The 71,507-nt window shown below is 44.9% G+C and overlaps 4 protein-coding genes across 5 annotated transcripts; 2 read left to right on the forward strand and 2 right to left on the reverse strand.

Annotated features, from left to right (window-relative positions):
• The first annotated feature begins 23,685 nt into the window (after nt 1–23,685).
• LOC136489044 (uncharacterized) lies at nt 23,686–27,927 on the forward strand. The gene is made up of 9 exons (XM_066485787.1): nt 23,686–23,939; nt 25,054–25,118; nt 25,738–25,834; nt 25,911–26,039; nt 26,285–26,393; nt 26,474–26,618; nt 26,856–26,898; nt 27,340–27,513; nt 27,597–27,927. Exons 1-9 carry the CDS (start codon nt 23,772–23,774, stop codon nt 27,675–27,677), a joined length of 1,011 nt encoding a protein of 336 aa, XP_066341884.1. The 5' UTR covers nt 23,686–23,771; the 3' UTR covers nt 27,678–27,927.
• Nucleotides 27,928–30,127: 2,200 nt separating this feature from the next.
• Nucleotides 30,128–31,361, reverse strand: LOC136489054 (probable glutathione S-transferase BZ2). Of its 2 annotated transcripts, XM_066485794.1 has the most exons (3): nt 31,317–31,361; nt 30,778–31,218; nt 30,128–30,655 (listed from the first exon to the last, which is right to left on the reverse strand). In XM_066485794.1, exons 2-3 carry the CDS (start codon nt 31,105–31,107, stop codon nt 30,278–30,280), a joined length of 708 nt encoding a protein of 235 aa, XP_066341891.1. In that variant the 5' UTR covers nt 31,108–31,218; nt 31,317–31,361; the 3' UTR covers nt 30,128–30,277. The 2 variants fall into 2 exon arrangements, with proteins under 2 accessions (XP_066341891.1, XP_066341897.1); XM_066485800.1 differs by lacking the exon at nt 31,317–31,361 and having other exon boundaries at nt 30,778–31,242.
• A 1,396-nt stretch (nt 31,362–32,757) lies between these two features.
• LOC136537135 (uncharacterized) lies at nt 32,758–37,653 on the forward strand. The gene is made up of 9 exons (XM_066529205.1): nt 32,758–32,883; nt 33,041–33,460; nt 34,771–34,865; nt 35,100–35,147; nt 35,229–35,275; nt 36,188–36,254; nt 36,333–36,376; nt 37,001–37,058; nt 37,348–37,653. Exons 3-9 carry the CDS (start codon nt 34,788–34,790, stop codon nt 37,396–37,398), a joined length of 393 nt encoding a protein of 130 aa, XP_066385302.1. The 5' UTR covers nt 32,758–32,883; nt 33,041–33,460; nt 34,771–34,787; the 3' UTR covers nt 37,399–37,653.
• Nucleotides 37,654–37,753: 100 nt separating this feature from the next.
• On the reverse strand, nt 37,754–39,983 carry LOC136537145 (uncharacterized). The gene is made up of 3 exons (XM_066529209.1): nt 39,588–39,983; nt 39,113–39,486; nt 37,754–39,011 (listed from the first exon to the last, which is right to left on the reverse strand). The coding sequence occupies exons 1-3, from the start codon at nt 39,778–39,780 to the stop codon at nt 38,082–38,084; spliced, it is 1,497 nt and encodes a 498-aa protein (XP_066385306.1). The 5' UTR covers nt 39,781–39,983; the 3' UTR covers nt 37,754–38,081.
• Between the last annotated feature and the right edge of the window lie 31,524 nt (nt 39,984–71,507).

A 71,507-nucleotide genomic window follows, 5' to 3' on the forward strand; every position in this document is an offset into this window, starting at 1 on the left:
AATTAAGATTAAATAGGAAGACCATATTACAAGTATGTCTACTGTTGGTTTAGTATTTTTTTCTAGCTAGAGCATGTCAACACAAGACTAGCAAAATTGTAATCATAATTTTATCACTTTCCTAGCTCAAGTTGTGCATTTTAAATGATATAAACTACTTTAAAAGCACTTATCTTGCTCAATTTAATTCTCCTAGAAAAATACCCTAAGGAGTAGATTTCATATTTTTATCAAATAGTATTCAAATCTTTGAAAGTTAGTAGATATAATTTTTGCAAGTTAGTATTCAAATCTGTGAAAATTAAACACATACAACTAAACCCTAAATGCTAGGTGCACCCTGGTCTATACACCCCGCTCTGACTGACAGTGTGGGTCCCGCAGTCAACCCGGCCCCACATGACAGCAAAACAGAACAAGGTAGGTGCTTTGACCAGCGAGAACTCGCCGAACGATGAGGTCTCTGATGGCGCGGTCAGCACTGACATGTTCCCCATCTCATTCCGCATCCATGCGAAATAGATGGTCGAACCTCTAACAATGGTTGTCTACGGCGACGGCACTAATGGAGGACAGCAGTGCTATGTTGCGGTGGGCTCATCGTCTTCCGGCGACTGGCACACCTAGGTGAGCACTGCTATGGCTTCAAGGCTACCTAGTGAAGATGTAGGGTTAGGTTTGGCCGCATGCATGGCATGGTGGCAGTGAGAGCACAGCGGTGAGCAGTCGTGTTCCGACGCTGATATGCCGGCATTGGCTCAATGGCCAGCGGGGTGAGTTAGATGTGACCCTAGGCTAACCCTATCGAGAGAAGTGAGCGAGCGAGATGGCATGGTAGAGCAAGACCACGGTGAATGCAAGCTCGGCAGTGCTTCGGCGATGGTCGTGGCGATGGCGACATGACCTGAGGCTATACCTGAGCTCGAAAGGTGGCAATGGTGAGTCAGCAAGGTGGAGCAAGGTACGGTGGAGCTATGGGTGTGAGGAATCGAGCAATGGCATGGCGGTGGCGGCGCTCGAGCATGGCGGAGGTCGGCGGCGATGGAGCAACGCTCAGCTTCGCTCGAGCGCGGCGAGCAACAACGAGGCGAGGTAGAGAGAGTGAGCGCGATGCAGCGCCCTTTTCTGCCCACTTCTACATGACCGGTGGTTCCATTGCCGGCGGATGGCCTCCATGCGGCAGATGTGGCCTAGCACCGATCGGCCTCGACGGCGCGCGGCGCTCCGTTCAAATTCAGCCATCAGGCCGACTAACAGTGTGACTTCATGCACCTGTAACTCCTAATCCGTGGCGAATCAGTGCAAACATCAGTTAATCGAATTTGTAGAGCTATGTGAGTACTACAAGATTGATTAAAAGAGTTTTGTCTAATTCATAATGGTTTTCAAACTAAAAAGCTCTAAAGTGAGCTACTTTGAAACTGAATCAGCATTCTACACTTAGAAAAAATTAAAGTCACAAAACAGCATTTTGTTGGAACTTGTGAGCTCTATTTGACCATGTTAGACACTGAATTAGCTCATGACCCTTTAAATAAAGTTTGTTACCCATGATGTGAACTACAACTTTTATTTAGGACACATAGCCATGCAAACACTCTAAGCTACTGTTCAACTTTAGTCAAACTAGCATCAAGAAAATAGCATTACAAAGTAAACCAACACTTAGAAGCAAAATTGGCTTAAGTCATGAATATAAACATTGTTCCAAATATCATTGTAGATGTGTCTAAGGTATTTTGGTGACCTCACAACCATATCATGCATTGGTCACATATGATCACAAGCATAATTAAGTATATGATCAACATCACATGTGATAAAGAGAAGGTAAATGAAACTGAAACTTCATATGCTCATGCTCATGAATGCTTGGATGATGCTTGTGCTTAAGAAATGCAAATGATAAATGCAATGCTTAACACTAGGGGTGTTATAGCCCCTCCCCCTTATAGAAATATTGTCCCAAGATTTGCAAGACCTACCATTCTTCATAAAATGCGAGATAAACCTTACGTAAATAATCCTCCCATTCTCATATGGCATCTTGTTCACTGTGGTTATTCCACACCACCTTGTAGAACTTAATGACCTTGCTCTGGAGTTACTCTTTCCATTTCTTCTAGCACTCAGTATTGGTTTCTCTTCATAAGTCAAATCCGATTGGAGCTTAATGTTGGTGGGTGCAATAGCTTCATCAGGTATGCGAAGGAATCTTTTTAACTGAGAAACATGGAAGACATTAAATATAGTACTCATCTTTGGAGGAAGTTGTAACTTGTAGGCGACATTTCCCTTCCATTCAATAATCTAGTACTGGCCTACATATCTAGGCGCAAGCTTCCTTTTTACTCCAAATCTCTGCACTCCCATCATGGGCGAAACTTTGAAGTACACATAGTCTCCCATTCAAAGGTTAGTGGTCTTCTTCTTTATCAGCAAAACTCTTTTGTCTTGACTGAGCTGCTTTCATGTGCTATTGGATAACACGTACTTGTTCTTCAGCTTCTGTGATAAAATCTATGACATAGTATCTTCTTTCTCTAGGCTCAATCCAATTCAGGGGAGTTCTACATTTCTAACCGTACAAGGCTTCTAAAGGAGCCATATTGATGCTCTCTTGATAACTGTTGTTATAGGAGAACTCAGGCCAAAGGTAGCCATTTCTCCCATGAACCCTTGGAGGATATAACACAAGCTCTCAGCATGTCTTCTAAGATTTGATTCACTCGCTTAGTCTATCTGGAGGTCTGAGGGTGATAAGCTAAGCTTCGCACAAGGTTGGTCCCTAACTGCTTAGTGCAAGTGCTCCTAAAATCAAGCAGTGAATTGAGAGCCTCTATCTGATACAATGGTTCTTAGCACCCCATGCAAGCATACTATCTGAGCTATGTAGATTTCTGCATACTAATGCGAATTGATAGTTGGTTCTCATAGGAATCAAGTGCGCACACTTGGTCAGGTAGTCTACAAGTACCCATATTGAGTCGAAACCCTTCTGAGTAGTTAGGAGTCCAACAATAAAATCCATGCTGATTTCCTCCCACTTCCATCCTGGAATAGATAAAGGTTGTAGTAATCCAGCAGGATTTCAAATGAACGACCTTGACTCTACTACAATTATCACACCTAGCGACATAGGCGGCGAATCTCTTTCTTCATCTTGGTCCACCAAAAATGGGTCTTCAAGTCTTAGTACATCTTGCTACTACCCGGATGGATAGACAACTTGGATGAATGCGCCTCATCTAGAATTTGATTTCTAAGTTCTAGGCCTTTTGGTACCACTAGTAGGTCCTCAAACTATAGCACACCTCTTTCATCCAACCTAAAATGTTTGGTTTCCTATTCTTTCAGCTTTCTCTTAATGTGAAATACACCTACATCTGTCTTCTATAGCTCGATGATTTTGCTTTCAAGTGAACAACTGACAGTGATATTGTGTAGCACAACAAGATGTACCAAATTAAATCCATCTTCCAACAAGGCTTCTAAGGTGTTACAATGAGATTTCCAACTAAGTGCATCTACTACAACATTGGCTTTTCCTGGATGGTAGTGCACTTCCAAATTATAGTCCTTGATTAGCTCTAACCATCAATGTTGTCTCATGTTCAGCACAGGTTGAGTGAAGATGTATTTGAGACTTTTGTAGTCAGTGTATATGTGACATATGTTTCCCAACAAATAATGTCTCCATATCTTCAATGTGTGAACAACTATTGCGAGCTCTAAATCATGGGTGGGATAGTTGACTTCATGCTTTCTCAATTGCCAAGAAGCATAGGCAATAACCGGCCTTCTTGCATGAGCACACACCCCAAACCTGTACCCAATGCATCACAGAACACATCGAAAGGCTTCTCAATGTCGCGTTGTGCTAAAACAGGAGCTATAGTTAATAAGGTCTGTAAGGTGTGAAAAGCAGCTTCACACTCTAGAGTCTAATTGAACTTTTCATCCTTTTGGAGTAGTCTGGTAATGGGCTTAGCTATCTTAGAGAAATCCATAATGAAACTACGATAGTAGCCTACTAGCCCTAGAAAACTATGAACTTCATGAACCGAAGTCGGAGCCTTCCAATCCATGACCTCTTATACTTTAGATGGGTCTATAGAAATTCCATCTTCAGATATGATGTGACCCAAGAAAGGTACTTTCTTCAACAAGAATTCATATTTGCTAAATTTGGCATATAATTTATGCTCCCTCAATCTAGATAAAACAACTTTCAGATGCTCTACATGATCTGCCTCATTCTCCGAGTAAATCAAGATATCATCGATAAACACAACCATGAACTTGTCGAGCTCGAGCATGAATACCGAATTTATCAAGTACATGAAGTAGGCAGGAGCATTTGTCAGTCCAAAATACATGACCAAATACTCGTACAAGCCGTACCTTGTGGAGAAAGTTGTTTTAGGTACATCTTCTGGCCTGATCTTAATCTAATGATAACCGGACCTCAAGTCAATCTTAGAGAATACCTTTGCTTTTGCTAGTTGATCGAACAAAATATCAATACGAGGCAAATGATACTTGTTCTTAATGGTTATAGCATTAAGCGGCCTGTAGTCCACAAACATCCACAAGGATTTGTCCTTCTTCTTTACAAACAAGGCTGGACATCCCCATGGAGATGAACTAGGGTTGAATAAGACCTTTGTCCAATAGTTCCTGTAGCAGAATTTTAAGTTTGGCTAACTCATTTGGTGGCATCCTATAGGGTCTTCTCAAGATATGTGTTGTACCTAACACTAACGTCGATCCTAAATTCCACATCCCTATTAGGCAGGTAAACTTGGCAACTCATCTAGAAATACATCAGGAAATTCACAGACTATTGGAATATTGCATAGGGTACTAGCTTGAATAGCACAAGACAAGTTTTGAAGATCAAAACTCTAGAGAAGTGGTACTAGAAAAGCATTGCTCCCCTTTAGTTCTCTCAATATAAGTGTTCTAGTGGTAGTGTCAATGAGAACTCCATGACCCCTCATCCAATTCATGCCAAAAATCACATCTATTACTAGTCCTAGCAATATTATAAGATCCATAGTGTACTCCCTCTCTTGTATAGAGATGAGCACATCTCTCACTAATTGATTTGTAGAAATAGTGGCCCCTAGCTGAACTTATACTATAACCACCCTTGTCTACCTCAATTTTCTTCTGATGATGCTTAGGTGCAAATGTTTAGCTCATAAATGAATAAGAAGCTCTAGAACCAAATAAAACAATGGTGGGATGTTTGTTAACTAAGAAACATACCAGCGGTCACAACTTCTCCCTGTAGGGATTTCTTCATGGCTATATAATGCACGTATCCAGGACGTGCTTTTGGATAGGCATGTTTCTGATTACTCTAGTTTTGATTGCCATTCTTCTTAGGATGGGGCACTCCTTGGCCCATGACCCAACTGATTGTTGTTGAAGCATGGTTGGTTGTTCCTTGGTCCTGCTGAGCTTCCCTATCCTACATTGCCCTTAGGTACGATAATGGTGAATGCCCTATGGAATGTCTTCTCAGGGTGATTGGCTTGAGTTTGTTGCTGAGGAGGCATATACTTAGGCACTGGTGGATGGAACTATGGCCTAGCTGCCACTAGAGCTCTAGACTAAGATGACCCTATGGCACCTGCCTTAGCTCCTCTTTTGTAGCCCTTTGCTGCTGAGTGTAGGTTGTTCTGATTCTCCTAGGTTAAGGCATCACTAACAAACTCATTATAGGTGGAACACCTTGAGTTGGCCATGGTCTTCATTAGTTTGGTGCCAAGACTTCTCTTGAAGCTCTCTATTTTCTTTTCCTCTCCATTGACAAACTCTAGGGACATATCTAGGACAGATTGTTGAAGGCATGCATATACTTAGTAAGGGTTTTGGTCCCTTGAGTAAGTCTCATGAACTCGGTGGCTTTCATGTGCATCAGCCCCAAGGAATGTGATGTCCCATAAAGACTAACTTCAACTGTTCCCATGTGACCTATGCATTTGTAGGTAGAGAAGATAGGAAATAGTTCCACCATATCCCTACCAGTCCCTATAGTTGACAGGATGCATATTCAGGCCTTTAGATGCTCAGTAACCCTTAACAGACTGGAACTTCTACTCTATCGTGTTAAGCCACTCATCCGCCTAGAGCGGTTCTTTGGCCTCTTTGAAGATAGGGGCTTAGTGTCTTGGAAGTCTTTGAATGAGCTATACTAATTTGGCTCAGGCCCTTAATGTTGTTGGTGGGCCTAAGCAGTGTTCTATGCAAATGAGGCATAGTGTCTCTTCCATAGTTCTCTGATTTCCCTAGAAATTGCACTGAAGAACTCATTCGTAGAAGGTGACGGTGGTTGTGGTAAATCACCATCATTGCCACCCTGGCTAGGTGCCTAGCCCTAGCATAGGTGTGAGTCATCTGCAAAATTGCAACCATAAGTGATTATTGGTTGATGTCAGAAGATTGCAGATGAATTGTGTAATCATGCCAAACTGAAATTACTAGAGAGAATCTTAAATCCATACAATAAAACAGAGGCATAATAATTCATTCTCGCAACATAACATCGCCAATTAGATCACTTATTGTACTTGCAACAGTGTTAACATGCATGTCCTATTTCACCAGTAAAACAAAACTAGAATTTTATCAAAGTTCAATCTGTAATGACACAACATGCAAAGTGCCAATATTACACCAAAGTTAAGTCACTAATACTAAAATTCAAACTACAAGTCCATTACATAGATAGTAGGGATACAACTAGCGCATTGACTAGTCCCTAGACTGCTCTACTCTTTAGCGTGCTCGCTGTCGAGGTCAGAGATAGCATCAACCTCATCCGATGGAACCACTTCTTCTTCTTCCCAATCAGTCATCTTCAACAAACATTTCTGGATCTTCTTCCTCATCTAGGATAGGGTGCAGTTGGTTGTTCCAATAATGCACCTCATTGCTAAAGATCAACCACCATGTTCTGGGTATGTAGAAGCTGCTAGTGCAAGTCCCTTTCGACTCGGTCCTGCTGCGCGGCTAAGGCTTCGGCATTATTTCGTGCAGCTTCTGCCATGGCGGCACTAGTTGTTTGCTTGGATCCAGTTGGTGTGTAGTTGTGAGTGCCTTGGTGTGAGCGGCCTCTAGCTACTTCCAGTAGTCCTGCTAGCACTGCCTGATCATCAGCTCTAGCTGCTTGGGTGGTAGCTCTCTTCTAATCGACCTGTTCCATCTGAGTGTGGAGTTCTCCCAATACTACATAAGCTTGGTCGGTGTCCCATCAAGCCTCACTTGTTGCCTTTTTGTGCTTGTGAACATGCTTCCTCAGCTTACTGTTGTGCAGCTTTGACCCTCATGAGCCTATCCATGCAAGTGGTATAGGACTCCTACTAGAAGTCTTGGGTATCCTAACTGAGTATAGAACATCGTCATCACAGGCAAACATTGCACTCATAGCGAGACTAGAACTATCTACCCGCTCATCTCAGTCTCAGATCAATGCATTATGATTGCGTTGTGCCCATACTACTGTAGATGGATCCACTCAAGGAAAAGTACTAGTGGCACTGTCGGTAAGCTCATCCTCGTACTGCTGACATATCTGACTCAGCACCTCAAAATCCACTACTTGGGCACCTTCCCAAGGAGTTTTTTCTTCAGATTCTACCTTCCACTCCTACCATAGGGATGCTTGGGTACAAGCTGGTATGGTTAGTTGCACCTCATACCATGGCTATCCATCTAGGTATACCTCATTCCAGGAATAGAGAGGTGGTTCAGTATATCCCTGCATAATGCAGGACCCTCCAAAGTATGGTAGGGGTACCAAACATTTCTAGGAAAGTCTCACTCCCAGCTGATGCTGCCATCTATTCCAACAAAATGGTGCAACTCTCAGTGAGAGCAATGTTATAATAGAAAAGAGTTACTTAACCTGAATAAGAGACTTATAAGGGGAGGAACAATGCAAGTGTGTAATGAATGATTGATCATGATGTATATACGTTTCATACGTCCTCACAAACTTAGGAAAATTAAACTTCTAACCATACACGGTGGCATACATGTGTTCTCTCATATATAACATAGCTAGTCGAGCTACACATTTCACAGTTAGTGTACTTGCACAAGAATTTCATTTCAGCCCAACCCACAAGTATATATGCAGAAATAAAAATTTGGGCTCTAGGTTGCAAGCTAAATACTTCCATATATATACCCATATATATACTTCCATATCAAAGCTACTCAAAAGTAAATATGTTGCATCAAAGCCAACCCACAATTAAATACCTCTGTATATATATGAGAAATATATATACTTTAGTATCAAAGCTAACTCTCCACATTAGATCACACGCTCACATCTTGCGGTCAAGCCACTCATCATCTTACCTTAAGCGTAGAGGCAATTGATATATACATTACCACTCAAGTTAATAGCATCCATACAATAGCACACCATATAGATGATGAAAATAAAACCCCCCAAGTTAGTACTTAATTAGCCACCTGAAATCCTTAACTAGGCATAAAGGAAGTGATCACTGGCACACTTTAGATTCAAACTTTAGGTTTAAACACCTATATATATATATATATATATCAGTTGCCAACACTAGTTTTGGAAAAACAAAAAACTTTGTTTTAAATACACATGTGGCAATTAATGTTGAATCTTGCTCTGATGCCTAGCTGTAGCAGAACCTGTCCAATTTATAAGAGCACAAGTACAATAGTAGACTGCAAGCAGGTCGCACTGTCATACTTGAGCCCATATAAACCCGGTAGTCCATCTAGGACAATGAAGGGTCTTGATTCAACCAGCATACAACCAAGATCGTACATGATTCAACATACATGTCGCACATTACATAAAGTTCACTAAATACAGTTCCATACATCAGAGTACGATTAAAAGTTATTACAAACCAAGTTAGGTAAAATAGTAGCAAAGCAATTAAAGTTTGAAACCAACATCTCCATCGTTGTTCAAATACTATGCCAGCTCATGATCACAATCCCACAAAAGCATAAGAGAGGGATTAACAAGAGATGCCTTGCCCTAGGGCCCTACTCCTCGTCCACGGTGGGACAGAAGCAGTTCTTACAGTAGCCATGATATATCGTATTATCTGCAACAATGGAAAATAAACTCTAAGTGCAAGAAGGTATTCAGCTAGACTTACCCTGTCATAAACCAAAAATCAAGTGACTTCCAAGGATCATGCAAGGCTTTATAAGTGGAGCTAGCTTTGACAACATTTTGCATAAAAAGCCACTAATTCAACTATACCTTTTATAATTCAGGTCATCAAGTTAATTATAGCTATTCATCTCTAGATTAGCGACTAACATATGCCAAACATATAGTATATTGTTAATGACAGCACAAGTAATAACCATAGCCATTTAATATTTCATTCTTAGAACCATTCCACTTGTCATTAACACTATGATAGAATGAAGCTTAGTCAAGTTTCCCACTATCCAGGAGAGACGACTGATTTCAATCGATTTCAACCAGCTGGGAATTTATTCCTAACACAAACCTAGGTAGACCAGATCAATGATCACCTTAGGTCACCTTTGGTATAACTCAGGTCCACATTTCATGGGTTCTAATCAGCACCACACAATCAGGGATGACCTAGTTGCCAGGATGTTTAGGCCCTGGCCTACCCTTAGGGATCATGTCTGGCTCCCTGCACATCCTTGCTACCATCTAGACTATGCACTCTTATAGAACAGGGCTTGGCTTGAGTTTAGCTACTCAGCTTCGTGGTCAGAATGAGTTATCTAGCCAGCTAAGTGAGAGGCATGTGTTCAAAATGACCGAGGACCAACAATGGTACTATCCTTAATCGGCGTAGATGGAATCATATGAGTCAACCTACAACATAGACTCCATATGGCCTTGATTTACAACATCCATGGTTCTTTTACACGATAGCAAATATATCCAACCGTGGTTTAGTGCCCACCTATATCTCATAGGTGACAGGAAATCACCCAACTTCTACCGGTCTCAGCATATATTTGATTCCTAGACCTACACAGGGTTAAAGGTATATATCTAGACAAGGTAGTTCTATGCATCAAGTGTTTCTAACCAACTCTTATAACCTAATGCATCAAACATAAAAAGACTCGAGTGATATTTTGTAAAACATGGGAAACTTAGAATGCTCTGGGGCTTGCCTTCGATAAAGGAAGTTGGCTTGTGATTCGGGCACTCGGGTAGGTCCTCAAGAGCTTGCTCCTTGCCTTTTGGAGCTATGGGCTGAGGTGCCTCCTGTTGTTCCTTTGGCTCTTCATTGAATTCCAATAGAGTTATCCCCTCAGGACAATGCTATATGCATGAGCAGGAAATAATATATCATGGATGCATATATAATGACATGTATAATATGATATGATGTGATAAATGCATCCTCATAAGTGTTCTCAGGAGCATTGCATTAAGGTGATAACAAGTTACATTTTCTTTTACTGAGTAGGTGCATATCTCTTCTCTAGTGACTTAAATAAACACTTATGTAAATCATTTTCTAGACTACAAGACAGTGCCACTAGATTTGACCATAACTGGAGTTATACATATCAAAATAATATGGTTGTGGACATTCTGGAAATCTTATGAAATTGCCTACAACTTTATTTTAATCATCTTAATGTGATTCAGCAGTTATCTAGGTCAAACAATTCAGTATTTTAGATCTTTCTAGAGAGCAAGCATTTCAGATAGTAGACTTATGACCACCATAATTCTCAAACCATAAGGCCTATGACTATGAAAAATTAACACAAGGTAGATAAGTAAGGTATATACAACTTTGTTATTAACCATCTTTATAGAAAAGATCATTATCATCATGAAATCATCACCACAATAGAAACTACACATGCAGTCATCTAGTTGAATTATAAAGCAATAATTTAACTAGTTGCCTATAAACAAATACTTCTAAGCCTCACTAATAGTATCAACAAATTATATGCATCACACACATCACAGAAAACATCATGGTTAAGCCTAACTAATTTATTTATATTCATTTATTAATTTCTTTAGATAATAAGGTGATTTACAGAGTAAATATTTGTATTGCTCAATAAATTCTATGAAAATTACAGTAGGCCTACAAATGACCCTAATAGTCTACTGTACAAATTTCATGTCATTTGGATAAGCATATCTACCTCAACAAAAATGACAAGCTACATATGCTTAGTTTAGCAAAAATAGTTTAGCATAGTGAAAAGTTTCAAGCAAAAGATTTAATATTTTCCTTACTTTCCTCCTAGCATGAGGATACTGTGTAAATTTTTGTATGATCATATGTTATATATTTTTACCCCAATTAATTTCACTAGAATCTAGCAATTAATTAAGATTAAATAGAAAGACCATATTACAATTATGTCTACTGTTCGTTTAGTATTTTTCCTAGCTAGAGCATGTCAACACAAGACTAGCAAAATTGGAATAACAATTTTATCACTTTCCTAGCTCAAGTTATGCATTTTACAAGATATAAATTACTTTAAAAGCACTTATCTTGCTCAATTTAATTCTCCTAGAAAAATACCCTAAGCAGAACATTTCATATTTTTATCAAATAGTACTCTTCATGATGAATCCAACAAAATTTGGTTCACCTCATTTGGATACTCGTAGCTCTAGATATAATTTTTGCAACTTAGTATTTAAATCTATGAAAAATAAACAAAAACAACTAAACCATAAATGCTAGGTGCACCCGGTCTATACACCCCGCTGTGACTGACGCGCATGGTCCCATAGTCAACTCAGGCCCCACATGATAGTGAAACATAATAGAGGTGGCGCTTTGAATGGTGAGAACTCGCCGACGGTGAGGTCTCCAAGCGGCAGCGGTCGACACTGACGTGTTCCCCATCTCATTCCGCATTTAGCGAGCTAGATGGTCGAACCTCTAACGACAGTTGTCTATGGTGGAGGCACTAATGGAGTACGGTGGCAGCTACATTGTGGTGGGCTCATCATCTCTGGCGATGGCACGCCTATGCAAGCTCTGCTACAGCTTCAAGGCTACTTAGTGAAAGAAGTAGGGTTAGGTTAGGGCGATGGTGGAGCGATGGTGAGGTTTGGCCATGTGCATGGCATGGTGGCGGTGAGAGCATGGTGGTGAGCAGCCGTGTTCCTAGTGCTGATATGCCAACATTGGCTCAATGGCCAGCGGGGTGAGTTAAACGTGACCCTAGGCTAACCCTAATGAGTGAAGCGAGTGAGCGAGACAGCACGGTGGGGCACGGCCATGGCGAATGCAAGCTCGGCGGTGCTCTGGTGATGGTCGTGGCAATGGCGACATGACCTAAGGCTATACCTAGGCTCAAAAGGTGGCAATGGTGAGTAGGCAAGGTGGAGCAAGGTACGGCGGAGCTATGGGTGTGAGGAATCGAGCAATGGCATGGCGACGGCAGCGTGTGAGCACGGCGGTGGTCGGTGGCGATGGCACGACGCTCGCCTTTGCTCAGGCGCTGGGAGCGAGAGTGAGGCAAGGCAGAGAGAGTGAGCGCGAGAGAGTGAGTGAGCATGATGCGGTGCCCTTTTCTACCCACTCTGGCCTAACCGGTGGGTCCATCGCCGACGGACGCGGCCTGGCGCTGGTCGGCCACGACGACACGCGGTGCTCCATTCAAATTTGGCCATTAGGTCAACTTGCAGCATGACTTCACACACTTGTAACTCCTAATCCGTGGTGAATCAGTGCAAACTTCATTAATCAAATTTGTAGAGCTATGTAAGTACTACAAGATTGATTAAAAGAGTTTTGTCTAATTCGTAATGGTTTTCAAACTACAAAGCTCTAAAGTGAGCTACTTTGAAAGTGAAATCTGCATTCTACACTTAGAAAAATTTTAAGTCACAAAACAACATTTTGTTGTGACTTGTGAGCTCTATTTGACCATGTTAGACACTGAATTAGCTCATGACCCTTAAATAAAGTTTGTTACCCATGATGTGAACTACAACTTTTATTTAGGTAGCCATGAAAACAATCTAAGCTACTATTCAACTTTGGTCAAACTAGCATCATGAAAATAGGCATTACAAAGTAAACCAACACTTAGAAGCAAAATTGGCTTAAGTCATGAATATAAACATTGTTCCAAATATCATTCTAGATGCGTCTAAGGTATTTTGGTGACCTCACAACCATCTCATGCATTGGTCACATATGATCACAAGCATAATTAAGTATATGAGCAACATCACATGTGATAAAGAGAAGGTAAATGAAATGAAACTTATATGCTCATGCTCATGAATGATTGGATGATGCTTGTGCTCATGAAATGCAAATGCCAAATGCAATGCTTAACACTAGGGTGTTACACCGTGGATGTCATGGACCTTGACTGTTGCCTTCCCCGCTCATGTCGTATCATACGCCTGAGTACACATCGTCATTAAGTCCAGTTTTAGATGAGGATGAAATGTGGAAGGCAATCAAATGTGCTAGGGAATCTAAACTGTATTGTGTTCACCACTCCATCACCCATGAATCACATGGGTGGCCTCAGATGTCACGGACCTAGACTATTGCCTTCCCCATGCGCGTCTTGAGATAGGGCTATTTAAGCCAAGGTAAGCTAGTTTGCCATCAGTTGTGCTCATTCCATAGACCTTCTTCCTCCAAGAACCACCTTTAGTTTTAGTGAAAGGAAGCTTTTGAGCCTAGCCATCCATCTTCATCGCCATGGTGCTCGTTCTCAACTTCTCCGGTGGCAGCACCGGCGATGGGATAAGGCCTTGAAGATTAGCTTTCTTCCATGTTTGGGGTGCAACAATGGCTGCTTGTCCTCGGTGCTAGTGGAAGTTTTGCAAAGATATAAGGAGGATCACCGCCTTTAGTATGTCCAGGGGTGATCCTCTCTTTGTTTCCATGGAGAAGTCGGACACATGGGTAGGTCTCCTCATGCTTTCCTCTACAACCCTTGCCTACATGATGGGATGCAAGTGGAAGCTTTGCGAGGTGGGTGTCACTGTCACCTCTCTTCATCAAAGCAGCCTATGACTACAACTCTGTCATTTCAAACTCTGCTCCATGCCCCTTCTTGGGAGATGTTAGTGGAAGTTTTGCGATGTCGCAGTCGAGTATAGGTTGTTTTATGTACTCAAAAGGTCTTTGTTATTGTACACCCAATAGTCTTTGATACACATCTTTGATATTGTACACCTTTCGAATGTAACCTACTGGACTTATGAATAAAGATTTACTTTTTAACAAAATGTTGGCTCATATCATTGTGGTACTCACATTCCTATTTTTATTCTACTACGATGGTAGGCGGCCAAGTGGACGAGACCCTTCAGACGAGCCACATGGTGCAGTCAATTTTCTCCGTCCAACTTCCAACGCCATTTTCGGGAGAAGCGTGCTCCACTAAGATCATGGGAGATGTGGCCTCACCTTAACTCCTTCTCTTGCTCGATGCAATCATAGGGAAATCCAACGGACACCTAGCTCACCTATATATCCTTCGATAAAAGGGTGGTACCAAGTACGATTGCTTTCTAAACTCATTACACTTAATTACCACCCACACACCCCATCTTCCAAATCTCATCCAATGGCAGAGCGACAAAAGCGCCCAAGGGAAGACTCGCCAGAGGAGAGGGTGTTTGGAGCTCCTCCCTTCCATGACAGTTTGAGATGGGAGTATGGGCAATTAAGTATGGATCTTGCACTTTTATCTTACACTAGTGGTCTTGATGCTTCCCCTTTGTATAGTGCTATCTCCATGGTGCATCTGGCACCGTGCCTCCTTGCTGATGGGGAAGGCACTTTGGTGCCACCACAACTGGTGCCCTGATACACCCTCGAGGTAGAGAGCCGGGAGGTGCACCGGCTACAGCTTTGCCTCGACACCGTGCAAACGGTGCTTGTGCAATCATAGGGAAATCCAACGGACGCCTATCTCACCTATATATCCTTCGATAAAAGGGTGGTACCAAGTACGATTGCTTTCTAAACTCATTACACTTAATTACCACCCACACACCCCATCTTCCAAATCTCATCTAATGGCGGAGCGGCAAAAGCGCCCAAGGGAAGACTCGCCAGAGGAGAGGGTGTTCGGAGCTCCTCCCTTCCATGACAGTTTGAGATGGGAGTATGGGCAATTAAGTATGGATCTTGCACTTTTATCTTACACTGGTGGTCTTGATGCTTCCCCTTTATATAGTGCTATCTCCATGGTGCATCTAGCGCCGTGCCTCCTTGCTGATGGGGAAGGCACCTTGGTGCTGCCACAACTAGTGCCCTGATACACCCTCGAGGCAGAGAGCCAGGAGGTGCACCGGCTGCAGCTTTGCCTCGACACCGTGCAAACGGTGCTTGTCGTGTCGGAGCATGAAATGGCCACGACGGAGGCTATGGCCGTCGAGGCCCAGGCGCATATTGGGCATGATCTTGCTCTTTCACTTCGTGCGGTGCGACGTCGTGTGTTTAGTTGTAGGGCTTTGTTGTCACCTTATTCAGCCATCGAGGAATAGAGCTCGCGTCGCCGCCCAGTTGTTAGTGGAAAACAGCCGTCGCTTTGATGCCCTCAACCAGACAGCAGTCGCCGCTATCCACACGGTGGCGCTTTTGGGGGTGACAGTGGAGGAGCGTCTCCACGCCTTGCCGGTGTGGGTCATGGAGGTGACCAACTATGACATTCGCCAAGGTGCAGCAGGGACCTTGACTACCACCCAGCTTTGGCATGGGGGCCTGCATGGGCTAGAGCCGGGGTTCCCGCCACAGTTGTCCTTTCGCGATTGAGGGGACCTCGTCGTCTACTTTTAGCCCGTGGCCATGGTTGTCTCGATCATGATGGATGTACCGGACATCATTCTTAATGCTCCCCATGAGTAGTTGGATTGTGTAATCTACATCTACATCCTATACAAAAATTGTTCATACTACTACTATTTACTATGAGTTTGAACTTTGAACATATCTGTGTTTACTATTGCTTGGAACGTTCCATTTGTGCACCTTTGACACCATATGACACGGCTGTCATCTTCGTAGGACCCATTCACCACCACTGGTAGCCTTCACCATAGACTTCAGACGGTGTGGATGGTAACACTTTTGTGTTAATTTCCAAGCCCGCGTGTGAGTCCCACGTGTATCGTTTCATTTTTTTAACAGTTGCTATTGTCATGCAACTCACATTCCTATTTTTATTCTATGCATTAATTAAGGAAAAGCAACAGGAAATCAGAAGCTGCAGAATACACTATATTTGAGGAAAAATTTTCAAATGCCAGAATATACTATATTTTAGGACAGAGGGAGTAACTCACTCTCACACATAAAGGTGAATTATATTACTAGCTCTTATTAAATTCATTTGACTCCATCAAACATGGATTCTTGGCAAAAAATCTCGTACAATCAGAGCTCATGGTCCCCTCTACACGTAAGCTCGCAGAAAGATTATGCCGCGGCGACAATGAATAACAGCACACACCCGTTGTTCCTTAGCCACCTACTCGTTGGTTTCACACGCCCGCCGCCCGTGACCTTCCTCCCTCACCCTCGAACCCGTCTCATGTACTGCCTCATAGTATCATCATCAGCCGGCAGTGTCATTGTGCCAATAGAGCAATAGGATGACTAGATAGGCCACCAGATTGTGCCCACCATTGGTGATGTGGGCGAGATCATTGAGGCATCGCTGGGGGCTATGGTTTTCCATGAATAAGGTTCGTATCCTGGTGAAGAAGCAAGCCTCTGGGTTGCTAAGTTGGGTCAGGCTAGCAAGGAGGGTTTCGTAGTCGATGGGGTCATCCCACATCATCCTACATCTGAACTGAACCAGTGACAGACACCGACCAGAGGGTGGGGTTGCCGTAGATGCGGCGCATGAACAAGCAGGTCGCCCATAGGCTGTGGAGGTCATCCATGGGCCGCTCCAAGGTCACAGCGAGGTGGCCAGAGATCTCAATGCCCAGGTCGGTAGGGAGTGCCATCAGCAATGTGCGGTGCCAATTTGCCGCCATGATTACTGGTGTCGACATCACGCGATACGGAGCGTGATGAGGCCAACCAAGGGCTCATGCGGTGGCATGATGGAGCTATGGCATGTGGATGGCAGCGAGCCAGAGGGCTAGAGAGGCAGAGTGGAGCGATCAACGTACGTTGATTGAGGAGGAGGGGGAGGTGGCCGAGCAGGGGCTAAATACTCTCTACAAAGTGGCATGGAAACTCGCAACTAGCCATGTGGTGTAGTGAATTTTGTTTGTCCAACTTCCAACGCTGTTCTAGGAGAAGCGTACTCCACTAAGATCATGTGGGAAACGTAGCCTATTTAATGAAAATAAAAGTCCCACTGAGACTGACCTTTAGATAGTTTGAAATGTGCAAGTGAATGTAACCCGCCTTGTTTTCCACTTCCCATCATCTTCACCGCGCCGTCGCTCGTGACCCCTGTGGGTGAACACGCAAGTCACGGATCTTGACGGTTCCTTCCCCGCTCGCATCTTGAGGTGGGGCTATTTAAGCAAAGGTAAGGCAAGCCTCTTAAGCACACTCTGATCCCAACTTTCTTTCTCCCTTACCATCGGACAAATCAGAGAAACCCTTCAGTTGCTCCTAGTCTCCCATTGCCATGGCTACCCTAGACATCCATCAACTTTGGTGCCACTAGGAGAAGGCCTTCAAGATCAACTTCCACCATCACCTAGGCATGGTTATGTCTGCTCATCTTGGGTGTTAGAGGATGTTTCATGAAGGTAGGGAGGAATGCCTCCATGGTATGGTCCCGCTACTGATCGCCATCCATGGTTAGAGCATGCGGAATCGAAACCATGGAGAGCTTTCATTGGAGCAAGGTCCCTAGCGTTAGTGGATCTTCTGGAGCTTTCACTAGAGCAAGGGCCCGAGCATCATCTGGCTCACGAATGCAATCTAGATGTGGGAATAGATATCCTTGTTGCTCTGCTTCTCCTCTTCCTCCCACTGCTCCCAGGGAGAAGTTAGAGGATTTCGTGAGGTTGTTCCCCATCTCCATTCTCCTATTTAGTCAGGTATGGGTTACCCCCATACTTGTAAGGTCTTTGCAAATGGAAGAATGTTGTTGCATCTAGCTCCATCATTGATTGAACATATTAAGGAGATAGATGCAAATGACCCTTATCCAAAGCAAAGCAAGTTATGAGGATCATTGGAATGTTGTATTTCAATTCCTGGACCCATAGATTGTATGTAGGGTATAAGATATTAATGGAAGAATTATTGTTGAATGTTGGACTCAGTTCTAGTTTATTTTGTACTTAGGCTAGTCTCAATGGAGAGTTTCATTATGTTGTTTCCAAGATGACCATGTCATGTAGAATAAAATGAAATATGGATGAAACACCCCTTCTCAAGGGAGAGTTTCATTCTAGAGTTTCATAGATATTTAATTCCATGACTCATAGAGAGTTGGTATTCGTGCCAAGAGAGTTTCATCCCCATGAAACTCACTTCTTCTCTCTCTTCTTAAAAACCTTGCCACATCATCAAAAGCGCTTATGTGGCTAAAGTGACTAAAGTTTAGTAGCTAAACTTAAGCAGGATGAAACCAAATAGGCCCTTAATCTTACATTTTTCTAGTTACTATTGGGTAGAATGAGTGACGGTTTACAATCAGGTAGAACGAGTGATGCTCTTAACCAGGCAGCAGTCGCCATCATCCACGGTGACAGTGGCACAATGGCTCCTGGAACATCTTTGTAGGACCCATTCACCACCGCTAGTAGCCTTCACCGCCGCCTGCATATGGTCTGGATGGTAACACTTTCGTCAATTTCCAAGCCCACACGTTTTTACCAAGTTGTGCATAATTTCCATTCCCGCGTCTAAAAGGGTTGCTTACAAAGCACACTCCCCACCCTGTGTCTTTCTCCTCACCCATAGCTTTTGTTCCTCATCACCGCTCCTTGCTCCCCAGTGCTAAACTATGCGACCGCCCCTACTCAGCGGGGTGCAAGCCGACACTCACCGTCAACAAGCTAGTACCCCACGGCAGTATGCCTCACCGGCAGGGCCTGCACAGATCCATAGGTGACCAGGCTACTACTCATCACTGTCGTGGCCGCCAATCCCACAAGATCCAAAGGTAATGGTAATTCTTTCGCACTTCCCTCCATCTTTCTTAGATTTTTATTCCCCTCTTCACTCATCTAAGTATGAAAGAAGCTTCCATCTGTTTACTAAGGAGCTCACAATCCAATCTCTGCAGGTGCTCCTTCTCTGATTTGGGCGATAGCACAACCACTTCCATTGCTAGCCCTGCTCCACCAGATCCAAGTCAAGAACTAAAGATGGAGGAGAAGGCCCCCAACAAGAGGAACCAAGTGGCTATCCTCATAGACCATGTCTTCATCCTCATCCACCAATGCCTCACCGCCTACACCTTATGCAGCTGCAAGTATGTTTGTTGCTCTTGGAACCGCCTCATCTCCGAGTCCGAGTACCGTAAGGAGCTGCCCTAGATTGTCGCCGGATTCTTCTATCACAACTGGAAAGGCAAACGCAAGTTCACTAGTATCAACGGTGAATACCCATCCTTGACCTTCTTGCCCTTCCCCATTGAGGATGTTATGATCTTAGATTGCTGTCGTGGGCTCATCCTATGCTGGTGCATTGGGTTTCGCTATGTTGCCTGCAATCTGGTGACTAACAAATGGTGGTTATTGCCGGATATTAACCGTTCTTTTGGTTCAGTTTGCTTGGGGTTCGATCCGACAGTCTCCTCGCACTTCCATATGATTGAATATGGGAAGAAGAGAGCCAGTGAGTTCGTAGGTGTGAGCATCTACTCATCTAAGAGTGCAGCATGGATGTTTAAGGAATCTAAATGGATGAGGGTGTTGTACGCACATATTCGACAAGTGTGTTTCTTAATGGTTTTATGCACTGGATGGAGTTGTCCAGATAGTTACTGTTGATATGCAGAGAGAGACATGGAGGAAAATTCATAAGCCACGTGGTGAAGCAATCTCCATCCATGAAGCTCAGGGTCAGTTGTGTGTATGTACTGCTAGTATATTTAGGAAGTATCAGCTTTCATTCTGGGTCCTAGAAGACTATGGTACCGATAACTGGACATTGAAGCATACAGTGACTACGCTAGAGATATTTGGACGGAACAATATTGAATTTGATTACGATGTTTGCGATGCGAACTATAGAGTGATTGCAGTTCACCTGGAATTGAATTTGATTTTCCTTGTTGGCGAGGACAAAAAACTGATCGCATATGACATGAAGCTCAGAAAAGTTCTTGTCCTCACTGTCTAGGTCGTGCGATATCGTAGACCTACCTAGAGGCTACATCCGGAGGGACCTCACTATCTTCCTTATGTTCCCTTGTTCATGGAGTCAGTAGGAGAGCAGTAAAGTTGCATATGTTGTTCTTTCTTTAGGCAGGGAGTTGTTTTGATTCTATATACAGTCCAATTTTGCCTTGGTAACTAAAGCAATTTATATGTTGAATATTATTAATGCTACTGTTTTGTGCAGGTTGTGGAGTCAGAGTGCTTTTGAACGATTTTTCCTACAATGGCTAAGGGCGGAAGAAGAGGGGTTCCATGGTGCACTGGCTACCAAGGTGAAGGAAGCTTTGCCTTGCAAGTAGGACTGCTAATCTAAAGGAGCGGAGCACATCTACCTCGTTTTCGTTATGTAAGTCTGTAGGGAGCAGAACCTTTATTCTCCTATCTATGTACCGCTTGTGTTAATTCTTATACGGCAGGGGTCAATAGTGTATCACCGCCGAATCATACTGTAATGCGACGGTGACCATTACCGATGACCAGACGGTTCATACGCTGAAGTGACGGTGATGTCCACCTCAACACAGACGTGTCGGGCACCAAAGCGACGGTGAACACACACTACACACAGTTAGGTCGTTGTGCAAGCCGACTGTGACCCTAATCATTGGTCAAAACGACGGTGTTAATGTACACCCACACAGGCGGGTCATGGTACAACGCGATGAAAACAACGACCTGATCACGGATGGATCATAAGCCAATATGGTGGTGTTAGTGTACACCAACACAGGTGGGCCATGCTCCAATGTGATGAAAACAACGACCTGATCACGGACGGATCATAAGCCAACACGACGGTGTTAGTGTATACCAACACAGCCGGGTCGTGCTCCAATGCGACGGAAGTAGGGACCTTATCACGGACGAATCATAAAGTCAATACGACGGTGTGAGTGTACACCGCATATGGTCTCAGATAGCGACGGTGATGACTATGACTATCACTACCGAGGCCAAAATTGGACTACGATGGGGGTTACGATGTGGTTGTGAAAGATGCGAGTGTAGTAGTGACTTGAAGCATACGTCTGAAACACCAGAAACACTCGAAACATACGTTTGTAACATGCGTATATTGTCATTGCAACATATGCAACATCCCAGATCTATTTTTGCAATATATAGATGAAACACTTGGAACATCTATATAAAACATCTGAAACACTAAAAACATGATGTGGCCGGCAGCCACGACCTACCTGGTGAGAACTGCAGTAGCCAACAATCTCGGGTCAGGGGGACATCAAGAACAATGACCCAGCATACACCTAAGCACAGGCGCACTGTTGGCGAGCTCCTCCTAGTGGCGTCGGGGTGGTGGTGGCGTGATGAACACCATAGTTGCGACAGACAAGTTGAGATGGGGGTGCGGCGCGGGATTGGGGAGGGCCCGGCGCGGGATTGGGTGCAGCGGAGGATGGACGTGACGGCGAGGCAGAGTGGGTGCAGGCAAATGGCGCGCTGCGACCTTGATGGGAGGATTGCGCGGTGGAGGCGGCCGCTGTGTACGGAAGGCTTGATGGAAGTGGCTGCAGCGAACGAGAGTGGAGAGACGTTCTGTGGAAGTTGAGAAGGCCAGAGGCCAGTTGGCTGGACCAGTATGCAAGCCCAGTAAACCAAGCATCCATCCACCGGACTCCCTGACCCTATCATTATCGTAAATAAAATGACCAGGCCTCTAGCGTTTAGTTCAATCAATATCCGACCTACAGATTTCCATTTTTTAACGAACCGGCTGAAGACGGTGTCCAATTCTATTGATAAAGAAGAGAGGTACAATCCCTAGGGACAAAGCAAAATCAAAGAAATCAAAAGCTAATTACAACATAGCCGAAAGATTAACCATGTTAAAGGAAGAAGATAGAAAAGAAAAAGAGAGGAAAAAAAAAGAAAGGTATTATCGATATTTCATCTTTTTTATCCACCGGGAGATTATTTTACTAAACAGTTCTCTAATCAAAGAAGTCGAAACCATCAGAGTTGCTCTATCATAGAAGTTATAGTTTAAGTATTTTGGCTAGAGGCATAGCTCTACCAAACATATTCTTACTATATATCGAGACATTATATATATATATATATATATATATATATATATATATATATATATATATATATATATATATATATATATATATATATATATGTGTGTGTGTGTGTGTGTGTATAGCAAAAGCTACGTGTAAAAAAACCAAAATATCTTAAAATTTCAAATGAAAGGAGTAACTTTTAAATTTTATAGAAAGGGTAAAATATAGATAGTTATTCCAAAATAAGTATTGCTCTCGCTTCGTAACGAGTCAAACACTTTTAACATTAACCAAATATATATACTAGAAAGTATTAATATTTATATTATATAATTAGTATCATTAGATAAATTGTTAAATATATTTTTATAATAAATTTATTTGGAGATATAAATATTGCTAATTGTTGGGGGGAGGTTCCCCCGGCACCACTCCTCCCTTGGCCCTCGAGCCACAGCCGGCCAAACTAACTTACCCCCGCTGTGAGCACTAACCGTCGCTGCGAGGGTTTCTTGTCCATTGTGTCTTTCCCTTGTGTTCAGGTGGCGCGCTCGGGCGTCAACCAGGTCGGGAGAGCACAGCCAGAAGCTTGCGAGGACGGTGACGATGAGCGAACCCTCGCTGAAGGCGCGTGAAGGTTGCCGCCCACCGCGGGAGGGGACCAGCCCGACAGTGGTGTCGGTCCCAACGGGGCGATGGGCCCGGGAGTTGTTAGCCAAGGGAAGAAGATTACCGCCGTACCCTAGGATTGTGTATAATACTTATCCTCCAAGGTCTAACCCTAATATAATTCCACCTTGCCTTCGAGTATGATCTATAAATACCCGGGGTGCTCATGTAAGAAACATGTTGAATCTTTTCCGGACAAATTAATGGGCATTTAATCCGTATTTTTCCATCACCTCGCATTCTTCTACCCCCGCTCGTCGCTACAAGACAGCTTAGTCTTACACATGTGGGAAGCCCTCGGGCTCTCCTCCCGTGTTCTCAACGAGGGAGAGAGGCTAGGAGTGACCCCACACTAATATTTTTTATAAATCCAGTCAAACATAAGAAATTTTAGGTTTGACCAACATAAATACCATATCAACGTTTATTTTAGAATGGATGGAGTATCAATCATGTTTTTTTTCTATGAACGTTTGATAGTTTCTTCTCTGGTTAAAATGTAGGACATATTAGGCAGTCATATCAAAAGTTACGATAAAAAGTAGTTTATAGCTTGGAAGGGAAGGAGTATATTTTATCAATAGAACTTATATTATAACCAGTAAATGAGAAGACAACTCTTCTCATGATAACCAAAGGGGCCATCTCGACCGCCACGATCGAATCAACGGTGCCTACTGCCCGTGCCTTCCCAGCGCCGCCGCGCCGCCTCCCATCCGAATCCCATGGCGTCGCTGCTCCGCCTCCAGGCCCTCGCTCCAGCCATGACCGTCCCCCGCCGCCATTTCCTCATCTCCCCTTTCTGCCTCGCCTCTGTAGCCACGTCTCCGCTCGCTCGACGCCTCTCCACCGCCGCCTCCAGCAACAGGCCGGAGCCACACGTCTTGGAACCGGTGAACCCTTCTCCCAGCCCCAGCAATGGCTAGTTACTTGTACTGATGTTATGCGGACAGTTCCAGTAGTTGAGTGAGGACTGTTCCTGTAGTGTGGACTTGTGTTTCCATCGAAGTGGCTACGACGTTTTGCTCGTATATCAAACTAAAATTGTTTCTAGCTTCAGTGCGATTGGTTTAGGTTTGACCAAGTCAGAATATAGGACTATCAAGACTCTTCATGTGAGTCTGAACTCTGAAGACGTTATGCGATTATTATGTGAAGTGAAGCATGTTCTCTGACAATTATTATAGATTCAGGGGCAGAGGCAGAGTATTGAGCCACCGGGGTCACACGTCTAGTATAATGTTTTTTTATTGTTTGCTTACAAGAGTGATTTGATAGTTTTATGGCTGATTTGTAGTGGAATTTGGAGAGGTTGTCTGGGTCAGCTGACCCTGACAAATACATGTAGCTGTGCCCAATGGCGGAGGTTGAACTAAAATTGAGAGGGGGGCCAATCTAACTTGAGGCACTAATAGAGGGGCCTAGATTAGCAATTCATCAGCACTTAAGTGGTGGATTTTTTTTTTTCTTTTGAAAATGCAGGAGAGCTGCATTTCATTGTATTAGAGAGATGAAAAAGGGGTGCTATGGCCCACTTTAGTCTACACAAAGCTTTGCCCCTTATTAGATTTTCTTCATAGTGTTTATGGGATTGTTTTCTTCAAGTGATTTCTAATAGAAAAAAACAAATACTGGAAAGGAGTTGCCTTTCTTTTGTTGTTTCTGCACCAAAGCATTTATCCTTGGTTAGAGCTGGAACGTATTAGGATATGTTTCTCTGTTTCTAGCCTTTTGGCTCGATGAGTGTGGTAGATTTATGACAAGAAAAGTTGGGCCTGTATGAGGGCTCTGGCATGCTTCTGTAAATCTATTCTCAGAATTGGATTTACTGGTTTATGAAATATTCAGGATGAAAGGAGAGGACAAGGGCTACCCATTGCCACCTGATTCCTTGCCTTTAATTTCAGGCATTTGCTCACTTCAGGGATAAAAGCATGATTACATCGTTTTTTTTATTGTCCAGCGCTTGTTCCGTGATGCTTTCAGCCATTTCATTTTAATATGCAGGATCTGGACTCAGGTCTGTATCTTGTGGCAACGCCAATTGGGAACCTTGAAGATATCACCTTAAGGTATATTTGCTTCACCTATTAGTCATTTTCTATAACCTCGCACCTCAGTTTATAACCATTTCGCACATGAAAAAGTTTCGAGTACATGTGCTTATGCCTTGAAATCACTTTAGATCATGGAATATTTCCTGGTAATCACTAGTAACCGGTATGTCATGCAGCCAGCCAAGTTATAGGGGCTTTCAGGCGATAAAATCAAAAGCAAACATATCATATACAAAAGAGAAGGTAGAATATTTAAGTTTCTTAGTTTTCATTATACATCCCCAAAAAAGTCTTTATAAAAGCTTGAGAGTCTAACCCTTGTTCATTATAACAAATAAAGGGAGTAACAGAACAATGCTCATTTTAAATCCGTGCTTTAAAATTTTATCTAGTCATTGCAATTAGCTATAGTCTTTCTTTCTAGCCTCTTCTACTTCACAAAGAATTTGATTTTTGTGAAACATATCTTTTATGCTGATATTGTGAATGGATCTCAGTTTACCCCCACTGCAAAATTTACCAGTGGCTCGCATGTTTTAATTGGGAGCTGCATACTATATATTAGAGTCATCATGTTCTTACATCATTTTCTGAAATATATTCCTGCATTAAGCTTGGATGATTCTTCCTTCAGGGCACTGCGTGTCCTTAAATGTGCTAATGTGATACTATCTGAAGACACAAGGCATTCAGGAAAGCTACTTCAACATTATAACATCAAGACACCTCTTGTGAGTCAATTATATAGTTGCACCATGTTGTAGAATATGAGAAATTCAACTTAATACTTAAACTATAAGCTTGCAGCTTAGCTTCCATAAGTTCAATGAGCGTGAGAGAGAGCCCAGTATCTTAAGGAGGCTTCATGAAGGTGAAGCAGTTGCACTGATAAGTGATGCTGGCACACCAGGTATTAGTGACCCTGGCATGGAACTGGTAAGTTGATTAACCTAATTTTAAGTCTGCAAATTTCATCTTACATGTGACTATTTATTAGAAAACATCTCTGGCTGCTATCCTCATATCATGTGAAGAAGCCAGCAGTTCTCATCTCATAGTCGCTTTACCCTGGTACAAAACATTGTAACTAGTGAACAGCACCAACTTCTTGCCTTAAGTCTAATGCTTCTCCTAATTTAAACCTGTGAGACATTAAGCATGTTCTGCTGTTTTTTTCACAGGCTAGACTATGTGCAATTGAGAAAATCCCTGTCATTCCCATTCCTGGGCCTTCTGCTGCAATTGCTGCTCTTTCTGCATCGGGTTTGCCATCAAATGAATTCACATTTGGTAAATAATGCTGATACTGTACTCAGTTTATTTTTCAGTTGTAAGGAACTATTGTGGTCAGTCCTGATTTTCAATTTTAGTTGGGTTTTTACCAAAGCATGCTCGGTCAAGAAGAGATAGGCTTGAGATATCAGCTCGTGAAGCTGCTACACAAATATTCTATGTTCCTCCCCATGGCATTCAACAGTTTCTTGTTGATGCTGCTTCATCTTTTGGTGATTCTAGGTAACAGATACTAAGTCACCTCTGCATGCCATTACATGATTTAGAGACCCTGTTGTATGAAAATCACAGCATATTGCATTTCTGTGCGTTTATGTATAATGTGGTATTTTGTGTTACAATCATTAATTGCTGTATGAATAGATTATTACAAAAAAATATTACAATTCTGGAGTTCGTCTGTCCAAGCCTTCTATCAGACATGTTGATTTGCTTGTTTTTGTTTGTGTTGATATACAGGCATTGCGTTATTGCAAGGGAGATAACAAAAATACATGAAGAGGTAGTCTTCAAGTTTTATATTCTGTAATTGTCTTTCCCTTTTCCATCACAATATTGTCTGTTGATCACACAATCTTCAAAAACGTACTTCAGTTGGTAGTCACAACAGATGCTATATCCCAGTTCACTGTACAAAAGTATGATCGTTTGCAGTGCTGTGGTTTCATGAGATATTCTGAACCTACTGCCAACTCATCAGATGTACTTCGCCTACTTGGCACTGTGATTAAAACTGAAAACAAGACCATGTCCACCTCATTCACATATTTTTGGTGATTGAACTCAATTGTTTGTATTTCATATGAAGTTCTGAATGCTGAGCTGTGAGCTCTTTGCATCTACACCCTTATTGCAAACATAGATCGCATTCATCCCATTCCTTGTAAATTTATGGTTTATATTTGCTTGCTATGTAGTCTTGATCTTACTTTACATTTTGCAGTTTTGGTGGGGAACTTTAGGTGAAGCAAATGAAGCCTTTGCAACTCGACAACCAAAGGGAGAAATAACAGTGCTCATAGAGGGGAAGTCAATTTCAGATGATGAAACTCCATCAGAGGATTTCCTTGAGCATGAACTAAGAGAATTGACAGCAAAGGGATATACTCTTTCTGCGGTACACATGCAACCCAATTCATTGCTACAGTATGTTTCAACTGCTGATATTTTCCTCTAAACTACCGTGCTTTTTAATTATAGGCGGTGAAATTGGTCACTGAAGCCACATCAGCAAAGAAGAAAGATGTTTATGCACTCGCATTGAGGTTGTTTGGAAAATAAGTAAAATGCAACCTTTGATCGCATCTGGTAACTTAACTTATTTCTATGTACGGGCATATGTACCATTTGAATCTGTAGAAACCATGAATCACATTGGGAAGGTGTTATTTCTCTGTGTATTCTCTTTTGCCTCTGGATCATTTACTGTATGTTGTGCATTTTGTGAATTTCATTGTCATCTATAGTCTGGGATTAACTTATTTCCCATTGTTTGATTCTCATGTAAAACGTATGCACAACACACTTTAAGCTATTTTGGTGTTCCCAAACTTGATGTACATTATGCAGTACCATCTTCCCAGTACTAGTTTAGACGTTTAATGGCTGATTCCTTAATTTTTTTCACAATGAAGACAAAGGACAGAGAATGAGATGGATTATTGTTCCTCTTACAAAAGCAGGAAGTGGAGTTTATGCATCGCCATCTTCCATCCCGCTCCCCATAAAAGAACGTCCACGAGCTGTCAAATCGTGTGCAACTGCTACCTACTCGCTGATGGTTCGCTTGCTCGTATACGATCGTGGATTATAAGCTGAAATAATATTTTTCTCTCATATCAAACCAGCCAACAGTAAATAATCTACGATCGTTTACGACGAAACGTATCAGGCTAGCCTGCTTACCATGTTGCATGCAGAGCGCACCAGATTCGCTGCTGAAACGATCTGCCAGGTGCGCAAGGACAAAGATTTCGACTTGTGGTGGTCAGCTAGCGTTAGCTCAGTCCATGTTTAGTTCCGACCCAAAATTCTAAAAAATGCTACAGTGGCTACCACATCAAATGTTTGCGGCCCGTGCATAAAGCATTAAATGTAGACGAAAAAAAAATTAATTGCACAATTTGGTGGGAAATTACGAGACGAACGTTTTGAGCCTAATTAGTCCATGTTTGAACACTAATTGCTAAATAAAAACGAAAGTGCTACAGTAGCTCAAAATTCCAACTTTCCCAAACTAAACACGGCGTCACTTTTCTGAATCTGTTTGAAACATTTTCTTAGTCCGTCTATTTCTTTCTTTTCGTGCAAGGTACGCACAGATTCTAATATTGAAACTTATTAATTTTTGCCCAGCAATTAGCCTAAGAATTTGTAAATTGTACTGTACAAAATTAGTACCATTGTCAGTTCTGTGGTCATAAGCAATGCAATGGAAGAGAGATTAATGATTAAATATGTCAGTTCTGTGGTCATAAGCAATGCAGTGTAAGAGAGATTAATGATTAAATATGTCCTTGAACTACTTACAAAGTTGCATTCATTTGATTGTCATTTGTCTTGTACCGATTGTGGACGTGATACTCTTCTGAACCGTATATGTACGGGTAGTTCTGAAATCTGAATTGTCAGGTCCAGTAGCCTCAGTGCCGGCACAGTTTGTCTTCCCTCAATGGCTGTTAACCTGAAAACCACCGGACTAAAATTTAGTCCGTCATTGGATAATAGGCTAAATATGGACTAATTAAAATTTTCTTTTTTTTTCCTAATGAGTTCTACTCATCAATTAGTCTCTATTAGTTTTTGTTAGACCATAATTAGTTCATATTTAGACCCTCTATTTGGCATCCAAAATATAGACTAAACTACTAAACTTTAGTTTAGTCCATCTAAACATGGTTACATGCCCTACATGACCTGCTCGGCAGGTATTCTGGTCTGAAGCACGCCCTGAATGCCACAGGACATTGGTACTCGGAGCACGTTCCGGCCACCAGATAGGGCCGGAGCAGTTCACAGTGCTTGCATGCTGCAGCTTTAGCGCCTCTTTGGCAGAGCTTCCAAGCATAATCCCCGAGAAGCTCGAAGCCCAGCCTTCCAGCTACGGATGTTTAAGTGTTATGTACGTTGCATTTGTTTCATATAGATATTGTAAAATTAGATCGGAGAATGTTGTACATGTTGTATATTTTGCAATTGTTTCAGAGACATGTTGCAGACATATGTTTTGAGCGTTTCAGATATTTTCAAAGGTATGTTTTATCTGTGTTTTTCGAACGTATGCTGCAAGTATATTTATTTGGGTTGCATATATTTCACGTGTACGTTGCATGTGTGTTTATTTGGATGTTACATATGGTTGCAATGGTTTTAAATGTTGCGTTTTTTTTAAGTGTTTTAGAAGCATGTTTCAAGTGTTTTAACTGTCTATATTTCGATGTTTTAAAAGTAGATCAGATGTTGCATCTCTTCTCCCTATCTTCTGTTGTATCGTCTCTCCCGACGATGGCAGGGCATCCATACGACGCCACGGTCAGATCCTTCCCCTCTGGTCTCTCAAGCGGCGTGGGCCCCATGTGGAGCGTGAAACGGAGTGCAGCGTGCATGTGTCTGATCGGACGTCCCGACGTGGCTCTCGAGCGACGTGGGCCCCATGTGGAGCGTGAAATGGAGTGCAGCGTGCATATGTCTGATCGGACGTCCGGACGTTTCTGTTTACAAGCATCCGAATCAAATTTCAAAATATGCATTGAGCATTCTATTCCTTCATTTATTTATACGCGGTGAAAATATACAAATACGACAAAGTAATCAGATAAGACACGTTACACAAACAAACACAAGTAACGCGTAGCAGAACAGCAGCAGAGGCGCCAAATCATTTAGGACACGTGGACCCCGAACTTTGCCTGGAGGAACCTCGTGAACTGCACCACCTTGTCCGTGTCCGGCAGGATGCGCTTGGCTGCGGGGTGCGCGGCGAAGCGCCGGCTCCACCCGTCCAGGAGCGGCGTCGTGGACGCGTCGATGAGGGAGAGGCCGTGGAGGCGCTCGCAGGCCCTGAGCGCCGGCAGGAAGCAGCCGAGTGCCAGGTCCAGGAGGCCCGGCGCCGCGTCGCGGCCAGAGAAGAAAGCCGCGCCGTTGCTGCGGTCCGTGAACGCCTCTTCCAAGCGGTTTAGCGCGGCGCGGGTGTCTACCACGGCCTGCGCGCGTGCGTCCGCGGTCGGCGCCAGCGAGACGGCGTCCAGCGCCGGCCAAAACTGCAGGAAGCCACGGCAGTTCGTTGCACGTTACTGTGAAAAGACGCTTTGCTGCCTCCGGCGAAAACAAGGCTGACACAAATGCGCTAGCAAAACGTCATGTATATATGTGCTCTGCTCACCTTGTCGTCGATGAAGACGGTCCAGAAGCGGTGCATGGCGCGCTCGTAGGGGTCGTCCGGCAGCAGCAGGCCGCCGCCGCTTCCCCGCGCGACGTCCTCGACGTACTGGACGATGACGGCGGACTCGCATATGGCGCGGCCGTCGGGGAGGAGCAGCACGGGGATCTTGCCGTAGACGGGATTGGCGGCGAGGAGCCTGTCGCTTTTCTTGGGCCCGAGCGGCTCGTCCAGGAGCTCGTACGCCACGCCGCGCAGCTCCAGCGCCAGGCGCGCCCGCGCCGTGAACGGGCTGACCTCCCCGCCCAGCACACGCATGGTCCCGGCCGTCATCGACGACGACGAGATGCAGGGCGGGCGGCTGGTCCCGACGTGACTTTTGTTGGGCTCCTTATCTTCTTGGAATTTGAGAAGCTCGCGTGCTCTGCCTCAGCTTGATGCGGCCTGCAATTTAAACGAGAGCCGGGAGATGGCGAGTGGTGTCATTGACCGGTCGATCGGTGCTCGTGCGGGTTGGTGCGAGCTAACTGATTCTGCTGGACCTTACACTGGAGTGGACGGGCGCGTGAGATGCGGGCTCACCTCGCCCCACAAAAGGAGCGGACAACTTCAACCCCGTGTATATGGCAAGATCCCCGAGCTGCTCCTGGACAGCATACTTTCTATTTAGAGGTATAATAATAGACCGAAACCGGATTAAATGCTGAGACTGAGGAGAAAAAAGAAGAGAGAGAAAAAAACAAGCTGTAAACTTACAGTAGGCTTAGGCACAGAAACCAAAAAAAACTTTATGAGTAAGACAAGTGTACCATATATTAACAGTGAACGGCTAACTACAGGTGGGCTAAAAAAAAGCTACAATAAACTTTACGGCCAACAAATCGGCTCTATTATTCAGTCTGTTCGTTTTGGCTAGATTGACTTACTACTAGCTAATTTGGTGTAAGAAAAAAATATTATCCTGACTGATAAGCCACTGACTGCCGAACAGGCATTGCTCTTGCACATGGCCGTCGGTCGCCACCATCCGCTCAAAGCTCGTTGGCTGGTGGTTGCTAGTCACTGTAGGCCCAAGCGCACAACCGCACAGGTGGGTAGCTGACGCAGCTCACAGTGATGACGAGATGTGGACGCCACTCGCTGCCTCTTCTAGGTCCTCCGAAGTGTATCGCATGAGTGGTGCTTCAAACGGAGAGAGAATTTTAGAGCACCGCTCCTGTCATTGCAGCAGGCGATGCCAATGCCAGTAGAAATGGAAGCGACGCAAGTATAAGGCCCTCCACAATGGAGGGTGATGCCAAAAACCGTTGAAGGTCCACGTGAGAGAAGTTGGCATTGATCATTGTTTTGACACCAGTCGTGGGGCCCACAGAGAAAATAGAAAAATAAAATAAAAAAGCAAAAGCTAGAACTAGTTCCATGCATGTGCTGGTTCAGCATGTGTGTCAATCTCTCTCCTCCCTCTTCTTATTCTATTTAGTTAGCACCGCTACTTATACTTGCGTCGCTCCCATTTCTGTTAGCATTGGCATCGTCTGCTGCAATGGCAGGAGCGATGCCCCAAATTTCTCTCTCCGTTTGAAGCACCACTCAAGCGATACACTGCGGAGGGCCTAAGCAGTGGTGCTAACTAAATAGAATAAGAAGAGGGAGGAGAGAGATTGACACACATGCTGAACCAGCACATACACGGAACCGGTTCTAGCTTTTGCTTTTTTATTTTTTTCTATTTTCTCTATGGGCCCCACGACTGGTGTCAAAATAGTGATCGATGCCAACTTCTCTCACGTGGACCTTCAATAGTTTTGGGCATCACCCTCCGTTGTGGAGGGCCTAAGCCTTTTTATTTGCTGCTCGCTGCTTCCCCTTTTACATGCTTTCTCCTGCTATGTATTAAAAATCCAAACCTTTTCTCCTTTTGCTTCATCTTTGTTTGACTAATCGTGCTTTGCTTTGGCTGATTCACTTGATTGTATGGAAACGATGCTTACGTCGGGGAGGAGCAGCTCGGGGATCTTGCCATATACACGGGGTTGAAGTTGGACGCGCCCGTCCGCTCGTTTTGTGGGGCGAGGTGAGCCCGCATCTCACGCGCCCGTCCACTCCAGTGTAAGGTCCAGCAGAATCAGTTAGCTCGCACCAACCCGCACGAGCACCGATCGACCGGTCAATGACACCACTCGCCATCTCCCGGCTCTCGTTTAAATTTACTGAAGACTGAAGTCAATTTCATTTCCTCTCTCGATTCCATGTGTAAATGTTTCAGGGTGGATCCACGGGGGCTGCCGGCCGAATTCCCATGGAGAAGTCCTCAGCCCAGCCCAAAATCCCCATTCAACCCTAAGCTTCAGCCCCTGCCTTGCCGGACTGCCCGAGCGGCCGCGGCCGCACCGAACTCGCGAGGAGCGTTCGCTCGTCCGCGCAGCGACCGCGCCGGCGCGCCCCGCACCCGAGCTCGCGCCCTCCGCCCTCCTCGTCCGGCGTCCGGCGTCCCGCCTCCGCCCTCCCCCACTGGCATCCGGCGCCTCCGCGGTTCCGCGCCTGCGCCAGGCCGCTAGCGCCAGGGACCCTAGGCCCCTCGCCATCCCCTGCCGACCAGGACTGCTGCCGGGTGCCGGCTGCCAGCTGCCCCCAGCTCCAGCGCCCCGTGCTGCCTACTGCCTACTGCAGCACACCACAGCTCACGGTAAGATCAATGTTTATTTGTTCAGGAAGCTACTACGGGAATAAATTCTTTTAGTACTGCTTAAGAGAATTAGGAGAGGAGGAAACTTTCATCAGATCGGTAGCATGTGTTCAGTAATTTGCTGAAAAAAACGTGGATGCAAATTGACAACAGATCAATTGCTATGCGTCTGCCTTCTACTATGGCTGTGTTTGTTTCCAATTATGGCCTTCTATGTGTATTTAGCCCCCCCCCCCCCCCCCCCCCCCCCCCCCTGCCACTGTTTCAGTCGGTTCTAATGAAAATTCCTCTACGCTTTAAACACATAAGTTGAAATCTCCATGGCCTCGACCAAAATGCTTTAAACACATTGGTTGAAATCTCCATGGTTTATGAGATCTAAATGCTCGAAGATTGGTGAAAACACTAGAATTTGCTGTTCAATTCAGAGTTTAGCCAACTGGTTTGATTAGGCTCTTTTAACTATGCAATTAGTGGCTAATGATATATCTTTTGTCAACAAGCTACATAATATTTGGAAGAGTATACTTCATACTACCAATTTGCATTAGTATTTCATGTGCAATATATATTTGCATGCTATGCAACATGATGTGGCTTGGGTTTTAAGTCTTTGCATACTATGGCTTCACCATGTGCTTAACACATGCAGTGTTACAATCAATATTTGGTTCGGGTTTTAAATTTTGGCGCTTAGCTCGTGGCCCTAGGCTTGGAGATTCACCAGCTCTGCCACCATGAATCAGCAAACTGCCCGTCATTATGTATTCAATTATTTTGCTTTAGCAGTAGGGGTCTGATGTAGTTACAACCATGGTATTGAACAGGATTTTATTTTTAGCAAATTGTGAATTGGATTATACTGAATTGCCTATTGCAGTGTTGATTAGGCATACCCTGCCACCCTGGGTCCACCAATCTTAGCAGCCCTAGTTTGCTCCAGTAGTCAGTTTGCTCCCGCATCAGATGAATCCAAGTCTTTCATCATCCTCTGAGTCCAGTTAGTTGCGTATCTTCTTGCTGCCTGAGAAGTCTACTGAGCCAACTCATCCCTCTCGGGTTGATTATTCTATTCGTGTTCTGCACACATAGTACATCTCGATTGGCACTAGACACCATAGGATCAACCAACCTCAATGTATGGTTGCAGCTTATTTTTCCAATATTTTTTTGCGTTCAGTCAACTACTGCACAAAGTCCTAGCAAAATTTGAGTTTGGAAAGGGCTTCTGGTGCGTACTAAGATGTGATGCTTTGTGGGTCTTGTATTAAGTGTGATAAAGCTAATGCTTTGGAGGTTGTGATGTACAGCTCTGCTGGTTAGATAGATGGAGGTACCAATGAACTCTACGCAATCTGGTGCTCACTTTCCTGTGCAGCATCGGTCCCTCTCGTTAGACATCAAGGTACCTGTCTTGCTGCAGAAAGTTTCGATTTGTGTTGCATTTAGTCAGATTAAGCGAATATGATGAATATAGTGTACAGTAGAATATGATAGTTTTCCTAGACTGAAGACCTAATAATATCTGCTTTGTATGATTATTAGTATCGAGTTGGTATTGGAGAGTATGTTTTGCTTTCTTAGAGTTTTCTGAATATGAAGATAACTTGATTACCTTTTTTGCTTTTGGATTTTCTAGGGAAATAAAACAGATATTGTCATCAGTAAATATGAAGATACCTTTCTGGTAAGTTGAAAGTGTTGGTTTTTATTCAGTTGGTCCCTGATTCTCACTTGCCAAAGATGTTCATGTTTATTAAATTTACAGGTGATTGTGACACAAATCGGTTGCATGGGAACTATACTAGCTTCCAAGTATGCTTATTTGTTTTTATGCAAATTTGTTCTCCTAAACATGTAAAATTCGGTTTTGTTATTTGCATTATTAGTTCTGCATAAGTTGCTTCCACCATGCTATTTGTTTCACAATGTCTTGAAATTGTCATTCTGTTTGATCCTTATGAGAGCGTACTCAGGCTTCCTCCACAAATACTTTAACTGACTGTATCATCTAGTAGAAAGATCTGCATACACTGCAGTCACAAGCATATCAGGTCACAACTGCCAGGTTGTTCACATGTCTAAATCTGTATTAAATGCAAGATCATGCCTTTATTACTACCTCAGCATTCTAGATGATATCAATGAATCTATGATGCACCAACACTCCACTTTGGTGCTGTATCGGTGTCTTTTGTGCTACTGCTTCGATACTTCTGTGAGCTACTTGCTTGCTATATCTTCGCTGTTTGAAAACCTAAACTTTGAATGTTGGAACTTGATTGATATGTTAATAGTTACTCCATCACCATATTGTATTGTTAGTTTGTGACATGTACAAAAAAACATGCTGATCATGCTATTCCTTTTCCCAACTGAATGGGGGAAACTGTGAACAAGCAAGGATTGTTTTTATACAAGTTTTCCTAGTTGGCAAGTTACAATTAAAATAAACCCCTACATGTTATTATTATTGTTGCAATATATATACATGTTATGGCAAACTGCCATGTCTGACATGTGTGTTGGAGTCCGTGCATCATATATCTTACTATTTGTAAGACCTTATTGAATGACATTTCTACAAGAGGTGGAAAGTCAGTCTCTAGAGATTTCTAGCTTAAGCATACTGGTCTTATAATGAATGTAGGCAGTCATTTTTCCTTTTACCTTGAAACTTTGTATACTGTATTTTTTTTTTATTAAAGCTTTAATTCCACTCGATAGGAAAGATGAAAGTGTTTTCTCGGACCCAACCTACAACGTTTCTGTTCTTTTTGGGAAGAGAGATGAGGTAAGCTCATTAAACCATCTGGCATCAAACATATATGAACATGCACAGATTAACGACTACCAAATTTTATGACTGCAGCCACTTCTACTAGCTTGTGCACGTCAACTTATTGAGCACATAAGGTTTGCTTCCTACACCATCTACTTCTGATGTCTGGTCTATCTCCACATCTTCTAACAATATTTTTCATATGTAACTGGGGAAGGGCGGGCCTGGTGCAAGCGGTAGAGTCTTACCGCCTGTGACTGGAAGGTCCCGGGTTCGAGTCGCGGTCTCCTCGCATTGCACAGGCGAGGGTATGGCTTGCCACTGACACCCTTCCCCAGACCCCGCACAGATCGGGAGCTCTCTGCACTGGGTACGCCCTTTTTATGTAACTTTACTTGTAATGGCAAACTGCACACAATTTCTGGCAATATGCTGTGGGCCGGACCGTATCTGTACCCTTATATCAGTAGAAGTAGCAATAACTATTTGAAAATATAGTCAGCAGCAAGAAACTCCTCTTTCGTACTGTTCTTTTGGACATCTAAGCAAATATTCCCTACCAATGGCTCTTTGATTATAATTGTTATAGTCTGCTCAACTAACTTCTGTGCTTCTATTATAACAAAATTTAATTAGTAATATTTCTAACACCACTGTTAACTGTTCCTTTGGCTGACGACAGATACACCATTTTTGTATGTTTGGGTACACAAAAAAATATTATTCTCATACATAGCATTGTCCTTTCATTTTTGTAGTGGCAGTGGCTCAGCCCGGTCATTGGTGATTTCTCTGGGTCTGAAAGATCATTCTCAGGTAAGATTGGAAAATTAACTGTCTGTTTCTAGTAATAGATTTGATGGTCTCGAGCCAATGTTATTTTCTCCGAAAACATGTTCTGATTTCTGAATCAGCAGGATCACAATGCGGATTAAAGTTGGTTTGAGGTTTCAAAACTCCTGGATATTATTTGAAGAAATGTTAACATTGAATAAAATTAATAGAATTAGTACTAGGCACTCTGGATAGTTCCCAGTTGAAATCACTAATGGTGAGTCTGATGGCAAAATGTATGTTTGATGAGTAACAATTTTGAACTTTGCAGGGAACACTGAAGGATATCATTGTAGCTGTGATTGAGAATCGCCTTTGGTGATGATTGAATAGCTGAGTTGGGCATGGGATTGGCATATTCAGCCCATGGATAAAGATACTGTTTAGCATTGCGCAAGAGGAGCCATTGTTTACCATGTACTTCTGGTAGTTTTGTCTGCTTGAACTAACAAAAGGTGGTTTTAGGCTGTTGTCAAAATTTGAGTGTCAACTCTCACGCTAAACAAAAGGCATGGCACATGTACATTGGTATTCGTCAACTCAATGCGAGCAAAAGCATCATGCTTTTCTTTCTTCATATGGCAACCATTTTTATTGTACAACCACAGTTTCAGAAAAGAGGGGGAGGGTGCGCAGCGGGGAGCGGGGTGACTATTTGACAATTCCGACTACAGTTTCCTCAGGTTCGCTGCCTAGCCAGTCCAAAGTTTGGGGAAATTCATAACGATTGAAAGCACAGGTCTGCAGTGTATAACTGTATAACCATGGCCATGATGACATGAGGAAAACTACTCGACCAATTGGGTGCTTAAATAATAATAAGTACCTGTTCTTTTCGTATTACACCGGTTGGAGATTTAGGCTTGGAATAATCCGACAGGAAAATAGTCCAAAACTAATTGTCGTAGACACCACAATCTTGAGTAGACTGTTCCTAATAAAAAGAATCAAGAGTGGACTGAAAGATGCGTCTCTCTACAGCTAGCTAGCTAGTAATATTCCGCCTTAATTGTTGTCTCCCTGCTGCGTCGGCGGCGGTTCGTCGAACGTTTGGCACAGCTCATCCATTGTGAACAGGAATCCGTCGTCAGACATCCACCCCAAGTCGAGATCCCACTCCGGCATCCCAATCCCGTCGTTGCTGTCGGCCGGAATCCTATCCTCGATCGGGGGAGGCATACTCTCCTTCTCCCCTGGCTTAACGCAGTCTGCGAACTGGACGTGCTGCCCTGTCTCCGCCGTGGCGGTGGCGTCTTGCGAAGAGCGCGTGGCCCCGAAGTTACCGCTGGCTTCTTGCCCAGCGCCGCCGTGCGTCGCCGTCATAGGAGCCAGCTCTTGCGCCGACGGGCTCTCGGCAGCTGGCGGCGGCGTGGACACTGGCGCCGAAGGCACCGGTGAGCGCGTGGCCCCGGAGTGACTGGCTTGTTGCCCAGCGCCGCCGTACGTTGCCTTCGCGGGAGCTTGGTGCGACGCTGGGTTCGCGGCTGCTGGCGACACTGGCATCTGCGACGGCGCTGGCGGTCTGGCGAATTGCAATGACTGACAGCCGGGCAACCCAGTGCCGGAAGGTCTCGCGAACGGGAACAACTGAGGACCGGGCATCCCGGTGCCGTACGCCGGCGGCATGGTCATGGTGCGAACCCGCTGGTGGGCGGCGCTGGGCGGCGCGGCACCGAACCCGTACTGATGATGATGGTAGTACTGCGGATGCCCAACGCTGGGTATAGGATGCTGCGGCGGCGGCATCCGTGAGGTCGAGGCACCGGCGGCGAGTGGTTGGTTCCAGCCGGTGAAGATCCCGAGCGACGGCTGGCCTGCTGGACACGGCGCCAAGAAGTGGCCGTTAGCAGCAGCGACGTTCGCCAGCGTCTGGTTGCTCCCGGCCCCGTCGTCGCTTTTGAGTTTGTAGAGGCGGTACAAGGCCAGCTCGTGCGACTGCATGCAGATCATCAAGAGTGACCAGTCAGTCAATCAATGTGTGTTTTGCGGTGTCAGAGAGAGAGAGAGAGAGAGAGAGAGAGAGTGGAAATACTGACACGTCTGGTCTTTGTAGGCTTGAAAAGCAGTCGCTGGTCTACGTAGACGGTGAACTCGTGCATGCCCCACTGGCTCTTGACTTGCTCGCCGTCATGACGATGATCGTAGAACACCATGGTCACCATCTTCCCGGCGACGAAGCCGCCCTTGTCTTTTGGCCAACGCAGCACATGGCCGCCGCCCGAGGGCTTCCACCCGCCGCCTTTGGCCAATCGCACCGGCCGCGGCTCGTTGTCGTCCTCGTCTTGGCCGGCGGCTCCCCGCTGCCTCTTTTTATGAACCGGACCACCGCCGGCGGCTCCGCCCGTCTTCTGGTACTGCCGCCAGCTGAAGAAGTAGATGTAGCGGTGCTCCTTGTCGCGCTCGTACATGTCTGCATGCATGCATGTTCTTGTTGGTTAGAGGTTGCTAGGATCGGAGCGAAATTACTAAAGACGACGGCCGACCGGGAGGGAAGGGTCGATCGCTAATTACCGTGGAGCTCCTCGGGGTGGTGCTCGAGGATGCTGAGCTCGTGGAAGATGCCGGCCACCTTGGGATGGAGCCGCCGGTCCTGGACCCTGTGTGAGAGGATGGTGATGAGCTCCAGGTGCGTGGGCACGAAGCGGAAGCCTTTCGGGAACCCGTGCTTCGTGAAACGCTTGTCTTCCATCGTCGTCGACGACATCCAGGTCGACGAGTCGAGTCGAGTCGCCGGAGAGGAAAGATGGGGTCTGTTGTCGTTAGAGTTGGAACTTGGAAGCTGCCGCGCGAGGCGCCTGTTTATTTATATGTCGTCGTCGTTCCCGCCGCGGCGCCTCGTTTCGACTCCGACTCCTCCTCGGTCTGTTGCGGCACCGAGTTCAATTCGATTGTGATTCTATTTTGTATTAATTTCTTATTAGTGGAAGTGGAGAAGCAAGCCGGACGAACCGAACCGAACTCAAATTTCTGAATTTGGGCCTTTCTCGCACGGTGGTTTGCACCGAGGATCCTATATATATGGCCGCTCATTTTTGTTCAACTAGCGATTAAATATTTATAATTGATTTTACGATAACTATGACATTAATAATATAGGTTAATCTTAGCAAAAATATAGCAATGCACTATTAAGCCCGTCTCAAATTAAAGTGTAACTTCGATAGATTCTTTTTTTCTCTTGTTGTAAAAGATAAAAAAGAATTACTCGTAAGTATATATCATAACTTCAATTTTTTGATAATGCTCTGGGTAGCGTGTCCGGACGCCCCATACCCCTCTAGACGCGCCATCCAACCCTCCACCTCGTCACACCGGTCAACCTCACATTCCAGCACGTCTTGGTTCATTTCCCCCTCCGAGATAGAAACCCACCTACCCATTCGAATCTCCCATTGCCTGTTGGATCCCCTGCGCTTCTCCAACGATGCTGAAAGCCCTAGTTTGGTTGTGGCTAATTCATGAAACCTAAGTACTAACCTATGTCATTAAGTGTGAATGCGAGCTAGGTTGGTACATCCAAGCAATGGAGCTAGATGATGGTGATCAAGGTGTTGGTGATGACCATAAGAGATGATCGAGTGCTCCAACTTGGAAAAGAAGACAGAAAACAAAAACCAAGGAGATCTAAGACAAAGGTATCAAATAGGTTTTTGTTTTGGCACTCAAGACACCATAAAGGGTGAGTGTTTTTAGGATCGATAGCCGTACTATTGAGAGGGGAAAACTTTGGCTAAGCGATTATCAAGTGCCACTAGGTGAAGTGATTTATGCATATGCATTAGTACCTAGTGTGCTAACAAATTAACCCTTGAAAAATGCTTGGAAAAATGCTAACACACGTGCACATGAGTTCTACACTTTGTGGTTAGCAACTTAAAAGCAAGGTTGAAGTGGTTGAAGTGATAGAAAAAGAAAAGGATGTGAAGGTCAGGGACCGGACCCTGGCTTGGCCAGGACCGGGCCCTGATTGGCCGAGTCCGGTCCGGAGTGTGACCCTTGGCCACGGTGTCTGGCTCAGCTCCAGACCGTGCGTTGGGGCAGGACCGGACTCTGTTCCTAGAGTTCGGTTATGCAGCAGTGAGCAGCGCAATAAGGAGCTTGGCTCCGGACCCTGGCGGGCGTTAGAACCGGACCCAGGTGTGCGGGTCCGGTCGCTGGTCGAGCAGAGCAAGGATGCTATGTGGCGACCAGGCGATAACCGAACCCTGGCTGCGAGTCCGGTCATGGGTGAATCGACCTGGTCCGATGGGTCTAGAACGTCTCACTGTAAAAAACGTCGCGACCGGACTCTGGTGACAGGCGGGTCTGGTCACTTGAACTGGAGTGAGTTCAGTTGGTTTGGAGCGCTCGGGGAGCTCTTTGTTGAGCTTCGGACTTTGAGGTCGCGAAGCGATCGGACCCTAGAGTCTGGGTCTGGTCCAGAGGTGTTGAACGCGCCTGGTTAAGTGACCGTTGAAGATCTGTGGCCGAGGTTCAATACTGAGGCCACGTGGCGCGAATCCGAGGACCGGACCTTGCTGGGTGCGTCCGGTCCGGATGGTTGTAGGGTTGAGATGGCGGACTAGAGGGGAGATGAATAGTCCTTCCTAAAACTTAATCGCGTCGGCTAACCGATACAAGTGCAGAATTAAAACTATCGGTCTAGTCAAGACTATACCCCTCTATCTATGTTCTCTAGCACCTTACAAAGATCCTAATTATGCAACTAAGGTGCTGAGCTAACTAGAGGTCACCTAATCAATTCTAGTGACAAAGTCACATAAACCTATGCAACTAGTACTTTGCCAACTGAAGGAGCTCCTACACAATCTAGTAAGCAAAAGCACAAAGCTCCTTGGTCAGCAACTAAGGTTCGAAAATAGAGTTATTGTAGTTGATCAGCAGCTTGTTTGCAAGATTCTAGGTCTTCACAATGGGGTCAAAGGCTGTCAAGGTGACCTGCAAAGTTGATGATTTTGATGCGTATCTCAAGATTTGTGACAATTTCTAGAGGGAGAAAGGGCAAAGATAAAGAAGTGCATTGCGGTATTGAAGGGTGCTAAGGACAAAGTTTCTTTTATGACGACATTTACGTTGCTTACATTAGGGTCTGCACTCACAATAACCAGTCACTTTCTCCCGAAAGTCTTCAACACGACCATCAGATTGCTTCGTGCCTGGCTATTTTGGTCATACATTCATCCTTTTTTTTTGTTTGTGGCATTTTCTACTTTTGGATTGCTCCTGCCATCTTCGCTATTGAGCTTCTGGCCAAACCGTTGTGGGTCTTGTTCCCTCCTATACACGGTGGTGGCCACCCCACAAACGCGGTTGGTGTAGTCTTGTAAGACTACAAGCCCCTCCGGTGTAAAACAATAGTACACGCAGGAACCGAGTGGTAAGAGATATGCAAACCTCACTAAACACTAGGCCTAAACCTAGTGCAAACGTATAAGCAGTGGTCTAACTAGCATAAACACTTCACAAAAGCACATACACTAATCACAAATATTTCACTAAACACTATGCATGTGGAGAGCACTAGCGTGGAGCCAGAACTCCCTTGTCTGTTTCCTAACTCCCACGTACTTCAAATGGCCGGACAAGGGGGTATAAATAGCCTTCCCTTTGGAAAATAGCAGTTGGAAGCTGCAGCAGCATTCTGCATAGGCACTGGACAGGTTCGGTGCCCTTATGCAGCTAGCGGTTGCCGTTAGCCGTTGCCGACCGTTGGAACAGTGCTCGTCACGTGCGTTAGTCCAGTGCACACTGGACTCGTCCGGTTCCTTATGGCTATCCTAACCCAAGCTGCAACCTTCTCTGCTCGAATAGAGTAGTGCGCCTGTCCGGTCTCTGTTGTACACCTTGGTGTCCGGTGCCCCTGGCTGCAGCTGCCCTCTGTGACACATAATTGTATCTATCCGGTGCCTGGTCCGTGGTCGGTCCGGTGCACTGTCCCAAAAAGAGAGTCACCTCGTAAAAAAAAAAAGAGTCACCTAGGGTATCGTGCATGTCAAACTTTCTTAGGCCACGTTTAGTTGGTGCCTGATTCGGCGCCGCCCGAATTGGTGAAGGTACTGTAGGTACAGTACATTTTTGTTTTTATTTGATAATAATTGTCCAAACATTGACTAATTAGACTCAAAACGTTCGTCTCGTAAAGTACAACCAAACTGTGCAATTAGTTTTTGATTTCATCAACATTTAGTACTCCATGCATGTACCGCAAGTTTGATGTGACGAGGAATCTTCTTTTTGCATAGTGCCAAAGTTGGGAAGTTGGTGGAACTAAACAGGCCCTTACTTCCTTCGTCCCATATTAGTTGATGTTTTAGAATGTCTCGCGGAAACCAGCACCGAAGCCAAAAGAGCAAAATGCCCCTTAAAGAGTAGAGATAGAGATGTATTGAGAAAAGAGAAATGGTGCATTGGGAAAGAAGGTCAAGTTTTTTTAGAAAAAAAAATTGAATGATATCAGGTCATCTATTTTAGGACAGATGGAGTAAGATATTTGCAGAAAAGTATTAGCAATATTTGTATCTTCAAATAAGCTTATTATAAAAATATTTCAACTTAATCTAATGATATTTATTATGCACGATAAATATTAATAGTCTCTTGTATGTATTCGACTAAAGTTAAAAATATTTAACTTTTTTGAAAAGTGAGAAAGATATTCTTCATGAAATGGAAGATGTAGCTGAAAGAAAATAATATTTTATTTTTCGTGGGTCTCTTTGTTAGAAATTTTATTTAGCTAAAATGTTGGAGTAATTTGAGCTAAAGAAGTAACTCATATGGATAGTTTTGCACGTATGAAAATAATTATTTGTACACTAAAGATAAAGTAACTCGGATAGTTTGGCATCTATGAAAATATTTATTTACACATTAAATTTGTCTTTAGGCTCGGATAGTTTTGCATCTATTAAAATATTTATTTATACATTAAATTTGTCTTTAGGGAGACCAAGAGCAGCCAGAGTCTGTGATTGGCTCTCATCAGCGCGAGAGGGCCACGTGACCGGACGTCGGAACGTCCGAAGGGATAAGATTCCATGGGAGGTTACCAAACGGCCTAGCAGAAATGCGTCGTACTCACACCGAATCGCTTTAGTCCTTCCCAGTCTGCCTCATCCCACCATGCACGCGTACCCCGTCCTCATCAGTCTCGTCACGCCCCGCGTCTGCCGCTCCTTCCCCCTGACCCCCTCTTCTCTCTCCGCGCGGGCGGAACTCAGGAGCTAGAATAAGGACGAACACACCCCATCTGTAGGACCTCAGGCGCGCCTGCCCCTTCCCCCGACGTCCGGGCCATGCCCCCATGACTCTCTCTAAACATACCTTTGAATCACAAAACACTAACAACATGAAATACTTGAATGCAACATAAGTCTGAATCAGACAAAACTTTTTAAACATACAATTGCAACATGTGTGTGAAACATATGCAACATCCAGATAAAACACTTACAACTTGCAACATGAAAACACTTATAGTTGAAACATACTCTTGCAACATGCACTTTCAACGCAATATCTCCTTGTTGCTCGGCAGAATGGAGGCTCGTCGGTGTGTAGTGTTTACCGGAGGCAGTAGCCTGGCGGCGTTTGTAGGTGGTGGGCCAAGTGCAGTGGCTGCATGTTGTAGAAGGGAGGCATAGGCCGCACGAGCAGCGGGGATTGAGGCCGCGGCCGCGCGACTTGGAGAGGGCAGCAGCGCGCCGCGCCTGGCAGGGACGGTAGCCGAGTAGTGCGCCTCGGAGGGCTAGCAGCCGTTCGCTCGAAGGCGGCAAACGAGCGGATAACACTATGTAAAAATGATTTTTAGCAACGGTTCATTTTTTGTAGGGGCGGCTAGTGATGGAGCCGCCCCTACAGTGGCGTGCTCGGGTGCCCAAACACCAGCCGCCCCTACAAATAGAACAGCAGGGGCGGCTGGTAATATGAGCGCCCCTACAAATGGGGTCTGATTTGTAGGGGCGGCTCAATCACCAGCTGCCCCTGGCGTTGCTATTTATAGGGGCGGCTGGTGATTGAGCCGCCCCTACAAATGCCCCCGTATACATAATTATGATTTGTAGGGGCGACTCAACCACCAGCCACCCCTATAAATGACCCCACGTATACATAGCTCCGATTTGTAGGGGCGGCTCAATCACCAGCCGCCCCTACAAATGACCCACATATAAAACAGCTGCAGCACATTCTTTCTCCTCGGGTCACTCACTCCAACCCGTGAAACAAAGGTGGGGAGGCCTTGGGCACCTCCCAAAAATTACTCTACTAAGGGGGAAGGTTTTGGTCTCAAATCCTTTAGTGGAGAGGTTATAGAAGGTAAGAAAATATTATTTCACACTTTTTTTTGTAGTTTTAATGGTTAATTAGTGAGTAATTAGAGTTTTATTTTTCTCTCTCTTCTATGGTGCTTGAGCTACTTATGAAGCAAATTAGACCCAAATTTTAAATGTACTAGGGTAAATTAGGGATGAGAACAAGATCATACCCATGTTTCTTGATTTTAGTGAACAATTAGTTAGTTTTATGGATGTTTCATGTGCATGTGGATCTAGATCTAGGGTTTGGTTTATTTATTTATTTTTTTTTTGTAAATTTATGTTTGATGAAATTGGACTAGGGTTTGTATAAAAGATATTGGATAAAGTATAATTATTGCAAATTGTTGTCTTTAAAATTGTTTATTGTAATGAATAAATATGTATTTTAATTATTTATGGATAAATAGGCTATTAATTAATTTTCCTCTATCATGGTGTGTTTGTATGCTTCATGTAATTATATTAGATTTATATTCATATATATCTGAAGTATATACAATTATTCTCAAGTAATTATTAATTTGATTCATTTTTATATATATCTGAATAAGTAGTCCTTTAATGTTTGTTTTGTTGTTGTTGTAAAAGATGGAGTACAGGAACTCTTGGATGTATGTTTCGTTAAGGTTCAAGGCAGGGTTCCGTGAAGAGGTGGATAAATTTATTGAAGCCACAAAGAAGCATGCAATGACATTGAAAGAGAATAAGGATACAATTATTTGCCCCTGTAAAGATTGCAAAAATCGTATGGCATAGACAAATGTGACTATCATCAGATCACATTTGATTATGCGAGGATTTGTTGAGGACTACATAGTGTGGATTCATCATGGTGAAATGATTATTGTTAACGACGAGTATGAGGAGGAATACGACGACGAAACCATAGAATCCTTGTCCTAATATTCAGCAGAGCTTGATGCACGAATGGATTTTGAGTTTGGCAATGAACAAGGTGGTGATGCTGGTGGTTGGGATGGTAACGATGAAGGTGGTGCCAATAATGATGGTGGAGCATGTGTCGGGGATGAAGATGATTTAGAGGACATGATTCGAGCCCTTAGACCAGAGATTTTACTAAATAGCCCGAAAGATCTAGAAAATTTAAAAAGGGTGATAAAAGCATCAAAGGAGACTATGTATGGTGTTGAAAAGGGTTTTCCGACACATTGGACATTGCTATGTTTTATGCTTGAGCTGTTCATCCTAAAGGCTAAGTATGGCTGGTCAGACTGTAGTTTCAATGATGTATTGCATCTCCTGTCATGGGTGCTGCCACAACCAAACTCAGTTCCCGCCAACACATACCAAGCGAAGAAGGTCATAAGTCCATTGACAATGGGGGTTGAAAAAAATCCATGTATGCCCCAACCACTATATACTTTTTCGTGGCGAAACATTCAAGTCACTGGATAAATGTCCCTGGTGTGGGGCCAGCTGGTACAAGAACAATGACCGTAACCCTCTACGGGGAAAAAGAGGAATAAGAAGGATACAAAAAAGGTGGTACAAGAATCTCAGCCCCTAGAGGACACTCCATTAGGCAACGATGCAAAGCAAAGAAGAATTCCTACCTTGGTAATATGGTATCTGCCAGTGACTGGTCGCTTGAGACGTATCTTCCTAAACCCTAAAGAAGCCACGCTCATGACATGGCAGGATGATGAGCGCAAGGTGGATGATGATAAGATTGCACACCCGGCTGATTGTAGTCAGTGGCAAAGGTTTGATGAGAAGCACAAAGAATTCAGCGATGACCTAAGAAATGTACGGTTTGGCTTGAGCACCGATGGAATGAATCCCTTCAATGAGAGGATGAGCGACCACAGCACATGGCCAGTGATCTTGACCATGTACAACATTCCAATATGGTTGTGTCAGAAGAAAAAGTACCTTCTCCTCACTATTATTATTTCTGGCCCTAAACAACCTGGCATTGATATAGATATGTTCCTCGAGCCTTTGATGCAAGAAATGGAGAGGCTATGGAGGCATGGGGAACAGATGTCGATGCGTTCTGAAAGGAGGACTTCATATGTAGAGCAATAATATTTGTTACTACCAATGATTATTCCACGCTGTTTGCTTTGTCTGGACAGATCAAAAGGAAGACGGGATGCTTGGTTTGCTTGGATGGTACTACATGGGTGTACCTGGATGCATCCAAGAAGATAGTTTACCTAAGGAACCGATGCATCTTAAAGACAAGTCACAAGTACCAAATCTAAATTGTTCTTTAGATTTTATGACAACGCCCCGGAGATTGAACCCCCTTCGAAGAGATGTCATAACAGAGAACACGTGTACAGAATAGTGAAAAACATACGCGTCGTCTATTAAAAGAAGAATCCAGATAGGACGAACAAAGACAGAAGCACACCTCCTGTTGAAGGCGTACCTTTCAAGAAATAATCGATCTTTTTTCAGTATCTACCTTATTGGCCAGACTTGGAGGTCCCCCATGCCATTGATGCTATGCATGTGTAGAAGAATGTCTTTGAGAGTCTCATTGCTACCTTGATGGACACAGGCAAGTCAAAGGATGGTCTGAAAGCACGGAAAGACATGGTGCAGCTAAACGTGATGCCACAGCTTCACCCGGTACCTAAGGCTAATGGAAAATACACTCTGCCTACGACGTGCTTCAACCTAACACCAGACGAGAAGAGAGCTATATGTACTTTCCTGAGGGGGATCAAAGTCTCGACTAGGTTTCAGCAAATGTGAAGAAGCTAGTATCAATGAAGGACTTGTCAATAACACACTGCAAGGCTCACGATTGCCATGTGATGCTGACTGTGTTTCTACCTATTGCAATCAGGGCTATAAAGCTAGAGTTCTTGAAAATGGCCATCACCTGCATGTGCTACTTCTTTTCGAAGATCTCACAAAAGACGATTGGCAAGAAAGAGTTGAGTGACCTACATGAATTTATGGTGAAGACACAAAACCAACTGGAGATGTGTTTACCTCTTACTTTTTTTATATAATGCCACATCTTATGATTCACATGGTTCATCAAATACAAGCGCTAGGCCCTTGCTACTTGCATAAAATGTGGTCCTATGAGCGGTTCATGTCGGTTCTAAGTCAATACGTGCATAATCGAGCATACCCAGAGGGCTCCATGATAGAGGGTTATAGTACTGAAGAAGTCATCGAGTGCTGTCAAGAGTACCTAAAAGTACAGAAAGGAATTGGTAAATCCGATTCTCGTCACAAGGGTAGGCTGGCTAGGAAGGGCACCAGTGGTAGAAAAGTGTTCATCGATCATGATTATAAAGAGGTGAGTCAGGCACATTATAGTGTCTTGCAGAGTACACAACTGATGTAACCGTACATTGATGAACACTTAGCTATCATTATGGCAGAGAGAAAAGACCGTTCGGATGATTGGGTCATGAAACAACACAAGCAACGACTAACTACATGGTTGAAGGACCAAAACATACCGCCTGGAGAAACCATAGACTCTATTACCATCAGTAGGTTGGCGGAGGGGCCATCGAGACAAGTGACATCTTGGAATACTTATGACATCAATGGGTATACGTACTATACCCACGTAAAGGATAGTAAATATGTGAACCAAAACAGTGGCGTTCGAATAGAGGCTCTCGATGGATTAGGGCGAAAGATCCAATACTTTGGCATCATTGAAGAGATATGGGAACTTGACTATGGAAGGGATATAACGGTGGCCCTGTTTCGATGCCGCTGGATCAAATAACACCAACTGAACGAGATCGGATTCAGAGTCCTGGACATCGAGAATCTAGGCTACCAAGATGACCCTTGGGTGCTCGCTTCACGTGTCGCACAAGTTTTCTATATGTCTGACCCACAAAGTAACCTCCCCCCGAAGAAGAAGACAAAGCACGTGGTTGCCTCCGGGAAACAACACATTATTGGAGCTGATGGCGTGGACGATGTTGAAGCTTACAATAACTACGATGAGATGCCGCTATTCACAGACTTTCCTAAAAAGATCAGTGTTGTGGAAAAGAATCTCCCCAAAGACATAATGCCATGGGAACGAAAAGGTGTGAAAGGGAAAGTCGTTACAGCGGGCTAGCTAGTTGTTGAACGTGGAGTGTTTGTGTAAGTGTGTGTTTGTAAGACTTCATTTATGCATGCGTGTGAAACTATATATTTATGTACGTGTGTAAGACTACATATTTTTGTATGTGTGTGAGACTACATTTTATGCATATGTGTGAGACTACCCTTTGCAACATCCAGATGACTCTATTTGAACATCCACTCTATTACTACAAAATTTCATTTGTCAAAGTTTGAGCACTTCAAATTTTCAAATTTAAAAAAAATGACAAGTTCAAATGAGATTTTCAACCATTAATTAATTTCAGCTGAAAAAGTGATGAATACTAAAGTTGTATAACTCATCAAGATCTATAACTTTTATTTTGATTATTTTTTCATCTGATAAACTGATAGTAAACATTGTTCATAAATCAACATGTTTCTCGTATAGTTCATGAAACTATGAGTCATATGTGAATTTATGAACAATATTTACTAATACTTTATCACATGAAGAAGTGACCAAAATAAAAGTTGTAGATAGTGAGGAGTTCAACAACTTTTATGTTCATAACTTTTATTGTTGAAATCATTTCAGGTTTCAAAATCTTGTTTGAAGTTGTCATTTAGTGAAATTCAAAATTTCAACTATTCAAATTTGGTCAAATAAAAATATGATCAAAATAAAAGTTGTACATATTGATGAGTTCTACAACTTTAGTATTCATGAGTTTTTCATCTGAAATCATTTACTCTTTTAAAATATTGTTTCAAGTTAAAATTGTTTGAATTTCAAAATTTGAATCGTTCAAACAAAGTCACATGACAAGATGACCAAAATAAAAGTTGTACATGTTGATGAGTTATACAACTTTTATGTTTACAACATTTTCATTTTATTTCATATAATATCATAAAATTGTAGTCGAAGTTTTAAAATTCAAATTTTTAATTTTTGTTTTTTTGTTTTCTATATTGTTTTGACTACAATTGTTTATATATATATATATATATTTCTTCATATATAGAATAATTCAAAATATTATATTTGTGCATATACACAATTATTTTTATAGTACTTTTACTTTGGTCATAATTGTTTTATATATACACAATTGTTTTTATAATACAAAATTAATTATTTAAAAAAATAAAAAAATATTTGTAGGGGCGGTTGGATCAGGAACCGCCCCTAGAAAGGCTGGATTAGGAACCGCCCCTATAAATGCATTTGTAGGGGCGGCTGGATCAGGAACCGCCCCTACAAATCTCCCTGACTATAAAAGAAAGGGTGCACCGACGCCGCCTCTTCTCCTCCGACGCCGTGCGCCTGCTGTTGTTGGTCTTCTCCTCCGACGCCGTCAGGGTTTCCACCGACGTCGCCTCCCAGACCCACACCCCCTCCCCGCACACGCGTGCCTGCTCCTCCCCGCACCTGCTCCCCCTCCCGCCTGCTCCTCCCCGCCCTAGGGTTTCCGCGCGCGCCTGCTCCTCCCCGCACCCGCGCACCTCCCTAGGGTTTCCACCGGCGGGCAGCCTTCGCGCACCCGTGCCCCCTCCCCGCACCCAGACCCACGTGCCCTCCCGCCTGCTCCTCTCTGCCCAAGGGTTTCTGCACGCGCCTGCTCCTCCCCGCACCCGCACACCTCCCTAGGGTTTCCACCAGCGGGCGGCCTCCGCGCACCTCGACCGGTCCCTGCACCTGCGCCCCTCCCACCTGCTCCTCCCCACCCTAAGGTTTCCGCATGCGCTTGCTCCTCCCCGCACCTGCGCACCTCCCTAGGGTTTCAACCGGTGAGCGGCCTCCATGCACCTCCACCGGCGGCCGACGACGACTTGGTACTGGTAGTGGTGGTGCTGTGGTGTTGTGCTACTGGTTTTGACCGACGGCGTGCTATTGCTATACGTGCACCTGTGTGGTGCCATACTGCTTTGTTCTAGTGCTGTCAACTGTGGCATGGTTCCTAGGCTCCCTGCTGCGCGGTGTACCTCTGCTTCTCGGGTTGGTGCAATCTACATGCTATGAGTTACCCGTTGCCCCTCTCGGTTTTCAGTTCAGATATTTACATTTGTGCAATCTGCTAGTACTGTGTTACTTGGGTGTGATTGTAATTGTGTGGGCGGATTAAATTGCTTGATGATACAATGCGGTGTAGTGAGACAATGTGACAGTGAAGGGTAGTGTTGATTATTTTCAGCATTGTCTTATTACCTGCCTAGTATTTTTATCTCTACTATTGAATTGATTACTTGCTGATCAGTTAGTCAAACCTATGAGCATATAACCTGTGTTACTTTTAATATTTGTGTACTATTCTAAAACTTCAGTAACCTGGTACTCGATTATATTGCTGTCTTTCTAGGCATTTAATCTTTGATCTAAAAACCCTATAATTTGCTAAGGAGGATTGTCACGTTCGTCTAGGATCTGAGATCACCAACAAGCGTTGGAAGGCTGCCTCATGCAGCAACCTGCTGATTTGAGAGCAAATATAAATAAACAAATATGTTGGTTATCAAATAATATATGGAAATTGGGAGGAAACTTGGTACTTCTACTAGTGAACTTGAGCTGGCACCTGTGTTTCTCTATCAGTGGTCGTGAAGCTTTACTTCTACTAGTGAACAAGATTAACTAGAAGCATGTGATGTTTTACAATTGGCACACGTTGAATGTTTTCAATCCTGAGACTAAATAAACTACTAGATGCAAACGGACTAGGTTTACTTATTGATTGTTCCCACTAAATGTTTTATTGGTTATATACTGCTGGTGTGTAGTGGCTGCTGCTGCTGCTGCTACTACTACTACTACTACCACTACTCCTACTCCTCCTCCTTCTCCTACTCCTCTTACTACTACTCCTCCTCTTACTACTCCTCTTACTACTCCTACTACTCCTCTTACTAATTGCTACTCCTAAGTGGTTGCTGCTCTTACTCTACTACTGCCACTCTACTGCTACACTTACTCTACTCTACTACTTTCTACTTACTACTACTATTTGCTACTCCTAAGTGGCTGCTGCTCTTACTCTACTACTATCACTCCTTCTCTATTTTTTTGCTTATATATTGCTAGTGTGTAGTGGCTGTTGCTACTACTACTACTCCCCCTACCACTACTCCTACTAGTACTCCTCCTACTCCTACTACTACTCCTCTGTTTTTTTGCTTATATACTGCTGGTGTATAGTGGCTGCTGCTGCTGCTACTACTACTCCTACGAGTACTCCTACTACTACTACTCCTCCTGCTACTCCTCTTACTACTACTACTCCTCCTCTTACTACTCCTATTACTCCTCCCTGTACTTGCTACTCCTACTACTGCTCTTCTTTCAGTGATGCTCCTACTACTACTCCTAAGTGGCTGCTACTCTTACTCTACTACTACCACTCTACTGCTACACTTACTCTATTGTACTACTTTCTACTTACTACTACTACTTGCTACTCCTAAGTGGCTACTGCTCTTACTCTACTACTACCACTCCTCTGTTTTTTTGCTTATATACTGCAGGTGTGTTGTGGCTGTTGCTACTACTACTACTACTACTTAACTACTACTACTACTACTACTACTCCTACCACTACTCCTACTAGTACTCCTACTCCTCCTACTACTTCTCTGTTTTTTTGCTTATATACTGCTGGTGTGTAGTGGCTGCTGCTGCTGCTGCTACTACTACTACTACTACTCCTACTCCTACCACTACTCCTACTCCTACTCCTTCTCCTCCAACTCCTCTTACTACTCCTATTACTCCTCTTACTACTCCTATTACTCCTCCTCCCTGTACTTGCTACTCCTACTACTGCTCTTCTTTCAGTGATGCTCCTACTACTACTCCTAAGTGGCTGCTGCTCTTACTCTACTACTACCACTCTACTGCTACACTTACTCTACTCTACTACTTTCTACTTACTACTACTACTTGCTACTCCTAAGTGGATGCTGCTCTTACCTACTACTACCACTCCTCTGTTTTTTGCTTATATATTGCTGGTGTGTAGTGGCTGTTGCTACTACTACTACTACTACTACTCCTACCACTACTCCTAGTACTCCTCCTGCTCCTACTACTACTCCTTTGTTTTTTTTCTTATATACTACTGGTGTGTAGTGGCCGCGGCTGCTACTACTACTCCTCCTCCTCCTACCACTCCTCTTGCTACTCCTCCTCCTACTACTACTCCTCCTCTTACTACTCCTATTACTCCTCCTCCCTGTACTTGCTACTCCTACCGCTGCTCTTCTTTCAGTGATGCTCCTACTACTACTCCTAAGTGGTTGCTGCTCTTACTCTACTACTACCACTCTACTGCTACACTTACTCTACTCTACTACTTTCTACTTACTACAACTACTTGCTACTCCTAAGTGGCTGCTGCTCTTACTCTACTACTACTACCACTCCTTCTCTATTTTTTTGCTTATATATTGCTGGTGTGTAGTGGCTGTTGCTACTACTACTATTACTTAACTACTACTACTACTACTACTACTACTACTACTACTACTACTACTACTACTACTACTACTACTACTACTACTACTACTACTACTACTACTCCTACCACTACTACTAGTACTCCTCCTGCTCCTACTACTACTCCTTCTCTGTTTTTTTGCTTATATACTGCTGGTGTGTAGTGGCTGCTGCTGCTACTACTACTACTACTACTACTACTACTACTCCTCCTCTTACTACTCCTACTACTCCTCTTACTACTCCTATTACTCCTCCTCCCTGTACTTGCTACTCCTACTACTGCTCTTCTTTCAGTGATGCTCCTACTACTACTCCTAAGTGGCTGCTGCTCTTACTCTACTACTACCACTCTACTGCTATACTTACTCTACTCAACTACTTTCTACTTACTACTCCTAAGTGGCTACTTCTAGCTACTAACTGTTGGCTGTTGTTGCTTTTTTTTGCCAAATCTCCCAGGACTTGTTGTCCTGTCTTTTGCCATCAGTTGCTGCAGTATGTTTACTAAGCAGCTGTTGGTTTTTTTGCCAAATCTCCCCTCTCCTCTCCTCTCCTTTGTTTTGCCGATGATGAAATTATCCAAGTCCATACATTATATAGAATATGAGCTGATGATCAAGAACTTGTGAGGAACTTGGCATCATTAGCAGCCGCCCCTACATTACCTTCTCCTCTCTTCTCTGTTATGATGCCTTGATACTCCAAGTTCAAGATCAGATGATGATTGGCATGTTTCTGAGGCCTCTACCACTGCTACTACTCTTTTTTATATATTGTTGTTTATAGGACTACTTTGGTTTATAGCCCTTTTTGATTTCTTATACCTTCTCGCATACCTAAAGCACACTTTCTTGCATCTATTAGAACAAAGCGTGAAATAATGTCGTGGACACCAGACAGTGCAGCCCGATGCCCCGAGCATGATGAGCACCCAACCAATGAGGAGCAAGCACTAGAGGACCAGCTAACTTAGGAGCAGTTCGATAACGAGTTAGAAAAGGATCTAGAAGTGATGCTTACTTAGGAGCAGTGTGACGAGGAGGAAGGGGGGACCAGAAGGAAGAACAGGAGAGGCTGCTGAAGGCGAAGAAGAAGAGGATGATGATGACGATAACTCGGAAGAGGGATATGAAAGTCCCGAGGATCCTTTCCCACATGAAGCCAGAAGGAGGCCAACGGAGGAAGATTTGGACAAGGATTTTGACCCGAACGAGGAGATAGGGAAAAAGCCTTAGCTTGTAAATTTTGCTAAAGCTTTGGCTGTGTTACCTCTGCTAACACTTTGACATGTCGTATATACAGGTCCCTCCTGAAACTCGGAAAAGACGACGTCGACGTCTGCGACATCTCGCTGGACAAGATGTAGTAGAGGAAAGGAGAGCAGAGGCAACAGCCACAGAGACAGATCACGATGCCTCTGCTCCACAACCTCAAGACACAACCACGACTACCAAGCCTAAGAGGAAACGAGGGGATAGAAAAGGAAATCTATATCTAGATAAGGCATGCTATGTGATAACGGAGGTTGGTCCAGCAGGGGAGATTCTTGAGCCGAAGGAATTAAGAGGACAATTTCGTAATGCAATAGGGGCCCTAGTAAGAGATAAATTGAACCCAACAATCCCTAACTGGAAAGAGGTACCAGAGAACACAAAGAATGCACTATGGGATAGGCAGCTGAAGCTCAATTTTAGATTTCTGGTGGGTAAGCACAAATTGGTAAAAAAATGCTATCAGGATGATGGGAGAGTCATTCCAACGTTGGAGGTCGGAGCTCAACACGAAGTATATCCAAAAGGGGTTAACTCCCTTCAACGAGTTCGGCAAAATAACTGCTAGTCAATGGGAGGAGCTCGTGGCTCAGAAGACTTCACCTGAGGCATTGTAGCTCAGTGCCCGTAACACCGAGCTGGCGAAGAGGAATAAACACCACCATCATCTAGGCCCTGGTGGCTACTATGCCAAGGAAGAACAGTTTAGGAAGATGGACGAAGAGGCCATAGCTACTGGGAATATCGATGTGACAAATTTGAAGGTACGCTCAAGGAACTAGATATATGCGAGGAGTACAGAATCATCCGGCAGTAATCTTAAGTTTGATAAGCCGGAGACCCAAGAGGCGGTATCAAGGATACTAAAATATGCTGAAGACAAGGAGAAGGGCTCATTCAATCCTTCCAGAGAGAGGGACGAGCTTAGCCTTGGCTTGGAAAACAAGGAGCACACAGGCCACACTAGGGGGCTAGGGAAAAGGACGACCTGGAAGCAAGGATTCAAAGAGGACAGGCACATGCACAAGAAACATGGCCGAGACTGGGAGACTAGTCTTGAGCTCCAAGTGAAGGCTCTAGTTGCGAAGGCGTTGGAGGAGCAAGGACTGTCTATGGAGCCATGAATATTAGTGACGCCGCCGGGAGAACTGGCATTAGTTGGCAGCCCTTCAAAAGTTCCTAGCAGCCAAGGTTCCACTATAGCCACAACCCCAGTCGATAGCATACGGGAACCAATTAGTTGCACCTTGGTGTTTCTCAGCGGCCGGCAGAACACTGTGTTGGAGGTGGCAACGGGTGTGGCACATCCTCCCGGTGGCTTACACCACAATAATAAGATACCGCCGGACTACACTAGGGTCGAGGTGCATACAGTGAAGCCCGAGTTCATGCAGCGGAGGATAGACTACGCAACTCCCAAGGAGCTGGTGTTACTCGGAGATGTTATGGAGCAGTTCATCCTCTAGCACAAATGAGACATTATATTGACTGCTTCTTCGCCACCTTCCCCTCTCCCAAATTTAGAGCGAGTTGTTGAGGTCGGGAAGATATTTTCACCGTCTCATGACCCCCACATTCCTGAGATGCCACATTCTTCCCCGCCTCCTAGCGAGCATGTGCCTGATGAGATGCCACAACCTTCTCCTGCTCGTACCGAGCAAGTGCATGATGAGATGCCACAGTCTTCTCAACAAGCACAACCGATACATGAACAATGAGTGCCTCCTGAAGAAGGTGATGCACAAGAAGATGAGGACGTGCCCTGAATGGGAACTCCGAAAGAAGATTCCAATCAACATAAGGCCAGTTTATGTTCCGATCAAAGACGTCTCGTCGGTGTCCAAGTGGTATTCCCATGACCAGTTCAAGCCTGAGAACCAAGTTAAAAAAGTCCCATCACGGAGTTCTGAGGAGGCCATCACTAGTAAACTCTACCAAATTGCAAAGCACTATCTAAATGTTGATGCCATCGAATGGTCAAAGGATTTCCTGAAAACATATGAAAGAGGCAAGCCCTTCCTACCAAACCGGGACATCCAGCGCCTACCACTTGGAATGAGAAGGTTCCATGATTGGTACTTGCGTGTTCTCCCAACGAGCATAGATATCATACAAGCATGCTTCTCCACCGGCACATTTGGAAGCCCAGTCGGGAAAATTATCTTTGACTTCAATGACATGCACACATGCTTTCATCTGGGAGAAATGGAGATGAATCTAATTCGCACATGGTGCTTGTAAGCCCTTGTCCTCCCGATATGATATGAATGTAATATTTGAATTTTGTTGTAACTAATCCACGCTGTGATTTATAGAATACAAGTGCACATTGTCAAACAAATGCCAAGTGTGAAAGCCGGATATGTAGACCCTTAAGCTATAGCCCAAACAAATTTTAATTACCCTAAATGGTGGACACTGGATGCCAAAGAGCTAGCTGCTGCAAAGACTCTTCGGGAGAAAGAGCGCATCCATACGGCGAAACTAAGGGGAGAGTCCCTTAAGGTTGCGGCATACATTGCCATGGCTTTCAAAAATCTCCAACAACACTCTACTATATGGCTACCATATAACTTGAAGTAAGTTCAACTCTATACTTAAAGCTTTGTTTCGATATATTTTATTCAATGCAAAAGAGCTTATCTAGTTCTATGATTAAATCCATGCAGCAACCACTAGATTTGTATAGCCGTCGATGTCGGGAGAAGCATGACATGGGTCTTTGATTCATTAGATAGGGACACGGTGACATACAAAGACTTCATATCGATTCTCAAGACGTATACATATCGACAATCCTCATTAGCTTATATGTTTGTATACATACTTGTAACGTTCACTTTTGGATACTAACAAGTTGTATTTGCTAAAATAATTCGAACAGGATATTAGGTTCTATGTCACTAATCATCATGGAAGGCATGATCCAGCAAGGAAGGAAAAGCTGGCTATAAAAACACTATGTGCGGTAAGTGTAACTTACTTCTTTAGTATTACGTTACATGGCTGTCAAAAGCATTACTTAACATTTTCATATGCAAAACACACAGTGCCCCAAGCAGAGGTCTGGGAGTGTACATTGTGGATACTATATATGTTCTATGATGAGTAACACCGATGCCTATAGAAGACAACCCCTTAAGGGTAAGTTTGAACCTCTTCACCCGTAGTATAAAAACTTCATACATGGTATCAAATACTAAACCAAAACTTGTTCTCTTGTAGTGAAGAGAAGAGAAAGGAATGAAAAGAGACCCATACAAGTATGACCAACTCTTAGAGCTCGTCAGCGACCTTTGCAACTTTATATTGGACCATATTGTACAAGTCAGAGGCGCCTACCATGACCGAGAGTCTGAGTTAGGGTACAAATCCTCAGTACCAACACCTTCGTAAGACTGAAAGGCTAGCTCTAGTACGTTGATAAGAATGTGTATGGAATTTGTATATTTAATGATGGGTTGTATATATTCTTATGAATTGGACTTGTAATTATAGTTTATAGAATACTCTTGTGCTTGTAGTCGCGGTCGTGGGGCATTCGGCAACACGAACGCGGTTCGGAACGTTGGTCGCGGGGAGTTCGGCAACGTGAAATGCGGTTCGGAACGTTGGTCGCGGGGCGTTCGGCAACGCGAACGCGGTTCGGAACATTGGTCGCGGGACATTCGGCAACGCGATTTTGAATTGTAAAATTGAACGTACTGTAGGGGCGGTTCTAGATTGAACCGCCCCTACAAACTACCTGTTTATAGGGACGGCTGGACCTGGGAACCGCCCCTACAAATGCATGATTTGTACAGACGATTCGGTAGGGCGGCTTGAAACCAAACCACCTCTATAAATGGTTACGAGCCGCCCCTAAAAATCAATTCTGTAGTAGTGTAAGAATGATAAGAAGAGGGAACGAGTGGATAGGAATAAGTGGCTGAGGCATTTTTCTTTTTTAGAAATGAAGAAGCGTGGATTGTTGGGTTGATGTCGAAGCCCAGCAAAGGAGCGTCCGAGCGGACGGATGCCAGTTTCATACCGATAAAAAAAAATAATCAAATGGGGGCAGAGGGGGCAGGAAGAGGTTTGCACCGACCGCACCCTTTTCATTTTGCATTTAACTTGCATAACACGCATCGTGTGTATACCTGCCCGACAGGGGCAGCCTGCCCCTGTGATCCCTCGGTTCATCATTGGAATCGTCAGCAACTATCAACTGAAGCAACCTAATAAGTTTTGCCGATAGACGAGTTCATGCTGCTTCATACTACGGAGTAGTCCTAGATGCACGACAACGTAACGTGCATGTCCTTACCGAACACTGGTTAAATGATTTGATCAAAGACATAAGGATTATTTCCGCAAAAAAAAAAAGAATAAGGATTACATGCCGCGACGTAATGCTTGTACCATCAGCTCAAGATTATATTCCTGATTAGCTCGAACTCCTAGAGATAGATAGGATATCCATCTTGTTTTATACTTTGCACGTTCAGTTTATTACACTTCTCGTATAAATTCTCTGAGGAACACCATTTATTGCTTCATCTTTTATCGTGTTTTTTTACGGGTCTTTACCATGCTTTTAGTGGACTATAAAACTTTATATTCGCGGACAATTTTAAGGGTTACACTTAGGTACTCTCTCCGTCCTAAAATGAATATAATTCTCACTTTCAATATATCAGACAATTTTAAATTTAATCAAATCTATATAAAAAATACAAATATTTATGATACCAAATAAATACTTATTAGATTAATTATGAAATCTATTTTTTTAATAAACCTATTTAAAGAAATACATGCTAACACTATTTTTTATATGTTTGGTTAAAGTTAATAAAATCCTACTAGTTCTGAACTTAGATTTGGATTTTTTTTAGAAGGATGGCGTATATTCTTGATAGAGCTAGTAATCTGGTAGAGCTTTATTGATGAACTGGAGGTAATTGCAATGGCTAAATCTAGAGATAATCAGCAGCGGTAGAGCAGGTTCACCCTCCCTGGGAGGCTCCGAACGTGATGCTCTATTTCTGCCTAACTTCCCTAATCAGCCGGCCCTTTGTTATATCTCCTAATGGCTGGCTGGACACTAACAAACTCACTAACAAACTAGCTCCCAAATCCTAACTTATAGGAAAAGATAACTATGGCCTAAAACTAGCCACTAGAGCTGGCGCCTTCTTCCTGCTGTATTGCTTCCCAATGAAAGCGTCTACAACACTTCCACCCTCCTTTCGAAACAGCTCGTCCTCGAGCTGGAATTTGGGATAGGTGGCCTTGAATTCTTCCAGCAGCTCCCAGGTTGAATCAGCTGGACTTCGATCGAGCCATTGCACCAAACAACTTCCCACACACCATGGTTGAGGCGAGCGCAGGCAATGTGACTGAGCTCAGGAACAGCATGGCCATGGACAACTGTATGTAGTGGAACAATGTCTGCAGGAGTGTTGCCATGGAACTTCTTCAGGAACACCACGTGGAACACATTGTGGATGCGTGCCTTAGCAGGGAGCTGGAGGCGGTAGGCCACCGAGCCAATGCGCTCGAGCACCTGGAAGGGGCCAAAGTAGCGGGGCGCAAGCTTGGCATTCTGGCTGGGACCTGATAGCTGTCGCAGCGCGCTGGTGAAGGCGGAGCCACACCCAGTCGCCCACACTGAAGACACATCCCGGTGTGCCGAGTCATGGCTCTGCTTCATGATACTCTGGGCTTGGAGGAGCCGTTCCCGGACAGCAACCAGGAACTCATCCCTGGCCGTCAGCTGCTTGTCCAGTGCAGCCACCTTTGAGAGACCTGGCTGATACGAAGCCAGGGTGGGCGGTGGGTCGACCATACACCACTTCAAACGGAGTTGCCCTCAATGCTGTCTGGAAGGATGAATTATAGCAGAACTCTGCCCAGGACAGCCACCGCAGCCAGCTCCGGACGATCACCGGCGAGGGCAGCGAAGGTAGAGCCGAGAGAATACGGTTGGTGACCTCTGACTGACCATCAGTTTGGGTGTGGAAGGCAGAGCTGAGGCGCAGCGTGACGCCAGATAGGAGAAAGAGCTTGGTCCAGAAGGCGCTGGTAAAGACCGGGTCCCTATCGCTGACGATGGAGCATGGCAGCCCGTGGAGCCGCATAATCTGGTCGAAGAACGCCTAGGCAACAGGTGGCGTGTAGGGGTGGCCAGGGCGATGAAATGTGCATACTTGGAGAAGCGATCAACCACCGTGAGAACCACCGATTTGCCTCCGACCTTGGGAAAGCCTTCAACAAAATCCATGGCGATGTTAGCCCAGATGGTGTGGGGGACGTCCAGCGGCTATAGCAGGCCGGCTGGATGGAGATGCTCCGTCTTGTACGCTGACAGACGGGGCAGCCCTACCATGGAAGTCGTGGACAAGACGGCGGCGTGCGGGCTGTAGAAGGAGGCGCGCAGGCGGTGCAGCGTCTTCTGTACGCCTTCATGGCCGCGCCGTGAGCTGTGCCAGGATTTGGGGCCACAGAGCCGACGTGTCAGGGACGAAGATGCGGCCACGATGACGAAGCCATCGACGGACGTCCAGTTCGCCCCAGCAAGGCCCTGGTCAATTTCCTGGCGCTTGGCGATGATATCCGGCAGTGTCTCGGCCTCCGCTCGGAACTCGTGGAACAGATCGAAGTCCGGCCGGGAGAGTGCGCAGGTTGTCAGTGCCGCGGTGTCCTCATCACGGCGTGACAGGGCATCAGCAGCCCGTTTTGGCGGCCGGGCTTGTACTCCACCTTGAAATCATAGCCAAATAGCTTGCTGACCCATGTGTGCTGCGGGATGGTGGAGAGGCGCTGGTCCAAGAGGAACTTGAGGGCGAAGTGGTCGGTGCGGATCGTGAATGGTCGTGCCCAAACATACGGCCGCCAGTGCCGCACGGCCTTCACCAATCCGATGAGCTCACGCTCGTAGGCAGCCAACTTGGCATGCTGTGGCGCCACGGCGTGGCTGAAGAACGTGATCGGTCCTGCGCTCTGGTGGAGGACAGCGAAACCAGAGCCCGAGGCGTCGCAGTCGATGACGAAGGGCGCCGTGAAGTCAGGAAGCTGCACACCGGACCGGAGGTCAGTGCTGACTTGAGCATGTCGAAGGCGGCGGCGGCGGCGTCACTCCAGCGGAAAGCATCCCGCTTCAAGAGGGCCGTGAGGGGGCGATGACGCCGTAGTTGTGGATGAAACGGCGGTAGTAGCCCGTGAGGCCGAGGAAGCCACGCAGCGCGGAGGGTTCGTGGCATGGGCCAGCTCTGCACCGCTTCAATCTTGGCCGGGTCCATGGCCACCCCTGCCTCGGAGATGAAGTGGCCCAGGTACTCCACCCGACGCTCCGCAAATGAGCACTTGGAGCGCTTCAGGAACAGGCTGTGGGCGCGCAGTGTGGAGAGGACAGCACGGATGTGTTGCAGGTGTGCAGCGAATGACGTGCTGTAGATGAGAATATCATCAAAGAACACGAGCACAAAGTGGCGAAGGAAGGGGCGGAGAACCTCGTTCATAAGGGACTGGAACGTCGCCTGGGGCATTGGTCAAGCCGAAGGCCATTACCAAGAACTCAAAATGCCCATGATGAGTTTGGAACGCCGTCTTGTGGATGTCATCGCGTGCATGCAGACTTGGTGATATCGCTGCGAAGATCGAGCTTGGTGAAGTAGGTGGCACCGCGGAGTTCGTCAAGAAGCTCATCGACGACGGGAATGGGGAAGACGTCGCGCACTGTTTTTGCATTGAGTGCGCGATAGTGATGCAGAACCTCCATGAGTTGTCCTTCTTGCGCACGAGGAGGACGGGCAACGAGAACGCCGAGGTGCTTGGGCGGATGATGCCCTGCTGGAGCATGTCGGCGCACTGCCTCTCCAGCTCATCTTTGAGCAGCTGGGGGTAGCGGTAGGGCCGTACTGCGATCGGGGCCGTGCCTGGTAGGAGATGAATCCGATGATCGCAGGCACGAACTGGAGGCAGTGGACGGCGTGTCGAAGATATCACCGAACTCAGCCAGGAGCAGTTGGAGGAGGTCCAGGCGCTCGGCGGCGTGGAGAGCAGGGCCCCTGGGGGCTGTGACGCCAGTCCAGCGAATGCGGTGATCCCGGCGCCAGAACCATGGTCTGGCGGGCGAGGTCCCAGAGGATGGGGCCCAGGGACCGGAGCCAGTGGCAGCCCAACACGAGCTCGTAGTCGGGGAGGGGCAAGAAAGAGGTCGTGTGGAACTCCTCGGTGCCAATGGTGACGGGGACGGCGGCGCACACCCCGGCAGATGGGACGCGTTCCCCGTTGGCAACGCCCACGGTGAGGCAGGGCGGGCGCGGGCTGGAGGCCGAGGCGACGTGCAGTATCCGGCGATGAAGGAGTGAGTGGATCCCGAGTCCACCAGAGCCCGGATGGATGTGCCTGCGACGGATGTGGCCAGGTGCATGGTGTCCGCCGTCTTGATGCCGGTGAGGGCGTGGATGGAGATCTCGACGTCGTCGGTAGGGGAAGACTCCTCCACGCAGCGTCCTCAACTGGTGTATCATCATCGAGCTCCATAGGTACAGGCCCTTCTTCATGCAGGCATGGTCCTTCGTGAATTTTTCCGGACAGTTGAAGCAGAGGCCCTCTGCTCTGCGTTGGGCCATCTCTTGCGTGTCAGCCGCTTGAAGCACGGGCCTACTGGAGGTGGGCCTTTGGTTGGAGCTAGCGGCGTCGGCGGCACAGTTTTGGCCGTGGGAGGAGGCGTGTGCGGTGCGGAAGTCGCGGGCAGGGCGCGCGGCCGAATCGGCGGGTTGGTGCGGGTGGGGACGTGGCTCGTAGAGGAGTCCTCGTCCTCGTCCAACTCAGGCGCCGTTCGAAAGCCCGCGCGAGGGCCATGGCGTCATCGAGCGTGGTCGGATGTTGGAGCTCGACGTCCGTCTGTAGCGGATTGCGGAGGCCGCCGGTGAAGATGTCGATTTGGTCCTGCTCCTGAAGCGGCCTGCAGCGCGCGAGCATGGGCAAGAACTGCGCCTTGTACTCCTCGACCGTCCCTGTGTGGCGGAGCTTCATGAGGGCGCCGAGCGGGTTGCTATGCGCGCCGGCGTCCCGAACGCCCGCTGCATCTTGTCGACGAAATCCGGCCACGTTGGAGCGCCGTGGTTCTGCTCCAGGCATAGTACCAGTCCTGGGCAGCTCCTTCCATGTAGAAGGAGGCGAGCCACACGCGCTCGTCATCCGCCGTGCGATCGGCGCGAAAAACTGCTCCACCTTGTGAAGCCATGTGACCGGATCGGTGCTGCCGTCGTAGCGCGGAAACCGGAGCTTGTGCTTCCCGTGCTCGCGTGGGGGTGGTGGGGGAGGGGCGCCATGCTCCGTGTCCTTGCCACTGTGGGAGCCGCCGGAGGAGTGGTGGTCCGATTGCAGTCGGTTGACGGCCACGTTGAGACGGCTCTGGTCGCCCTTGATCGTCGTCACCTCGTTCTTGATGGAGGAGAGATCGGCGAGGATGGCATCCAGAGTGGTCTTGAGTTCGTCACCCATGACAGGCGAGAGGATCGAGAGGTCTCTGATACCAGATGATAGAGCTAGTAATCTGGGTAGAGCTTTATTGATGAACTGGAGGTAATTGCAATGGCTAAATCTAGAGATAATCAGCAGCGGTAGAGCAGGTTGCCCTCCCTGGGAGGCTCCGAACGTGATGCTCTATTTTGCCTAACTTCCCTAATCAGCCGGCCCTTTGTTATATCTCCCAATGGCCGGCTGGACACAACAAACTCACTAACAAACTGGCTCCCAGATCCTAACTTATAGGAAAAGATAACTATGGCCTAAAACTAGCCACTAGAGGCTGCCTTCTTCCTGCTGTATTGCTTCCCAATGAAACGTCTACAACAATTCTTTATTTTTTGTAGGTTGTGCGATGTGAAAGAACATGAACAAGATGGCGATCGAAAAGCACTCTCTCTAATCCAGATGTGTGGTGATTCAAGCGACTATCAAATTTCTGCACATGTAGACAGACACAGATTTGCTAAAAGGACAGAGACAACATGAAGCAGACAGTTCATTACTTGATTCAGTGGCTGAGTTATCAAGGACTAAAGGAGTCGGTGAACCAGCCTTGCTCTAACATCAGGATCATGTAGCTTCTTTTGTACTCCAGCAGTCATGTGCTCCAGTGATGTGAGTGGCTAGCAGACCTGGGGTGGTGTCTCCGCTGTTCCAAATAGGTAGCTGGAGTCCCTAGTATGACTTTTAATAAGCTTTCTCGTAAGAAAAGTTAAACGAATTTTGGTTCGCACCTTTAGTGTCGGTTGTGTTGAGGTTCAGAACTAATCTGAATATTAGTCCCGGGTATAAATTTTATAGGCACCAAATGTCCTTTTACCCCGGTTGGTAACACCAACTAGGACTAAAAGTCACCCTTTAGTCTCGGTTGGTGTTACCAACCCAGACTAAAAGTCCTCCAACCTTTAGTCCCGGTTTGTAACATCAACTGGGACTAAGGTCCTGTTCGCTTCTCTTATAATCCATCTTTTTAGCTTGTTTTTTCAGCCGGAACAGTGTTTTTCTCTTATAACAAATCAGCCAGAACAGTGTTTTCGACTTGTTTTTTCAGCGAAGCGAACGGGGCCTAAAGGGTGACCTTATAGTCTTGATTGGTGTCACCAACCCAGACTAAAGGTCTCCCACCCGGGACTAAAGATCCTCCATAGGTGAATTCAAAAGTAGAGCGCCTAGGATTTTGTCAAATGTGGTGTGCAGTTGAGTTGGTGAGAAAGCTACGTGTGAGGCGGTTCAAATGTCATGCACCGCAAGAGCGGTCTCCTAGGATTTAAACTATTTTTTTAGTTACGAGGATGGGCTTTAGTTCCGGTTGTGTGACCTGGGACTAAGGGTCTCGGATCCATAGTCCCAGTTTCTAACCGGGACTAAAGCATGTTCTCAACCGGGATTTAATGTGGCAGAACCGCCTAATCTAATGTCTCCCAGGAGTACTCGTCTTTCATTAGACACTAAGTACCCAAGGGAGGACAACAAATTATGCAGTTCCGTCGAGCACACCCCAAGGAAGAACAAAAAAATCTATATGTTTCCATCAAGATCACAAATGAGAGAATAAAGCTTACAACATTATTAACCATTTCTTACATTACTTTTAATACAACATCACAGTATAATATTTATGGATTATAACAGCGGAATATACTCATGTTATCAGAATTATGAACAATTTAATTTAACGACGGAAATATAAAGATATGATCAGAGTTACAGCGGAAATAAATATCTATTTATGACATGATGAAACATTGATATATAAACATTGACAACAGATTATAAAACTTCTATTATAAAAATATTTAGTAAGAGTTATAAATAAAAACTACAATCGCAGCGTAAAGGAATCATCTCTGAGCCCACCAGGAAGGACCCCCATACAAGAGTCAGCTCTAGCATCCGCCTATCACCTGCAACAGGGGGAAAAAACCCTGAGTACTCAATTGTACTCAGCAAGACTTACCCGACAGGAGGGAAAAAAAAAGACTCTAAGAATATACAAGACTATCTAGCTTGTGGGTTTATTGCATCTGCAGGAAGCATTACTAAGCGTGCGTCCTTATATTAATTTTTATTAGCAGTCAACATTAGTTTATTTACTAACCATTCTATGTAAGCACCTGTGCTACTTTCAAGCAGGTGATAAGCAATCAAAATCATTTTACCATCTTTCATCTTTCAGTTTTTACTACGTTGCTAGACTATAGATAAGTCGTACCGGATCGCTGGCGATTCGAGAATCAATGTGCCCAGCTGGATACCCTTAAACACACGCCCCGCTTGTACCCTAGGCACAAGCAAGACCAACCCACCATCCTCCTGTCACGGGGTCCAGGTCTCCGTCTAAATTTGGACTCTAAGCCCCCGCTCCTGAGTCCTGGACTTAGTGCGGTGCTTAGACCTCCACCATCTCCGCTCCAATCAGTCGGTACAGAAAGAGTCAGAACTCATGATAAGAGAGCAATGAGTCTTCCCACGCCCATACACAAGTATGTGTTCAGGATAATAAGTCTGTGACTGCCTAGAACCCAATGCAACGGCCAGTACTTAACCGACACAGGTGGAACAAAAGCAATCCGAGCCTTGCTCGAATGCCAAACCAAGTTTAGATCCAAAGTACCATTCCGCCCGGTCTCCAATTAATATTCATATATATTCCAGGTGATAATAATATAGTAACAACAATAATATATTTCCTATTTCTCGCGAGTTATAGGCAATCACTCGATTCTACCGGAGTCCTGTAGCATAGCAATCTACACGATCCTGTCATACTAGTAAAACTCATAGGATAAAGATATATATATATATGCAAGTGGGTTTCATTCAACTCCTTAAAACTTAATGCACAAACACAATATAAAGCAGAAAAGTAGGGATTATGCACCGGGGCTTGCCTGGGTAAAATATAACAAAAGTTAGTATTCATCTTTGTGTCCTAATCCCTAGCACTATCTTTTCCGCTACTCTATTTGATACCATCGATCCACCGTTGTTCCTATTATGATATGTATTGATGCAATTGCAGAGATGGCGCAATCAATCAAAAGGCAACAACAATTCGTAAAATACGAGTGCATAAACCAAGCTAACAAGCTAACTCCTATGACTAATATATTAGCTAAGTATTGACCTCACTAAACATGAATCATTTCATCAGCAAGTACTAATTCTTACCAAATCAAGTCTCTTTTTGATTTATTAATGATTTAATATACTCAAAACTAGGGCACAATAGCTACTCTAGTAAACTAATTATTATTGGGCTACAAAAATTACAGAGAACTCCTGATAACACTTCTAACCTACTGTGAAATTTTTAGAGCTAACACTATCACCAATTTACCACGGAAATTCCTACAAGTTTATGTCTTAACAATATCAAGCATGTTAAAATAATTAGAGCAACCATAAAAACACACAAAACCTACGCGAACAAAATACACTATCGGATAGATCATGATTTTAGAAACTTAACAAAATTGATTTGGTATTTTTGTGAATTTTCTACATTTTATTATCCATTTCCAAGCATTCAGCCGCTTACTGAAATTACAAGACTTACTGAAATTAACAAGACACCAAAAAGGAAAAAGGCTCCTTGCCCCCGAAGCGGCCTAGATCGGCCTGGTCCAACGGGCAAGGCAGCCCAGGCGAGGTGGGGCGCGTGCGTGGCCATAGGCCATGGCCCACGGCGCAGCAAGCGCGGCCCAATGCTGCGCGGGCGTGAGCGGCCTAACGGGCAGGGGCGGCCCAGCAAGCCGGCCCACGCACGGCCTGCCCAAACCAACCTGACGGTTTTGCAAAAAGGCCCTGCATTTACCTTAAACTAACTCAAGGTAAACAACACTATGTGCTACTATTCATATGAGTCACTTTTCACACCTAGCCCCCCGAAAAATCTTTTATTTACACTTTTACGTCCTGACCTCCTCCAGAACAGAGCACGTAGTGGGGAACCGTCATCGGTGGCCGATTCGGCATGGGAAGGCACGGTGGTGGCGGAGGACCGCGGGGTGCGCGGGATTGGCCCGCATCCATAGGTGCCAACAGCACGGGATGAGGTGGCCCACAACTGCGGGGCGACGTGCGGCATGGCGACCAAGCACCCCCATGCTCGACCGCAACCGCTCAACGATGATGACGCGGCCACGGTGGGGCGCTGCAGCAGAGATGGAGCGGCGCGGGAGGTGCGCGGGTCACGACCGGGTTCGGCTTTGCCGCGGCGCGGACTAAGGCGGGGCACGGCAAGGCAGCCACACGCGGCCGTGGCAGGGGAGGCGGCGTGCAGAACCCGGCCGGGAAGGAGGGCCGGCCACGGTGGGGCATGACGGCCAGGCCACGGACGACGGCGGGAGAGGTGGCAAGGTCAGTAGCGGCCATGTGGCGCGCATCTACGGCTGGCCGGTAGCCAGGTGGTGTGCCCATCCATCCCCGGCAGCCCCACGGGGGCACAACAGCCTGCAGTGCTAGGGTGCGCGACACGAGGAGGAAGAGGAGGGCGCCGGTGCTACAGTGGAGGAGCAGCGCTGTGGGGCTATGGTCCAGCGCGGCCATGGGGGCTCGCGCGCGCTCGGCGGACACGCGAAGGGCCGGGCGACGCGGGCCGGCCACAACGGGTGCTCGGCTCGCAGAGGTAGACAGAGACAAGAAGAGCAGAGAGAGGTAGCAGTAGCTCGGGTAGGTGGAGGAGCGAGCGCGGGGCAAGGTAGTTGAGGTGAGCTGCTGAGATCGCTCGCTATAGGCGCCGGTTCACGAACAGAGCACCAACGACATGTCCTCAACGTGTTCTAGCAAAGTTGGGTCAATTTTTGCATGAGCATCGTAACTCCAACGTAACCACGACCTGCACCACGTCCTAGTGTACACCTAACTGCAACCGATCATGCGAAACATAGATGTAATGCTTAACCATTTTTTGTTGGAAATTAAATGCCAAAATGACATTGTCTACTATCATTTCATACTTAAAAGAATTCAAGGTTTCAGTTAGAACTAATGTTCCTAACCACTTTTGGTTTAATTTTTAAACGGTCTAAACTTCACCAAACTTCTCCAACAACCATTTCACGGCGTAGCACACACTTTATACCAAACAATAGAACCAAAACATCAGACGTTATTTAACTATTTTGCATTTTAAAAATTATCAAAAAGTATACTTTCAACACAACTTTAAATTTTTGCGATTCAACGAAAATGACTAATTTTAATTTTGATTTGATTTTTGAGCTATCAAAAATACCATGGAGCAACCTCACTTTACCAAATCAGCGGTTGCATTTTCGTCTACTAAACTTGCACTTCAAATTTTATTTAAGTACCAATTACAAGTTATATTTTATTTTTGTTTATAAAAAATATTTTTTATGCTTAATCAAATAAACAAGCCATTCGCTATTTAATTGCTATCAGGTTTTTAAGCACTTTTTCGTACTTTTCCAGAACAAGCCTAAATAACTTTTGTCCACAAGATTATTTAAAAGTTGTTAAGCACCGAGACAAGTTGACTAGCGACACTTATTTGTTAGTTTTATTCACGAAAGCGAGTCCACGAGATTCGTTTATAATTCCATGTGTGCTTTAAACTTTTAAACCCGAAAACTTATTTTGCTAATTTCTCTTAAGCATTAACCTAGGTGCTAAGCAAACTCGTAACACAAAGGTGTTACATTTAAGACCACCTGTGTACTAGTGGTTATTCTCCTTTCAAAAAAAATCCGTCTTAACCTTGTGCACACAACATATTAAGTACGAAAAACGAGTGTACTGCATAGAAAAGTTTACCTCTTCTTTTTTTTGACAGCTGCTTTTTTTTTTTGACAAAACTGACAACCTCTATCGTTAATTAATATAGGTAGGTTATGTATGAGGAAAAAAACATTCCATCAAACTGCGTTAAACTGTGCCACCTGCATTCCTTGCTGCCACCGTAGACCGGCATATAAACAAAGTAAATAAATAGAGTGCATCAATGAGATAATTGCATGGCCGAGTTCGTGTGCCTTTAAACTGGTTTGATCTGTTTTTTTTTATCTAAAACAATATTTTTCTCTTACAAATTCTCCAAACCATCCAAATTCTTCCACAACCATACCAGCCGAACTCCCCCGAATACCGATCGGTAAGTTACTAGGCCCCTTCAGCTCTTTCCCAACAATCCTCCGGTTAAAATCATAGACAGGTGCAATTTTTATATGGACGATGGATAAGCTTTTTTTTAGAAAATGAAATCTATTAATATCCCAGCTTCTACATCGACCAATGCATATAGCTGTTCCTCATTACAAACATGAGCAATGCGGCCCATGGAAGGTCAAATACAAAGTTTTGAGCCAAAGAGAATAAAAATAACATTTCCAAATCCACATCTACAAAGCCATTCTATTGCTAAATCTCTAACCATATCTTACAAATACCTCTATCGTGATTGTCTCAATATTCCTGCATCCCATCTTCATGGTCTGGTGATCCTTCTCCTTCTGCAGTATGGACCAGGACCAGGACCAGCTACATAGCCCTTTCTCTCATTCGGAATTTGGGATCTGGACTTGCAGTCCAAGGTTTCATAAGTTATGTAACCATCCTGATGGATTGTTTTCAAGATAGATAAGCGCGCTTCTCTGCGCTGGTTTTAGCCTCGCACATGCTCTTACTGTTGTTTCGGTTAAAGAATTAGGTTGGAAAAACTTAACAAATGGTGACTCCTCCGGTCCATTCCCACTGCATAGAGGTCTTGTTTAGTTCCAAAAAGTTTTTCCAAAAAGTGTTACAGTAGCCATCATTC

This window comes from Miscanthus floridulus, chromosome 1 (genome assembly GCF_019320115.1).
Source record: "Miscanthus floridulus cultivar M001 chromosome 1, ASM1932011v1, whole genome shotgun sequence".
NCBI classification, from domain to species: domain Eukaryota; kingdom Viridiplantae; phylum Streptophyta; class Magnoliopsida; order Poales; family Poaceae; genus Miscanthus; species Miscanthus floridulus.

Excerpts from the sequence above, each read along its gene's own strand:
- LOC136489044 (XM_066485787.1), top strand. The coding sequence starts at position 23,772 with ATGGCGTCGCTGCTCCGCCTCCAGGCCCTCGCTCCAGCCATGACCGTC. Across the intron at positions 23,940-25,053 it reads AGCCACACGTCTTGGAACCG|GATCTGGACTCAGGTCTGTA; the intron begins GTGAACCCTTCT and ends TTTAATATGCAG. Across the intron at positions 26,040-26,284 it reads GTGACCCTGGCATGGAACTG|GCTAGACTATGTGCAATTGA; the intron begins GTAAGTTGATTA and ends TTTTTTTCACAG.
- LOC136537135 (XM_066529205.1), top strand. The coding sequence starts at position 34,788 with ATGGAGGTACCAATGAACTCTACGCAATCTGGTGCTCACTTTCCTGTG. Across the intron at positions 35,276-36,187 it reads GGAACTATACTAGCTTCCAA|GAAAGATGAAAGTGTTTTCT; the intron begins GTATGCTTATTT and ends TCCACTCGATAG. Across the intron at positions 37,059-37,347 it reads GTCTGAAAGATCATTCTCAG|GGAACACTGAAGGATATCAT; the intron begins GTAAGATTGGAA and ends TGAACTTTGCAG.
- LOC136537145 (XM_066529209.1), bottom strand. The coding sequence starts at position 39,780 with ATGTCGTCGACGACGATGGAAGACAAGCGTTTCACGAAGCACGGGTTC. Across the intron at positions 39,487-39,587 it reads CCACCCCGAGGAGCTCCACG|ACATGTACGAGCGCGACAAG; the intron begins GTAATTAGCGAT and ends GCATGCATGCAG. Across the intron at positions 39,012-39,112 it reads AGCCTACAAAGACCAGACGT|TCGCACGAGCTGGCCTTGTA; the intron begins GTCAGTATTTCC and ends ATCTGCATGCAG.
- LOC136489054 (XM_066485794.1), bottom strand. The coding sequence starts at position 31,107 with ATGACGGCCGGGACCATGCGTGTGCTGGGCGGGGAGGTCAGCCCGTTC. Across the intron at positions 30,656-30,777 it reads CCGTCTTCATCGACGACAAG|TTTTGGCCGGCGCTGGACGC; the intron begins GTGAGCAGAGCA and ends GGCTTCCTGCAG.